Source organism: Rhipicephalus microplus, chromosome X, assembly GCF_043290135.1.
Source record: "Rhipicephalus microplus isolate Deutch F79 chromosome X, USDA_Rmic, whole genome shotgun sequence".
In the NCBI taxonomy this organism is placed as follows: domain Eukaryota; kingdom Metazoa; phylum Arthropoda; class Arachnida; order Ixodida; family Ixodidae; genus Rhipicephalus; species Rhipicephalus microplus.
Window position 1 is genome coordinate 368,317,988 of NC_134710.1, and position 72,089 is coordinate 368,390,076.

Genomic DNA, 72,089 nt, shown 5'->3' on the forward strand with positions numbered 1-72,089 from the left:
CTAACATTTGCTATTTGCTAGCTTTACCACCCAATATCCGTATTTTGATTAATTTCAATGCATCAGTGTAATGTAAACCAAGACTTACACTTAATCGAACTTGGGGCCACTGTCGATTGCATGTCCTCTGATTTTGTCAAACCTGCATTATAACAATAGAGTTTTAGAATAGGGATGACCAGGCGCTAACGCTGCGGCGGCAGGTGGTGGAGCCCGACTCAGGTGCGCATTCATTCTGTGGTGCAAACACCGATGCCTCGGTTGGGGTGTGTGCCACTCTCAAGCCTAAATCTCTAGCTACTTTTGCGAGGACGACAAATACCCCGTTGTTTTTTTTTATGTGCGCGGTCACCATCCACTGCATATGCCATTTTAAACATGAGGGGACACACGTGTGGACTTCTTTTTATTGTATTGCGCTTTGAAAACATTTGCAGCCTCATGAGCTTCTATATCCAAATGCAAAAAATATATGGAACCCTAGCTATCCAAGCTTTGCTTAAAAAACCGGGAACTGTGCTCCTCTCTTGCCTGTTTTTATTAAAAAGCACAATTTCATTGCTGCTGCTGCTCTGCCATTCATGCCATTGACTCTCCTAAAAGTGGCTCCTAAATCTGTCTTTTGATGACTGGCTATTAATCTTAGTGCAGCACGGTACCGAAAACAAACATTGGCAAACCAGCTAGGCTGCAGGAAAGCTGATTGGGTTTTGCTAGTAGTCAAAGTACAGTGTATGCAAGCTCTGAGCCGTTAAAAGTTTCTAGCGCTTTCTCATGCTATATTTACTTCCACATTGTGCAGGAGATCCAGCTGTCACAAGAAGAAGCTCGGGACCTCGAGCTGAACTCAAGGCAGCAGCGCCTCAGTGAACGCTGGTGACAGGCACGGGCCAATCGACAGACAGCGTCAACTTTCGGCCACGTCGTCAGGCGGCAGGTATGGACGGAGAAGGGCCTCCGTAACCTCATTGAGCCGAAGGACCTCACGCACGTCCGTCCGGTGCAATATGGCATAAGGAATGAGAACATGGGCAAAGATAGGTATATAGCTGTCATGAACAGCTACGGGCACAATGTGTCAGTGCAGCATTGCGGCCTTGTGGTAGACCCTGTGTGCCCTTGGTTGGGTGCAACACCAGACGGACTCGTGTACGACCCGGAAGAACTTTCATATGGTGTGTTGGAGGTCAAGTGCCCCCATTCTCTGAAAGACTCTGAGCCAGAGGAAGCGAAGAAAAGAAAGTTTTCCTTGGTGTTCGGGGAAAATGGTGAACCGCAGCTGGACAGAGACCATGAGTATTATGCTCAGGTGCTTGGGCAGATGGCCCCCACTGGCTGCTTGTGGGGCGATTTTGTCGTGTGTTCGGAAAAGTGGATTGGCATTGAGCGCATTTGGTTCGACAGGAACGAGTGGGAGGATATGCGCAAAAAGCTTGATGCCTTCTTCTTTGAGCAAATGCTGCCCCATCTTGCCAGGCGGTAATCAGTGAAGCTTCCAGATTTCGGCTGATTAGTGCGCCAAAGCTACACCTAACCTATGAGGCGTGCACAATACCTGCACACCCTAGCCAAGAGGTAACTCGGTGCTACCTTGATTGATTGATTGATATGTGGGGTTTAACGTCCCAAAACCACTATATGATTATGAGAGACGCCGTAGTGGAGGGCTCCGGAAATTTAGACCACCTGGGGTTCTTTAACGTGCACCCAAATCTGAGCACACGGGCCTACAACATTTCCGCCTCCATCGGAAATGCAGTCGGTGCTACCTTCGTGCCAGAGGATTTTTCAATACTAAAAAAAATTAACGCTCCGAGCTTTACTTGCCATTTGTGCATCTGGGCAATACTGTGCCCTGTAATGGATGGTTGCAAATTGTCTTGGCTGCCTGGGCATCTTAACGTGCACCAAAATCTCAACGCAGAGAAGGCAACACAACATAATACCTTCAGACAAAAAATTTTCCTTTTGCGGACATGTGGAAATAAAAACATTGGCTGCTTTATTGTGAACCAAACATACACAGGCTGATTTCGTGCAATAATTTTTTCAGATTCACTTTTTTCACTAGACTTCACATTGCCACAGCACAAGTTGTGGAGACCACAATAAGGAAATGAAAAATCTCATGCATCATATTTTGGGTAAAGATAAAAGATTGCATGCCATACCTATTATTATTAGACTCCCATCCAAGGTTTTTTAAGCAGTGTTTAATGAATCTTAGTACATACTTGCAGCATCCAGTTGCTTGTATTCATACAGAACTTAGTGAGCCCTTAAAAGTTTTGGATACGTCTAAGAGAATATAGATATTGTACGTTAGCTCACACTCGCTCGATTTAATCTTGAATAATTTAAAATCTCGCCGATAAAAGTTCAGAAAAACACCATTTTTCAGGCATAGTGATGCTTTGTAACGCATCAGTTTTAGTGATATTGCAGGAAGAGACGCAAACACAACGTAGCAGTTTTCTTAACCACATGCTACAGAGTCACAAAGGACATGCACTTTTGCGTTCCTGCACTTTTTTTTGAAGTAGAGAAATACTCCGCACACAGCGAGTGCGCCTTTCAAGCCATTCAAGGTGGACAGCTCCACATGTTTCAACATGTGATACACAGCGATACACAGAAGTGCTACGGCCTCAAAAAAAGCAACGAAACATGCCTAAAGGGGGGGGGGGAGAAAAGCTATGATTGTGGGCCACATTGCAATGCTGCAAATTAAATTCTTATCTCATCCAAATAAGTTATAATGTACATGCTAGCACCACTCAATCCCTTTGTGAGCATTTTTTTGGACTAGATTACTTAAAATTTAGTCTGTGGTAACCAAAAGCATGTCATGACTGGACACAACCACATCTGCCATTGAGCTGCACATTGACAAAACAAAACCAGTTTATAGTCGATCTTTGCAAGATTTGTTACAATGAGAGTCAACTTGAGGTAGGTTAACAAACACAACACAGTATATGAACAATAAGGAAGGATTACAAATGAGCGAAGAAATAATAATAGAGCTTGACAAAGTACTGCTGTGAATCCAGGTTCGGGAGCCTTTTGGTAGCGTGAATGGTGCCCGGAGATGACCAGGAAAAAAAACTGCACAAGTATTTACACGGTGAGTACAAGTTTGGTGGTTACGTCTTTGAACGAATCACACAGTGAGCAACAACTTAACAGCGCACAACATTGCCTTCTTGCTCAAGGCTTTTTGTTCGTGCACGTGGCGCCCCTGAGTGCTCAAGTCACACCAGCTGCAGATTACCAGTTTCACGGTCCGTGCTGTCATCTCCCTTTTGATCCTGCAGTCATCCTCCATTTGTGGGCTCGTTTCCTGGCCGGAGCAGCCGCTTTTCGGACTGAGGCGGAAAGTGAAATTGCCTGCGTGTTTGAGATTTCAGTGCACGTTAAAGACCCCCAGGTGATCAGAATTACTCCGGAGCCCTCCACTACGGCGCGCTTCATCGCCTGTGTAGTGTCGGCACGTTACACCTCACAACCAGTCAATCATCAGTCGTCGGTGCATTAAAACGTGCCAAGTGCTGTGTGTTCTTTTAGATGCGGAGCGTAACTGCGAATGCATCTTAGGCTTGGGCTCTGTCCCTCCATAGTTCGTCGTCCGCACGCCACCTGCGCATGCGCCCAGGAAGACGCCAGCAACACTGTCGCTTTAGGAGCCATCTCATGGTCGGGGCTCGTGCCGGCCCAGGAGGACACCAGCAACACTGTCGCTTCAGAGCTTTTAAAGTGGAAGCGGGCTCGTCTCGTGAAAGCAAGTGCGTGCGCTGAAAAAAAAAACCCTCTTGCACTTCATTGGTGCATTGCAAAAATATATACTTTGTGATAAGTCGCAAAGTGCTGTTCAGATGGAGCCCCGTTACGCTCCGCATCCTTCGCAGGAATCCCCTCGTGGGAAAGGGCGTAATTTTTTAGCTTGCCACATCTAAGGCTCTTGTTGCGGTTTGCCACTTGACTGTTGCATGAGAGAAGACTGGAAGTTGCTCAGGATTGCCGTCACAGTCCAAATTTGGTTAATCAGTGGAGCCAAGGTTAACGGTATGGGTCTATCAAAAATGTGGAATGCCTTTATCCGCTGTATCCGCCGCTCCACGTGTATCCGCAAAGCAGCAATCTCTTTTGTAGATTTCACTTCCTCAGGTGAGAATGTGCCACCCTTCAGGAACGGCGGCAGGTTCAATTTCACTCCATTCTTTTCCAAGAGATCTTCGATGCGAAAGCCCTTATCTGCCATAACAGCATCTTCGTCGTCAAACTTCAAGTCTAAAAAACCACTCCTAATCACACACTCTCTGTCTGAGCTGGATCCTGTGAAAAGCTCTGACACAAAGGCGACAAGGCCATTAGGCAGGACGCCGATGAGTCCCTTGAATGTGTTGCTCGACTTGTATGGGGAGTACGTTGTAGACTGTAGGGACAAGGATGATGGCACCTCGCACTGTATTTCCGTGGCGTCCAGGATTACTCGAGTCGATGAATACTTTTCCTTAAACTCGGGTGGCATTGTAGCATCTACAATTCTTCTAGGAGCCCACAGAGGTAACAGGCCTAGTTTGGCATACAGGAAGTTAATCCACGATGTGCATATTCGGGACACAGTTGACTGGGCAATGCAGAACCTGTGAGCCAAATCATCTTCAAACAGGCCGAGGCGCAGTCGGACTAGCACCAAAAACAGCTCATTTTCCGTGCTTAGTTTTCTCTTCCGCCCTCGCGATGATCTGGGTTCACTGCTTTCTGTACGTTCTGAACGTAGAACGTTGCACCCATCATCACCGGGGTTCAAGTAGACCAGAAGTTTCTTGAAATGGTTGTAGCTTGGCAGCCCAGTGTAAAATAGCATGTCTTCGTCGCAGTCCTTGAACCGTTCCACTGTGAAGGGAGCCGTTCGTTCTCTTTCAGCAGCAAGTTGGCAACTCAAGGACGCCTTTTCGAAGCCCAGTTGCCCGATGATTCCTTTTGCAGCAACAAGCTGCTCCTTGATTTGGCAAAGCTCGTCTCGGAGCCGCGCGATTTCGTTGTTTTTCCGTTTTATCGTTTCGGCCAAACGTGCATTTTCACCTTCAAGTGAGCTGTTGAGCCTAGTGGGTTCCTCTAGACCTACCGGTGCTGCCTTCACTTCATCTGGGCTATGCATAAGCTCATCGCTTAGCACTCCTGGGCCTAGAACCGGGTTTTGGCTTCTTACTTGTGGTGAAGCACGTGGCTTTGGGGGCTTCCGTTCTTTCTTTTCCTTGGAAAAAGCAAAAACTGACGGAACTGCCGAGTCCCGAAGGAGGCTGAGGCCACTCGCAACGCTAGGTATAAAGTCCGATGACCTAAAATGCTTCGAGCAGACCTTCGTTGACTTGCCGACTTGAAATTCCGGGCCTTCATCCCTCTTGATCCCAACAATCCACTTCTTGTATATCATTGCATCTTTCGGAAAGCGGTGGAAGGATACCTACAAGGTATAAGCAAACAAACATTCAGTGCGACGTCATGAGCTAGGTTTCTCTTAGCTGTTTGATTGTTGTTTACAAACACAGGCACTATCACAAATTCATCTCACAAAGAATAGAGGTCACACTAATACGTGCATTGCAGGACTAATGATGCACTTGTAATGTGACCCACCCCCCTCAGTTTTTTCTGCGCACACTCCCCTTTTCTAGCAGCCTTTCCTAGATATGGCCCTTCACAGCAAGCCTTAAGAGGCATTAGTCACTTGTGGACACTGGGGGGAATTTAAATCAGTTATTTTTTATCTCCAGGTAGCTCCAAAGGTTTCTATGATCTGCGAGTCTAAGGCAGCCAAAAGGCAGAATCCCGTACAACTAAGTTATGGCTGCCTCCACAGCTGTATGTTTGATAATGCAACATGAAACACTTTTCAGGTGAGGCGAGTTGCAACACAACCAAACAGCTGCAACACAACTGAGCCGAAGAGACTAAAATGCAGAGAATGAATCCAGTCTCACGAATAAATGGAACTGCCGCGCTCTGAACTTATGCAGAACGTCATTCAGTCAAGCCCTGGCGATACTCATGGTGCCAGTTTTCCAAACCTACGGCAGCGCGCCCCGCTATCTTTTCGCTTTTATTTCGTTGGTAAAGGAATATCGGTGAGAGAGGACCGAATGGAAAAGTTGCGTCCGCGCACGTTGGGGGAACTGAAGTTAAGCGCCTGAGCAGATACTTTTCTGTTCGAAAGTGGGCATAGCCCTCATCTTCCGAATGACAGTTTTATTGCTGCGCGGTGACCGTACTTGGGGACACAACGGAGCCTGAACGCGGACAAGCAACCGAGTTGCCTTTCTAGGATGCGTGTACGGGATGTTACTCGGAGTAGCGGAAGCTCTACACGTCTCTGTGCGCAATCACCTTCAAAAATAACATTTATACGTCGTCTACCTACATGGTGTAATCTCATAACAAAACAGCCCGTCCTAACAATTCGGTTCTATCACACTAGTTACCCCAACAGCAGCGGCGCACTCTCCACTCGACTGCAGAGAATCGCCGGGGCTCTTCGATTTACCATCTCGGACTCGCCGCGGGTAGTCCGAGGATTCCCCGAAGCCATAGGGAAATTCGAATGCCGGACAGCTTCTCGGCGAGTCCGAGACGGTAAATCGAAGAGCACCACTGTCGTGGAGAGGGCCGACGTAGTGAAAACACCTAGCCGCAAAGCTGACAAACCTATAAAAACACGGCCTGTCTGAGTAACACAGAAAAATGGTTAGTCCTGCATTGCTCTCGTGCAGCCCGTGCACCGCGGAGATTCATGCAACCTAGAATGTGCCCATAAAGCTTCTGCACGCCATACCCTGTTTTGCGTTTAAATGATCGTTACAAAAACGTAATTCATGCCACATACCTTGCTCCCATCGCTGTCTGTGACTCCGCGCTGCTTGCACAGCGGTACACAGCAGTGTACTGGCATTTCGCCAGCAAAAAAAATCTGACTGCGACAGTCGAAGCGTCGAAGCGCGTACGTTCCGTGGTACGCTCGCATGCGGGTCGCCCGTGCGTAGTGGTCGAGCCTCGCCAGCATCAAAATGGCGGATAGGGTACCTGCTGCGTTCACTAGATGGCGCTGTTAATTTCGCATATTGCCTATTGCCTTGCAAATGTGACCCTTGCAAAGGTATACCTGGCACCGCCACGTGACCGTGCACTTGGCAGCCACACACGATGTGAATAAACAAGTAGGTAGCTGTCCTCGAATCCATAAACACCATTGTGCTCCGTTCATGTGTGCCATAGAAAACGTACTACTACTACTACTACTACTACTACTACTACTACTGCTAAAAATAATAACAATAATAACACTACTACTACTACTACTACTACTACTACTACTACTACTAATAATAATAATAATAATAATAATAATAATAATAATGTTAAGAGACCTTCGCGTCAGCGCAACGAACCTCGCGCATCCTTTAAGGTACAGGTAAGAGAATAGGGATCCTCCTTATCTGCACATCGAGGGGGAGGATTCATTGAGGCAAACAGCTAGAAATAGACTGTACATCGCAGGTGTACAATAAAAACACTTAGTTCTGCTCATAAGTGGAATCCTGCAGGATTTCAATAAAGTTTTCCATCCATCCATTCATCTCCCAAGGAAAGCTCGCGAGCCTGCGTAAAAAGCCGCCGACGTCCCCTCCAGAGGCGCTCGACAGCTGCGCGCCCGCCGTTCGTGGATCATCGTCCCTGGCACATTATCGACGACTCACCGACGGCAAACAACGAACGCCCGTCGTGCACGCGTTATGCCGAGCGTTATATGTATGGATCCGCGACACGGATTCACTCACGCATGCATACACTCTCGGCAGCGCAGCGGAAGCCACCGAAGGGGGTCGGTTCCCCTTTTTCGGCAGCTATGTTGGAACAAGGGTGATAACTACCGTTAGAAAAAGGGACGCGGAGTGGGAGTGAGAGATTGAGGCTACCTATAGCGGTGTTAAGCAAAGGGGGTGGATAGGGGATGCTGTTATGAAGGGGCTATAACGCGGCCGGCGGGCAGTTAGGTGTCCTGCGTGCGTACGGTAGTGGGCGTTTCGGCCGGGGAAGCTGCTGAATGTCGCCACGCGCGCATGCGCGCCTCTGTCACGTGATCCAATGGACGATGCCGCGCACGCACGTCCAGTGCGCTGCGAGAGAAGGCGGGCGACTCGGGCGCATGGCCGCTAAACAGGCGTCGGAAAATCGTTATCGACCGCGGCGTCGGAGTCCCCGCGCGTACTCTGCGCTCGCTAGCCGTCGCGCCGCGGCCAACTGTGGTGGCAAGACAATGTGGTGTGGAGGACGCAGCCGGTGATTTGGCGGCCGCGTCTGAAATACATTCTTGCTGCTCACGCGATGCCGCGCACTCTTGGGCGTTGTTGCGCGCCGCAGGTCGATGAAGGGGCAGTTTTGACGCTCGGCGAATGCGGGCGCCCGGCTGTGCACCACTAGCACTGCCTTTTGTGCGGACAGTCACAGGATTGCGAGGGTTCTGCCTACTGCCTCTGATTCTTGGACAATGCGGAACTATAGGGCGTATGAAGAGATTTGCGTCGTGCGAAGCTCTGTTGAGGCATTCAAGGATCCGGATTTCTGGTTACTGATTGTGCACCACTATCCACCGGCAGTATGGCGTGCGTCCATAAAACTGAACGTACAATCGTTCATTGACCGTCCATGGGACGATACTTCTGAAACAGCATTAATAAGAACAAGAGACAATCAAGTCAAGCAAAGTATATAATGTTACGGCTAGGTTATTCAATTAATCGGAGTACTGGGTGAACAAGACAGCATCTGTCAAACAACCATGCCGTCGTCGTCTTTCTTTTTCATGTAGCAAGTCCACGGCGGCTGTTCTGTATCTGAATCAAAACCCCACGGCCGTACAATCACCGTCTCGGTGCTTGGTCTACACGCATGGAGTGGAAGGAGGGTGATAAGGCTTGAATCGAGCTATGTGTTAGATGTCGCTCGAAGCTGACGATGATGGCGTTGGATCGGCTGGAACGATCTCATATGTAACGTCAGTCACCTCGCGAACGACGTGGTATGGTTCAGTGTAGCGTGAGAGCAGTTTTTGAGAAAGACTGACACGCATGGCGGGTAACCACCGAGTGACAAGAGAACCGAGCGAAAAGTGCACGTTTCAAGGATGAGAATCATAGAGCTGTCTTTAGTGCTCCTGTGGGGCCTGTAGACGGCTTCGGGCGAATTGACGTGCGTGGTCGGCTCGCGCAATGGCTTTGTCGGCATATTCAGTGACATCAAGGTGTCAAAGGGTAGGGCAGGTTATCGGCCGTATAGAATATGGAATGCCGGATAGCCGGCAGTGTCATGGCGCGAGGAATCGTATGCGAATGTCACATATGACAAATTAATGTCCCAGTCCTGGTGGTCAGCCGCTTCGTATTTAGAAGGTGTGTTGGTTATGCTCCGGTTGAGGTGCTCCGTAAGACCGTTCGTTTGCGGATGGTACGAAGTTGCAAGCTTATGCTTGATAGAGCAAGAGGGCAAGATTTCATCAATGACAGCTGAGAGGAAGGCCCGGACCTGGTCAGTGCAAGAGTAAGCGTGGAGCTCCATGTACTAAAATAATGTCGTATACCATGAAGTCCACCACGTCGGTAGCGCAACTCGTCGGAAGTACTCGTGTGACAACGTACCATGTCGAATAGCCAGTAGTGACAGCAATTCATTTGTTGCCCGAGCTGGAGAGCGGGAACGGGCCAAGAAAGCCGAGACCAACTCGAAAAAAAGGTTCAGTGGGAACGTCTATCAGCTGAAAGCAGCCAGCTGGTAGGAAAGATGGCTTTTTGCGGCGCTAGCAAGGCTCACAAGCGGCGACGTAGCGCCGAACAGAACGGGCAACACGAGGCCATAAGAAACGACGACGTACTGGGTTGTATGTGCGAGAAACGCCCAAGTTTCCCACCAAAGAAGGTTCATGAAGTTGGTTGAGGACATTCGCACGGAGGTGTGCTAGTATGACGGGGAGTGAGAGCCACATGGATCGAGGTTAGGGCGGTAGATGATCCCGTCGTTGGCCACGAACATTTCAAATTTCAAGAGACGCGTCGTGAGGCATTGACTCCAGGTTGTCAATGATGGTATGTAGAGAAGCATGCCGGCGTTGTTCCTTGCCAAGGTTGAGTAGCTGCGACACAGATAGAACGTTTGCAATGGTGTCAGTATGGGCGGCTTCTCCCACAGGGTAGCGGAATAAACAATCCACATCTAGATGCAACCGCCCTGTTGCATACGTTACAATGAACACGTATTCTTGTAGACGTAGGGCCCAACGAGCCCAATGCAGCAAAGCTGCGGTGGCTGTTCTGTATCAATAATTATTGTCTATTAATTATCATTAACGCCTTGTTTAACAAAAACAGCCCTATAATTTACCTTCTTTCATTGATCTGGAGCAGCAAACGTGTATTTATATGGAGCTGTATAAACCGCAAGCACTTTTATTATATGAAGATAGAACTAAAACAGGAAACAAATCACTTGAAAGGTTTTTATATATGGTGGTAATTGAGGTGAATTCTGTATACAATAAATAAATAAATAAATAAATAAATAAATAAATAAATAAATAAATAAATAAATAAAGAAAATGATACGGTTGTACCCAACGACCTGCCCCAAGGAATGTAGTCACGGGCCTGGGTGGCCATCACTTCTGTCTTCATTCTTATGATGTCGGTGGCGTAGTTTTGGGCAAAATTAACCCTATGGCCAGCACTAAACCTGAGTACCCCACAGGCCTGGTGTACATTACGTGGTGGGCGGCCAATGCTCATGGCATGCTTGACTGAGGACGCCCTCCACATGATGAAACTTCTCCTCAAATAAAGTTTATTCCACCCATTCATTACACAGTTCTTTTTAACATAGACCAAATTTCGCGTACGTGGGCGTTGGCTCTTGAGCAAGGCCTTACCACACTCGCAAAAATCTGAGACGCTAGATTCGTTGGTAAAACCGATTTCCATGCAACTTGACGATCGAAACGTTATAAGCGAAGGATATTGACTAAAGGCAAACACCACTGACGAAAGAAAATCTTTGTGACTTTAGCCACAGGTGACTAATAGAGTTGAGAATCCAATGAAGACTCCCTAAGGAGTGACCCGGGGGGATCATTATTTCTGTCACCTGCGAATGCGCAAGGGCTTTGTCAAGCACGACACCACTACTTTTGCAGGTGATAACATGGTACACATGACCTGCCCAATGCGTAACACCTGCTGTAGGCTTGTCCAGACACACGACCACTGCAGGGAGGTCTTTTCTCAGACATTCTGGTCTCGACAGTGACATTTATGCAGCCACAGAGACTTATTGTTCCTTTGCACGGTTTCACTCATGTCTATACATATTACGCACCTGAAATGACGGCAAATAATGTTCCTCACAGCCCTGAAGTGGAGATGCGGTTGCATAATTAGCTCGACAGTATCACGGTGGTTGTCATTTATTTAATGACAAACACGTGCTTGCTTGCTTGTTCGCTTGCTTGCTTGCTGGCTTGTTGGCTTGCACGACCAACGACAGTGCGCAATATGACCTCAAGAAATGTTTCTTTGCCGCAAACTAACTGACGATGCTAGACCATGTTGTTCACAATTGCTGCACTTTTCCAGGTCTTAAGGAATAACGTGCCATCACTGCGTTTTCAAAGCATTCCACATTCAAAGAACTTTGGAGGATTCTTATTTCCTGTGCATCGTCGAAAAATCATGGATTAACCGTGAGGGTGAAGCAGTTAATGCAATAGCAAGACGTTGTATCGGTATAAGAAGTAAGACTGGCAACTAACTCTCTTATATCGTATATTGAGGCTCGCGTAACTCCACAAAACGCTGGTGTAAGAGGATAGTGCCACTCTAGGGAGTGATGCGGATTTCGCAATCTCGTCACGTCGAGGGCGCAGCACACAGAAGCTTACACGAGCCGCCCGCTGATGCATGCCAAGTCAGCATGCGAGCCATTGACTGCGCCCTTATAATCCCCTTAAAATGGTCATTTTTTGCTCTGTAAACCATGGCAAAAACCTTTACGGGGAGGGGGGGGGGGGGTACGGGCCCGGTGTGTGATGAAGGGCTAGCAGAGAAAAGCACTTTGCGATAGGGGATGAGCCACTGGAAGTTGTTAAGGACTATGTCAACTTTACGCCATGAAAGTGAAATGACTAGAATAAGAATGGGCTGGGGTGCATTGGGCAAGCATTCTGAAATCATGAATAGTATTCTGCCACTATCTCTCAAGATAAAGGTCACAGCTGCATCTTACCGGTATATACGGTAACAGAAACCCGAAGGCCCAAAAACAGGGATGAACTTAAATGGAGGACGAAGCAGTGAGCGATGGAAAGGAAACTGATAGGTGTAAGCTCAAGAAAGAGGAAGCGAACAGAGTGGGCCAGGAAACAAACGGGGCTTAATGATATCATAGTTGAAATCAAGAAAAAGAAATGGACATGGGCTGGTCACTTAGCGCGTAAGCAGGATAACCACTGGTCACTAAGGGTAACTCTTTGGATTCCTAGAGAATTAAGGCAAACGCGCTATATAGGGGGAGACGGCAAGTCAGGTGGACAGAGGAGATTAAGAAATTTGTAGGTATAACGTGGCAACAGAAAGCACAGGACCGGGTTGATTGGCGGAACATGGGAAAAGTCTTTGTCCTGCAGTGGGCACTGTCAGGCTGATGATGTTGGTTATGACACAAACTCACACACCCAAACAGACAGACCTAAAAACAGACCACTTCAATACCCACTGCAATGAAAGTTCTATTGCATGCTACTTAAACCTGGCGATAAACGGTCATATGAAGGTATTTCATAGGCACGTGGTTAAGAGCAAGTATTCAAGTAATTCATACTGGATTTATTCGTGTTCACGTTTTCTTTTGATCTCTCGCAAGGAATTCCGTAATTCAAAGAGTTGCATAATTTAAGCATGAAGTAAACCAATCACTTTGGCTCACTTGATGCTTTTGCTCACACACACAAAAAAAGAAAAAAAAACGTGAAGGCGAACGCAAGTGTGGCACAATGTTTCCAAAATTAAAGCAAGAAAAAGAATTTAAATAATAATACCCTAATGTGCTGTTGTATATTCAGCGCACGAAATAGCCTAACTGTAATTAATGAGCGTAATGTGAAAGTTTTTTTGTTTTTTTTTTTTGACGAAGAACCAGAGCACTGTTTTGTCGACGGCGGAAAGAAAGCCGACGGGTCTACAATAAGACCATGGTCAATCACTAAGAATGAGAAAACAAAAGAATGGGAAGGTTACTTCCAGACCGGGAAGTAACCTATCCCGAAATTATACGGAAAACCGCTTTAAGGGTTTCGGCGATATTGCAAATTGCAGCCTTCAAAAAAAAAAAAGTGAAGTGAAAGTACGGGCGTGAGTCCGTAAACATCAAGTTAGGATTGGACAACGAGGTAATAGGAGAATGAGAGAGAAGAGAACGCGGCAGTTCTTACAGAGCCGTGAGAAAGGCCACACTTGCGCTATCATCACCATGCATAGCTGGCTTCTCGGCCAAACGTGGTGTAAAAGAAGAATGAAGAGGACAAATAAAAAAAAGCAGATCGAAAAGGCTGAAAGGAACACCACGCCACAGAAGCTGCACGGTCTCTCAGAAAAGGGAAGACATAATATGAGGGGAAGGAGGAACTGGAGATCGGGTCTGGCAACGGCGGAATATATCCAGCAAAGTTGGGGAGGATCCGAGAGTCCGGTCAGGCGTGCGTACGAACACGCACTATACGCGTGAAGGGTTCCGTCCACCCCTCGCTCCTTCGCTCTTTATTTCTCCCTTTGGCGCGGACACGCAACGAGTGAGCGGCCGTGATTAGAATGACAAAGCAGCGCCGCCCCCTCCCCCCTCTTCGGATCCCGTCAGAGCGTGCATGCCGAGGATTGGCTTCGATCCGTGCAGCTGGTTCTGCCGCGCGCGTGTCCGTCGCTGTATATATGCGTACGACGTGTTATGCGCGTGCAGTCAAGTCGGCTGAAATACTGGAGCAAAGCGTGGACGTTCTAGCTGTTCGTACGCAATCGGGCATTTTCGAAGGGAAAAAAAATCGCCGCATATCCACAAGGTGAATGATGACCAATAGGGTGAAGCGGACAGACGGATGGACGCACAGACGGACGGATAAATGCTGCACTCCACTCATCATCATTCACTCCGTGGATATGCTTTGACACCGTTTTTATTGACATACAATGCAATGTAACTGGCTATTGCGACTAGGAAGACTACGACGAAACGGGACATACGACTTACGGCGTAATAAGCTTCACCCCTAAAAAACAATTTTGCCAATTACAGCTCGTTTGAGGGGGGCTTTTCTATGGTCTAAGGGTCCACTGTACATGTTACGGTCGTTTAAATTTTGGCAAAATGGAGTATACAGCCAGATTCTCACTATTTCTTTAAAAAAAATCGATGCTCCCTCGCTGTTTCACCTTCCTCATCTCGCAGATTGCGTGCTTTCGATATCAGTGGCGGCGTTACCTTTACTGATTGATTGATTGATTTGTGGGGTTTAACGTCCCAAAACAACCATATGATTATGAGAGACGCCGTAGTGGAGGGCTCCGGAAATTTTGACCACCTGGGGTTCTTTAACGTGCACCCAAATCTGAGCACACGGGCCTACGACATTTCCGCCGCCTATCCTTACTGAGCACGCGTCAGCAAATGATGGAGCAGTTTCTCTCTCTCTCTCCCTTTGAAAATAAATTTATATCTTGGTGTGAACCAGTATATAACTACGAGTTGCACACCTTAAGTGCGATGTAAGCGTGCATGTTAACTATGAGTTGTCGCTCAGCCGGCTTTGTAAGTTCAATATACTGATAAACTTTGGGAGAAGATGAACAACCACAGTAGAAACGAGACAGCAGAAGAGTGCTTGCTTGTAATGTTTCTTCTTTCGACACACGCTTTTCTGAGTTCGTCAATTAGATAAGATAAGATATTGGAGCCATTGTACTTCAAAATCAATAAGAGCCAAGTATATGCTGCTGTTGCATAGTAAATGTCATTTACTTTCACTGCCTCACTGTTTGGCTCCGTCGGTACGGGTAATGTTGATATCTGCTTCGGAAATAAATGAATATTGTGAATTGAGTTTTAGCAGCGCTCGTACATTAGGCTCTCCCTGCAGTCAGTATTTTGGCGTTTGCGTAACGATCATAGACGTCATCATGGTGCCGTGTGCCAACAGGAAACGCCGTTCCCTCTGCTGACAGTTGTTCAGCTCTTCAGTTCAACTGTCTACTGAGGCTGCCTAGTCAATATTCAAACGCATAGTCATCGCCCCTCTACATTGCGTGAAGTCAAAATGTTGCCGAAACGCTGCGTGAGAAGAAGATGCAAGCGGATGCATGCCATTTTATATGAACATGCCTAGGGTTACATCCGGAACGCTCCCGTGACGTCCAACTAACCTGCTTTCGCTACAGTAGCGCAACAAGTCATGAGTACTGAATACCTCACAAAGCGTTCCCCAAAACACTGCTACACGTCATATGCAAAACAAGTTTAACGGCGCACATTTACTACAAATATACACACAAATCATTATGCCTTAAGGGCAATAAAAATAAAAAAAACTCATGGAACAAAATTGCCTGCTCTTCGCAAGACCGGGTTTGCCACAGTTGATATCTTTTTCATACAGATAGTTCAAATATATGAGACTGATAAAGGTGCAAACCCGTCCGTGCCAGGTGCCAAAAGACTTAGTCGTATTCTTTGTGGTGGGTACAACGTCTCTTAAGCATAAATTGAAGGTATCGATCCATTCCAACTGAAGAGCTACATGTATACGTTTAGTCCCAAACGTAATTCATATGCAGATGCGCTGGTGTAGTGGAACGCTGTTTAAGAGTTCAAATTCTGTTGTTGTTTTTTTTAACCACAGTGCGAGTGTGGCAATGCCGCGATGCTGTAGCGAGCTCAATTTGATGGTCATTGGACATTAGTACATAGCTTGCTGTACCAGCACCATGTACGCTATATGGTTCAATCGCGCTCAACCAAAAGCTAGTGGCACAGGTAAATAAGAGAGACGCAAATATTACCTCTCAAGAAAATATTCCCATGAGTTTGGAACACCTAGCAAAACTCCTTTCAACCAATCACAAGGAAATCTGCAAGCAAAAAAGAAAAGTAAAAAAACGAAAAACAAAACAAAATTAAAATGCTTTCGCTTTTCTTTGTGTTAGTGTGTGCAACCGGTTATAACATACCAGAGGTACTGTGGCCTAGCAGTCAGAAAATAATGTTTGTCCCACGTTTTTCCCACCTATGTAGAGCAAAAGTGCGTACAATAGTCGACTAAAGACGTATAACCTGCAGTGGTTACCTCTTTTCTACGCAAACGTAGGGGGCTCCGGGTGTTACGAAAAAGCGACCTGAAAAGCGAGCACAAATGAGCGAGTTTCAGAGCAAGGGATTACAAGTAACCCGATACACAGCTGGGGTCGCTATACAACTATACACCATATGTTGCACACGGGTTTCACTGCCAGCCAGGCGATGTTCTTTTTTTATTTTCGATTTGGTTGTGGTTGAAGCTCTCTCTTGGCGGGGCTCACACACGCAGATGGTTTAGATAGGCTACCAGAGAACTGATCCGCTTGTTGATACTCGGTGTAAATGGGTGCATTCATTCGCGCACCTCCTGCACGAGCACTGACCCGAAATAAGCCTAAGGTTTTCACATTGTCCCGGGCAAATTGAAGTGAATTGCAGAAGTGTAGATAGCTGGTCCAGTTGGTATATGGATCTTTCGCAGCCGGCAGTGCGAACAACAAGACGAACCGTAACACAGAAAGAAAAGACACGTCTTTTCATCCTGCATGTCCGTCTTGGTTTTCAAGCTGCATGCTACCTCAAATTGAAGTGGGCCACGAAATCGACGATGTTTTCACAGTATTTCCTAGAAAATTGATCGCTAGAGACTCTGGTGCTGCGACCATTCGGAAACCATGGAAGTTAGTATCAATTTGCCTAAATGCTTCGTGCTTGCGGGCTCCGCGTGTTTTGGTAACTTCGCGCTAAATTCTTGATTCGCATTTATAGAGACGCTAAATAGAAATACTGACTTTGTTTCGATTGACAAACTGCACAGTGATAACTATAATGCCACAAGTTTTATATCATAAGTTCAATTATTAGCGGAGAAAAACAAAGTTGAAAGTTAATTTTTAAATTTCGAGCCGAAATCTCCGTGCGTTACGTCAAAATTTTCAAAATTTATGTTTTTGTATTTTCGCGACATTGGCTCAATAAAATTTTCTTAAACTTCGTATGCTATGTCGATGGCACCCACACTTGTCAGTGTACTTTATTTTTATTGATTAGAAGTTAAGTAGAACGCAGTAGACGCCTTCAAAATGTATGACGTCAAGGTGTTAAGTGTGGCGCCCCCACCCGCATTTTCTGTTCAAGTGTTTCTTCACTTACCGACAGTCGTCTCGCGGTAACAGTGGTGGTTTCGGGATTTTGCAATTCTACTTCACTAATAGTGCAAAAACTGTTCTTTTTTTCTTTCTTTTAGTGTCCCTTCAGAGCGAGAACTTGGGATACCTCATCAAAGACAAAAAAATGACCTCCGGAGGCATCTGTGTCGCCACGAGTGGTGCAAAACATCGCCATCATGAGACGTAATCCTTCGACACCGTCACATTGACAAAGATGGGCCGATGACGGAGGCACTCTAAAATATCGGTAAGCGCAAAAAGGTTTCAGGGAGGGGTGAAACTTAATACGAGTGAAACTAGTGGTATGTTGGGTATCTCGTCTCCAAGCCAAAGTATATGATAAGGGGAGACACCGTAATGGAGGGCTCCATAAGTTTCGACCACCTGGTGTTCTTTCACGTGCAAGCTCACGTCGCACAGCACACGGGCCTCTACCATTTCGCTTCCACTGAAATGTGACCGCTACGGCAGTGATCGAACCCATGACCTTCGGCTCAGCAGCAGAGCACCCTGATTGATATGTGGGGTTTAACGTCCCAAAACCACAATATAATTATGAGAGACGCCGTAGTGGAGGGCTCCGGAAATTTTGACCACCTGGGGTTCTTTAACGTGCACCCAAATCTGAGTACACGGGCCTGCAACAATTCCGCCTCCATCGGAAATGCAGCCGCCGCAGCCGGGATTCGAACCCGCGACGTGCGGGTCAGCAGCCGAGTACCTTAGCCACTAGACCACCGCGGCGGGGCCAGCAGAGCACCCTAGTCTCTTTTCCACCGAGTCAGCCTTCTTTATTTATTGCCTGGTTTATACAATGTAGAGCGCAATCATTGCAGACTCCTGTTAAAAATACGATCACAAAAATGATCAGACAATGCCGTCAGTCCCATTTAGACTGGTGTTGTCTAAGCTGTGAAGTTTTAGGGGGTTTAGTGTTGCCCTCTCAAAAATACTTAAAAGTTGCCAGAGGTTCTAATTTTAGCAACCATTCTGGCATAATCTCCTGTATTTTACTACACTCGATAGGGAAGACAGGCTCAAGTTTGCGCCACACCATTCGCCGTCCTAGCAGATAGAGGGCAAAGCTGCGGTCGCTCGGATGGGCTGTGGTTGCTTAATTGGTTTTTTCCCACTGCGTGCACAGAAAACGTGTTCCTTGGGACTTTTATCCCGCATTTCGCGCGCTATGAGCGCCGGCCCTTCGTCATCCTGGAAAGAAGGCACACACACTGTAAGCAAAAATTAGCCGAGCTGGGAGTTTTTTCCAGCATATGAGCCCACAAAACTCCCCTGCCCCAATTATTTACTCCGGAGTAAACTCGGCACATGTCGTTCTAAAACGCCTCTTGCTTAATGAGAGTTTATGAACGACATGACCTTGTTGCAGCAGGATAGTGCACTGTCCTGCTGCAATGTGAGCCGCCACAAAAGTTTTAAAATGCATCAGAGCTGAAAACTGCCCGTGAAGCTCTACTGTTTCCAATGCAAGCAGTGCCAGGAGCAAAGGCGTTAAGAGTGAATTATGGCAGTTCATGGATACTTCCACAGAATTGTCACATAAAAAAAGAATTTTTTTTGTCGTTCACAGTATTACCAACTGTTAATGCGGAAAAACGTGATGGTACGTTTGTAAACTGAAACTACGGCAAATAGACAACCGGTGTACATTTCGAGATTGGGCACCCGCGGCTTTCCTAGACAACCATGTTGTAATGCTTTTTTTTCGAAAGCGGCTGAGCTTGCTAGCTTAAAACAGCACTGTTAAAATACCATACTGTGAGCCGTGCAAGTGTTTTATTTAGCTGATGGTTGTAGACTTTTCGGCTCCGCTTAGTGTCAACAGATTTATGCTGCACGTTCGCGCTGAGCGTTTATATACGTACAGGTCTTGCAAGCAACACTCACCGATAAGTTGGAAGGCTTAGGTGTTGCGATGGTAGGATCGAAGTCATGAGTTTGATTCGCACATAAACCAGCTGCATTTACATGAGAGCAAAACGTAGCAAAACTGTGCTTTGATTTAAGTATAAATGGGTTTTGCATATTTCAAGCGTATAGGGTGGGATGACGCTCAATGCAAAAGGAAATGGCGCTTGGTGTGTGTGCACCCTCTGTCCGTTTTCCTCGTCATGCCTTACACCTCAAATAGATTTAGGTGCACTATAAAAAAAACTTAGGTGACCGGAAATAATCGGGAGTTTTACAATACAGCGTACTTCCTAATGATACTATGGTTTTGGCACGTAAAATAATATATTGCCACATTTCCTCCTCCGGTTTTGTCATCGCGCCATTTTACGGCCAGTGATTTTCAGCGCACGAGGCTAAGGTACTCGGCTGCTGACCCGCTGGTCGCGGGATCGATTCCCGGCAGCGGCGGCTGCATTTTCGATGGAGGCGAAAATTCTGTAGGCCCGTGTGCTCAGATTTGGGTGCACGTTAAAAAACCTCAGGTGGTAGAAATTTCTGGAGCCCTACACTACGGCGTCTCTTATAATCTTATGGTGGTTTTGGGACGTTAAACCCAACATATCAATCAATCACGGGCTTTCTTTGCTTAGGACAAGTCACTTGTTGCCTTGTGGTGTACATACATGGCTTCTTCATGTACAGGTTTTGAGACGTTAAACTCCACATATCAATCAATCAATAGCCGCAAACCCTCTGCCGTTAAGCGTAGCTATGCTGAATGACGGATTCATGAGAGTGCCATCGTGACTTATTCACTAAATGGAGCAGGCCCGGAGCATGGTGCTTGCTTTTCAAGACCAGCCCCCGACTAGCCGCCCCAGGACCAACCTGCTTGCCGGCGTTTTTTTTTTGTCTTACTGTGTCCGGTGGTCTACTGTCAGTTGTTATCTCGTGGTCGGTTTTCAGAGTCGACCACCGCTCTTGAGATGTCTTTGCAGGCGACTCCTTGCCGTAGGTGGGCGACCTCTTGTCGGGTTCCTCGGTCGCGTCGCGCGAACGCATCAGTGTGGCCATGGTGACGCACATGTCCCCACTTCCCGATGTCTCTACCCAGGGCCCTGCTGCGTTGCCCGCCTCCTCTGGCGCCGCTGCCTGTTCAACCTGTACAAGTTGAGCTGCTGACGGCGTGGTGACACGCGCGATTCGCCAACTTGAGCGTGCCTGTCGATGGCACCCCTCCGCGGTTGTTACAAGATCCTCTGGTCTGCTGGCTCCTTCTGTGGCGTCTTCCGTCTCGGCCACGTCCATGATATATTCGGCAACCACCTCACTTTTCCCTGGTCCTGTTGCATATGCATACGTCCTCACCATACGCCCTTCGACGTGTTCGAAGCATTTACAACGGGTGCATGCAAAGTGGCACTTTGCACTCACGGCAGACATGGCCTGTGCCTTGGCAGTGCAGGCACTGCATCGGCCGACCATGCACCACCACCGAGGCCAGCTCTCCGTCCGCACGGATCTGGTGTGGGAGGTCTTTGACCTTAAGGCCACTTTTCAACTTTACCTGGACACCCCTGGTCGTCAGGTGCTCCTCTCCCATGCCAGTACCGCACCACCGCTCGCGGTTGACTTTCACCTCCTTGCCAAATGCTGCCAGTGCAGCGCGCACATCTTCGTCACTTACTCCCTGCAGCAGCCAGTGCAGCCTGCGGGTCGACGACGACGCAGCGCCGCCCCTTCACCCGGAGCTCTTTTAAAGGGGCCCTGAAACACTTTTTCAAGTAACCATCGAATAAATTCGCTGGAAGAGCTTATTGCCTCACAAATTCAACGCCGCAAAAATTTAAAAAATCCGTCAAATGCGAGTAGAGTCACAAAGGTTTGTCACATGCTGAAATTCCATTACCTCTTCTCTCGTCCCGACGAAAGCGCTGGAAGCTAAGCAGGGAGGGGTGACAGAACAAAGAAAGTACCGTGCCTCGTGACTTCGCACTTTTTCTTCTTTTTCTTCAAATGCGCGGCTTTTTCAGTGTGATCGCGCGTACACGCGTGGTTAAGTAGCGGCCTCCCGCAGCGATCTCGGTAGGCCCGCGTGCTACCGAGATCGCTATCAATCTCGGTAGCACCGAGATCGATAGCGATACCGAGAGCGCGCAATGCTCAAATCAGCCAATGGCTGATAGGTATACGTGTGATTTTTGGGCATATTGCGTTATTTTTCGAGAGAAGAGAAAACCATTTTTAGCTGACTTTCATAATTTATTGTGAATTCCAGGCCGCGTGCTGCGCTATAATATTTGGCTCGCGTGTTGTCGGGAGCCTCTACTATACCGATCGGTAGCGTTTTCTGATCATGCTCAAAACGTGTTGCAGGGCCCCTTTAAGGCAAGTAGGCGTTTCGTGGATACCACGTCGTTAAATAAACCGCCGCCCACATGTGGTTTATTTGGTACGCTCTGAGGTTCACCACATCAGGCAGCAGAAACTGCTGCTTGGTCGAGTTGTTTCATGGTTAAGATAAATTTACTAGCGCAAAAACAGTCACAGCTTTGCCGCAAAGGCTTAGCAACACGACAGTAACAAATTGGAAGGTCACGCACAGAATGAAAGGCAGATCGAAACATGTCCCGCGTTTCTCACGCACAAATGACGCATTTTTCTTTCACATATATGAATACGTATACATGCGGTGAGTGACGCCGGCGGCGAAATCCAGCTGAGAGTGTCCATATATTTGCTATCGCAATAAAAACACGGAACATCTGGGAAGGAGCGTTCTTCTTGCGCTCGTAAATTTATCTTAATCAGGCAGCACGCCCGTCGGCGTCAACGCGTCCAGAAAATCTTCAACCTTGTAAAGTGCCAACCACTTGCATGCGTATACGCACGCGCCTACGCGTCAAAAGTGTCTAGTCGCGCCTGTCGAGGAAAAGGGCGCGCAACCACTGGCACGCGTCAATTGCGTTGACGCCCACGCGTCCAAGGCCGATGCACAGTGTTGCTTGATCTTTTAGCTTAAAACTGTCTTAGTTCACCACAGAACGCCGCGTTCTGAACTGGAGCGGGTTCGTACGACGCCGAAGATATGATAGCGCGTTAAAATATTGATAGCACTTCACCCGCCACAGTTTTGACAATTTGAGAAGTAATTGACATTGCAGTGAGCAAAGTAATTACAGCGGTATGCACCAGAAATCAACAGCTGTGTGTGTGCCACTCCCGCGAAAGAAAATTCACGTCTAGGATACTGTACGTCTATCATAGGCGTGCGCAGGGTTCTACTTAAGCGGGGGGGGGGGGGACGTCCGCTGCAGCCCCCCTCCTTATCATGTCAATGTAAAGGCTGCCTTAGCACCCACCTCTCTGTTATAATAGTCTATGGAGCTGACATTGCGCCCCCCTCTTTTCAGTGACTAAGGGGGGCGCAATGTCTAAGAAGAGCGCAATGACTAAAAGGCAGTCGCCCCCTAATTATGTTTGTAAATCACGTTTATAAAAAAAAACAAGGTGTATTATTCACCAGGTTGCTATACCTACACTACCGAATTCATTATATTCTGAATATCCGGGTACATTCAGTACATTTACGCTTCATAACTTACAGCTCTCATCAACTTAATAATCACTCCCAAAATTTCACGATGTGCTGGATTTAGGTCATAAGAATACAATAGAGCCCTATGTCTTCTAATATCCTCTAATGCATCAAACCACATCTGCCTCTTACTGATGCAACAGATATTGGTCATAAGTTAGGAACTGCGTAGAATGCTTCTGGGCATTTTTTTGTAGGTTAAATACGCTTTGACACAACTAACTGTGCCTGATACTTAATGATGTGACAGATATTGGTTATAATACTGTAATAACTCAATCTTATATGGAAGACTTCTGGTCGTTGTCTCTTGTCAAAATATTCTCTAAAGCGACAAACCGCACCCAATACTTCTTGATGTCACAGATATTGCTCAAAAGACTGCCACTGAATCTTGTATGAAAGACTACTGGGTGTTCTCTGTAGTACAAAAATTCTTCAAACACACAAATCACGCCCAGCACTTTATGAAGTCACAGGTATCGATCATAAGATTGCAACTGAACCCTGTATGGAAGGCTTTTGAATGCCAGTAGTCAAAATATTCTCTAAAGCGACAAACCACTCGCGACACTTCGTGATGTCACAGATATCGATCATAAGATTGCAACTGAACCATATATAGAAGGCTTTTGAATCTTGTCAGTAGTAAAAATATTCTCTAAAACGACAAACCACACCCGACACTTCTTAGTGTCACAGTTATCGATCATAAGATTACAACTGAACCCTGTGCAGATGGCTTTGAACGTTGTCTGCAGCCAAAATGTTCTCCAATGCAATAAACCAAACTCAACTATCATGATGTCACAGATTTAGGCCATAAGACTTCGATGGAGCCCTACTTAGAAGCCCTTTAACGATGTGTGTTTTAGAAATATCCTGTAATGCGAGAAGGCACACCTGGCTCCTAATGATGCAACAGATATTGGTCATAAGATAGGAACCAAGCACTGCATAGAATGCTTTTGGGCATAGTCTGTAGTCGAAATATGCTCTAGCGCAACTAACTGTGCATGACACTTCATCATGTGACAGATATTGCTCAAAATACTGCAACTGAATCTTGTATGAAAGACTTCTGGACGTTCTTTGTAGTCAAAATATTCTCTAAAGCGACAAACAAAACCAGAGACTTCGTGATGTCATAGATATCGATCATAACATTCCAACCGAAACCTGTATATAAGCCTTTTGATGATGTGTGTTTTATAAATATCCTCTAATGCAAGAAAGCACACCTGGCTCCTAATGATTCAACATATATTGGTCATAAGATAGGAACCAAGCACTGCATATAATGCTTTTGGGCATGGCCTGTAGTGTAAATATGCTAAAACGCAAGTAACTAACCCGGACAATTCATGATGTGAGAGATATTGCTCAGAACATCGCAACTGAATCTTGTATGGAAGACTTTGGGATGTTGTCTGTAGTCAAAATATTCTCTAGAAACACAAATCACACACAACACTTCATGAAGTCACAGATATCGGTCATAAGATTGTAACTGTACCCTGTGCAGAAGGCTTTGAACGTTGTCTGAAGCACAAATGTTCTTCAATGCAATAAACTACACCCGACACTGCATGACGCAACAGATATCAGTTATAAGATTAGAACTGGGCACTGCGTGGAACCCTTTCGAATGGTATATTTATTTATTTTCAAATACTGCAGCCCAATGCACGGCTACTGCAGGAGTTATATACATATATACAAAATGAAAGCATTGAAACAGTAGTATCACAATGAATGTGCCAACGTAAACAGATATCACTACCTCCTAAGTGAAGCCCGGTAAAAAATGGGAGAAAAAGAACAATGAGGGAAATATAACAAGTGCCTACAAATAGTCAGACACACTGGTATTACGAACCAAACCAAGTAGATCATTCGAGTCTTTGATAACTCAATTTGAATGTGTTAGAGAGCACTACAAATGACTTCTAAGCTGGATTGTGATTGCAGATCAGTGCTGTGTTAAAGGCTTCTGTACTTTTCTGGTAGTTTAAATATCGTTACCATCTATTAAATGCATCTGACGCTTCTTGATGAGACAGATATTGGTTTTGCGATTGCAGCCAAGCACTGCGTAGAAGGCTTTCACATGCCATTAATAGTCAAAATTCTCTATAATGCAATAAAGCATGCCCAAAATTTTTGATGCGACAGATACCGGTCATAGGATTGCACCACAGCACCGTAGAGAAGTTTCGGCAAGTTTTCTAACAAAGCTAAACAGAATATCTTGATATTTTGAATATGCTTAAGTGCATGCATATATAGTCCAAGGTAATGCGTATACTAAAGAACCGAACAGAAATAAAGCAGGCCTGGCTTTGACATATACCTGTGTACACTGTATAATACAGACTGTAGCCTGTGCGCCGGTGCCTAAATCGCCAGCAGCGGCGCGTCACCGGTGCGTCACCAGCGCAGGGTTTATCGAATCGGTGGCGGCGTGGCACGGAAGGGGGGGAGGGGTGGAAGTAATACTAACAGTTGGTCAGGACAAAAATTTGTCCCTAGAATAAAACACAAATCTGTTTCCCCGGGCCCCGCCGCGGTGGTCTAGTGGCTAAGGTACTAGGCTGCTGACCCGCAGGTCGCGGGATCGCATCCCGGCTGCGGCGGCTGCATTTTCGATCGACGGAGTTGAAAATGCTGTGGACCCGTGTGCTCAGATTTGGGTGCACAACAAAGAACCCCAGGTGGTCAAAATCTCCGGAGCCCTCCACTATACGGCGTCTCTCATAATCATATGGTGGTTTTGGGAGGTTAAACTTCACACATCAATCAATTCACGTTTCCCCGAAAGGATGAAGCAGACAACATTATAGGAACATGTTTTAATGTCATTTGTTCACCAAAACTGCTGTCCTAGTTCTTGAGACATGGCAGGTGCAAATACAGATGTTCAGAACCTTGAAAAAAAAAAGCACAATTTAGCATATTGTATGTTTACACTTTTTTTTTCATACTGCTCAGCTCGAGTCTGCGCAGAGACTCATCAAGCTCATTCCTTAAATCTATGTCCTTCAAAAAATGAAAAGAATTCAATATATGTCTAATGGGCACAATATATAGAAGATCTTTAAAAGGGTAAAACCTTGAGCTGGTTGGTATGTACTCATCAATAATATTGCCACGCTGTGTTGGTGGCAGAAGACGAGAGCGAAGAAGTGAATGGCAGCTGTGGCTGAGAAAAACAGTCCTCCACTTCGAGTTTCTGCCTATCGTTTTCTCTCGCGATAGACTGGTGGAGGTGCTGGGTATTTGTCGGTTCGCGTGACAGCGGCCTCATTTGCGGAGGTCACCGTTTTCAGTTTCCCCGGCGTGGGCTTGCGCCATTGACACCAGGGTACCCAAAGGCGGGTCGGACGCGGTGCGTTGATGTGGATGGACGCGGTGATGGTGACCGTGACTGTCTTCGCGGCGGGACAGGAGCGTGATGACTACCTTCCAAGTAATCCGCAATTTCTTGTGGGCGCTCACCATAGCCTGGACAACGTGCATCTGGGTGGAATCCGCGTAGGCCTATTCGTCGGTAGTAACAGTCGCGGTACATGTCTCCAACTTCGCCACAATGGTAGCACAAAGGACGATGGTCGGGTGCACGGCAGACGGTGGACTTCCGCGGGCCAGGACGAAAATCGTCCTGAGAAGGCAGGCGATGGGCTGGACTTGGAAAGCGTCTGGGGGTCCCAATAGGTTGATGAGCAAAATGTGCCGTCGATGGCGTAGAGGCGCGTAGGGCATCCGCGTAGGAAAGCGTGGGAGGTTCGACTTGCGATGGTGGTGAGGAGTGAACGAACTGCCTGATTTCGTTACGAACGACGTCCGTAAGAGCGGCGCTACAGGGAGGGGGCGCTACATGAAATTTCCGAAGTTCTTCGCGTACAACTTGCCGTATGAGTTCAGTGAGGACCTCCCTGTTATCACCTCCTGGTACAAGCGAGCACGCACCAGACATGGCCGTCTGACGCTCATACTGCGACACCCGCTGCCGAAGCATGCGCTCCATAATTGTGGCCTCACGTATGAACTCGGACACAGTCGTAGGAGGGTTGCGCACAAGGCCCGCGAAAAGTTGCTCCTTTACGCCTCGCATTAGCAGGCGCACTTTCTTGTCTTCTGGCATGTGGGGGTCAGCCCGTCGAAACAATCGCGACATTTCTTCGACAAACATGGCGACGCTCTCGTTCGGCATTTGAAATCGCGAAGAAAGTGCCTGCTCCGCTCTCTCTTTCTGTTCGGAGTTACTGAACGCCTCGCGAAGTTGCCGATGGAATTCCTGCCAACTTGTGAATGAAGTTTCGTGGTTCTCATACCACACTCTTGCCGCGTCTAAGAGGGAGATATACACGTTCTTCAACTTACGGCGATTGCCCCAGTCGTTGATGGCAGCGACCCAGTCGAAATGGTCAAGCCAGTCTTCGACATCCTCACTGGCATCACCATGGAATGGGTTGGGTGTGCGAGGCGTCTTGATGACACAGGGTACGCTAGCGAACGGGTCATGCTCGGTTTGGGTTGCGGATGTGGCAAACATTGTCTTCACGGAACTTGCCAAGGGGCCGTACTGTGGTGGTAGTCCTTGAAGGCGGCGGCTGCTTCGATAGATGTCAGCAGACCCTGGTGCACTGGCGGTGGTTGCTTCTGGTTCAGGACCAGCAGGCATAAGACGTTGCAGTACAGTACCCAGCACGTCCACCAGTCTGTCGGGAAGTAGCCATTGCTCGAAGTCTCGTTCAACTGCGAAATGGCCAGACTATGGTTTTAGTTACGAACTTCGGTGGCGAACACAGGCATTTTGCGAAACGCACAATCATAGCTTACTTGGAGGCATTGGATGATTTGGACGCCTTCCCTTTGATTACGACGATCTCGACTGAAAACAGCTGCGATACTGACGTGACTAGTCGCCTCAACGTCAATCGCCAGTTGTAAGAACCTAAGAAGGCAAGGCTCCTCCGTCTCCTCTCATCCTTTAGTGACTGTTTTGTCACTACTTCGAAAGTCCGGCAGACTCCTCTAATGAAACACAGAATTATCACTGAGCCCAACGTGCAACCCGTGCGCCAACATGCTTACCGCGTGTTGCCGAAGGAGCAAGATGCTATCCGTCATCAAGTGAAACAAATGCTCGACGACGACGTAATTCAACCATCGACTAGTCCTTGGGCGTCACCAGTTGTTCTGGTTAAAAAGAAGGATGGTTCATTACGATTCTGCGTCGACTACTGCAAACTGAACAAGATAACAAAAAAAGACGTATATCCTCTTCCTCGTATCGATGACTCCTTGGATCGCCTGCGACACGCCCGTTACTTCTCTTCCATGGATCTCCGTAGCGGATATTGGCAGATTGAAGTAGATGAGCAGGACCGAGAACAAAACAGCGTTTATTACACCGGACGGTCTCCATGAATTAAAATTCTCCCTTTTGGCCTGTGCTCCGCCCCAGCCACGTTCCAACGAATGATGGACACAGTTTTATGTGGCTTGAATTGGTACTCTTGTTTAGTGTATTTAGACGACGTAGTCGTTTTTTCTACGACTTTTGAACAGCACATTGAGCGGCTTGAGGCGGTTCTTCTGGCTATTCGCACTGCTGGCCTCTCTCTGAAACCAGAAAAGTGTTATTTTGGATATGAGGAACTGAAATTCCTTGGCCACATTATCAGCAGCAGTGGTTTTCGCCCCGATCCTGACAAGGCTATGGCAGTTGCTTTGTTCCCGATACCGAAAACAAAGCATGATGTACGCCGCTTTCTGGGACTTTGTGCTTATTACAGCCGCTTCGTGCCGAACTTTTCGAAAATCGCCGACCCTCTACAACAACTTGTCAAGGATGACGTCGCCTTTGTCTGTGGCCCCAAACAACCCAGCGCTTTCCGCGATCTTCAACAACGCCTACAAACGCCACCGATCCTAGGTGACTTCGACACCGAAGCAGACACAGAAGTCCGCACTGACGCGAGCAACCTTGGCCTCGGAGCTATTCTCGTGCAATATCAAGATGGCGTGGAACGCATCATCGCCTACGCTAGCCGCACGTTGTCATCTGCGGAGAACTACTCGACGACTGAAAAAGAATGTCTGGCGGTTGTATGGGCCATAACGAAATTCAGGCCCTACTTGTACGGACGCCCCTTCCGAATCGTCAGTGACCACCACTCTCTCTGCTGGCTAGCGAATCTGAAAGATCCTTCGGGCCGTCTCGCAAGATGAAGCCTTCGGTTACAAGGATTCGATATAACGATGGTTTAGAAGTCTGGTTAAAAACACACCGACACTGACTGTCTTTCCCGCGCACCCGTCGAGGTCACTGAAGAAGACAATGATGAAGACTTCAGCTGTCTTGCTATTCTCGCATCATTAAACGTGGCTGAGCAGAAACGCGAAGACTTAGAATTACAACCACTGATCGAATATCTTGAGGGACGTCGCCCACAACCCCCACGTCAGTTCATGCATGATTTGTCATCTTTCTGTCTACGCCAAGGCATCCTCTACAAGCGCAACTTTCATTCAACGAAAACTGTTTACCTCCTCGTCGTTCCTGCTGCTTTCCGCGATGATATTTTGCGTGCTTGTCACGACGAGCCATTGTCAGGGCATCTTGGCTTCGCGCGTACTCTGGCGCGGATCAAAGACAAATACTACTGGCGGAAACTTACAAAAACCGTGCGGCAGTACGTCAAGACATGCACAGCCTGTCAGCGCCACAAAACTCCAACGACGAAACCATCCGGTCTGCTTCAGCCTTTGCGACCCCCTCACGCACCTTTTGAAAAGGTCGGGATGGATTTACTCGGCCCATTTCCGAAGTCTACGGCTGGTAACCGCTGGATTGTGGTTGCCACGGACTATTTGACCAGATACTGCGAAACACAAGCCGCCCAGCGAGCAACTGCTTCCGAGGTGGCTGACTTTTTCATCAAGAAGATCGTTCTCCGCCACAGTACTCCCGCTGTCGTCATCGCAGATCGTGGTACTGCTTTTACGGCACAGTTGCTCCGACAGATCCTGTTGCTGAGCGGCACGACGCACCGAACAGCAACTACGTACCACCTGCAGACTAACGGGTTAACCGAACGCCTTAACAAAACGATTGCAGATATGCTTTCGATGTATGCCGCCAAGGATCAGAAGAATTGGGATGAAATCCTCCCGTATATAACATTTGCCTACAATATGGCTTTGCAGGAAACCACCGGCTTTGCTCCTTTTCGTCTGGTTTACGTCCGCGACGTCACCACAATGCTTGACACCATGCTGCAACCAACTCTGCCGGACACGATTACCCCGGACGCAGATGTATTTGTTCAGCGTGCCGAAGACGCCCGGCAGCTGGTGTGCTTTCGCATTTTATCGCAGCAAAATCAAGATGCTCGCCGATACAACACCCACCACAGAGCAGTAATATACGAACCCGGTGACCTAGTCTGGGTTTGGACTCCTATACGTCAACGGGGACGCTCAGAAAAATTGTTATGTCGGTACTTCGGACCCTACCGAGTTCTTCATCGCCTCGGCGAAGTGAACTACGAAGTTGTCCCATCAGACACGTCACACCGTTCTCGCAGACCACGCTCCTCGGATGTGGTTCACGTCTCCAGGATGAAGCCGTACTATTCGCGTTGACTGCAAGTCAAGAACTTTGTGATGTGACAATAGCCTTCAAGACAATTGCGCATTACTTTCTTGCTTCTTTATTTTTCATCTCGTCCTTTTTCTTTTCAAAGGACACAGACCTTTCTGACTACCTTTCGTTGTTTTTCGGAGCCGTGGTATTCATGCGATGCTTCTTCTTTTTTTTTTCTTTGGGGAGAGGGTAATGCCACGCTGTGTTGGTGGCAGAAGACGAGAGCGAAGTAGTGAATGGCAGCTGTGGCTGAGAAAAACAGTCCTCCACTTCGAGTTCCTGCCTATCGTTTCCTCTCGCGACAATATGTTTACAATGTGTATATAATTGTTCACACGAAGTAAGCACTCTTGTTCTATCATCGTTGTGTCCTGTTGTCTTTTTTCGCGTGTTTGGCCATGCTGCTGTTTTTAACGAAAATTTTAAGGGATCGAATCCCCGGGTGCGGTGTGCAGAAAATGCAATGAAAGATATAGGTGCTAGAACACTCGAACCGACTGTTAACTATCCTATGCAGGAGGATGACACTATTTCAGGTGCGTCGATGTTCGAGAGGGGCTGCACCAATAAAGCATGCGCATGCAAAGTAGAAGAGAAACACTGGCCATAGTGACAGAATATAAACCTTATTACTCTTTTTAACAAATTCTAACATAGCTATGTCATGTCTGTGGTGAGGTGACCAAACAGTTGACGCATATTTGAGTCTGGCGAAAGCCTTATGCGCTGTGAATCCACATTCTTCTCTTGAGTTGCCTAACGTGCGTCGGAGATACCGAAGTTTTGGAGAGTTTTTTTTGCAGATTGTTTCGACGTGCTGTGCCATTTTCAGTTTGCTAAGAGTCACACCAATGTAATTAAACTCCGTAATAGGCACTAGGTTTACACCGTCATTATTATATGTAAATGAACAGGCTGCTTCTTATTTGAAAAAATCGCGACTAGAGAGTTTTTGAAGGTAATATACATTTTCCATTTTTCACTCCGGTTACACAACAACGAAATAAGACTATTCAGCGCATCCTGATCTTGAGCATTAGAGATTGTTCTACAGATAAAGCAAGCATCTTCCTACATTCTAAGTTTAATTTGAGTGTTACCTATAATCCCTGCTTCGTCATTGACATATGTAATAAACAAAGCGGCCCAAGCACCCAGCCTTGAAGTAGATTGCGGCTGTGAATACGTAGGCCAAACAGGCCAGTGCATTAACGTGCGCTTACGAGAGCATGAGCTGACACTATCAGGTGCTGCAATTACGTCTCATTTGACAGCGCATTGTAGATCATGAAGTTGTGTGCCCTACTTGCAGAAAACTTCCATCAAATATATAGACATGTGGATGAGCGCACGCGTGAGATAGCCAAAGCTTTTTTCAATAAATCCAATAGCAAGTACATAAGTCATCCATCTATCACTCTTCAAGATGAAGAATATAACCTTCTGTTAGACAAGACATTAGGCGTGTTGTACTGTAACACATGTGCCCATGCACAGAGTTTTGATGACTCATTGTCTCTTATATATGTCCTTTCTTGATCTAAATCAATTTCAGTTGCAAGTTCAGCGCAGTGTCCCCTCTCAGTCCATATCTAACCCGTTGCGCTGTAAAATATTCCACGTTGAAGTATCCCTGATGTGATCTGTACGTAAGATGACTCAGCATCGTTCTCAGCAGAGATGACTCAGATGAGTCAGCATGGATCTGTACGCAAGATTACTCGGCAGACTACCGGGAGAAGCAGTATTGCCAGAACGAAAGTCTCCGAGACTGTTCGTTGCTATGACGTCCGCGATGCCCTGCTCGGTCATTGGCTGCGCGTCGATTACGTATCCCTGATGTCGTGTCACAAACTCAGGGACTCCACCCACATCAGCCTCAGAGCTGAAGTTCGCGGATTCACGACAACGAATTACGCCTTCCCCTCCCTATGACGGGGAATGGTGGCGAGTCCATGCGAAAACTTCGAACCAGTTGAAACAAATGTTCGAACTTCTGTAGCTTCCTTGTTATTGCACGTCTTTGTAAAATTCTTGTGGCAGCTAGTTCACATAGCGAAAATTCGCATGCTTCTCTTCATTAATTTTTTTTATCTCGGGGTTGTTGACTGCCCTTTATTGCATGGCATATTGCTTGTCCGGTGGGACAAATTTCACCTGCAGTCAGTCAATGTGAGTCGCATGACGAAGGGTGTATTAAAAGCCCACCCGTTGCCAAGCGCTCCGACTTGACAAATCATCATCAGCAGCAGCAACAGAATCACCAAAGTGTGCAGTTATAGCACTTGCTTATTTACAGATGCGTACTGCGATGGAGGCGGAAATGTTGTAGGCCCGTGTGCTCAGATTTGGGTGCACGTTAAAGAACCCCAGGTGGCCGAAATTTCCGGAGCACTCCACTACGGCGTCTCTCATAATCATATGGTGGTTTTGGGACGTTAAACCCCACATATCAATCAACAGATGCGTATTGGCTAATTCGCTAATTTGCCCTGCCGCGGTGGTCTAGTGGCTAAGGTACTCGGTGCTGACCCGCAGGTCGCGGGATCCAACCTCGGCCGCGGCGGCTGCATTTTCGATGGAGGCGTAACTGTTGTAGTCCCGTGTGCTCAGATTTGGGTGCACGTTAAACAACCCCAGGTGGTCGAAATTTCCGAAGCCCTCCACTTTAGCGTCTCTCATGGCATATGGTGATTTTGGGACGTTAAACCCACATATCAATAAAAATCAAATTCAAGTAATTCCCTAATTAGTAATACGGTGGATATTGGCGCCCTGTACACTTCACGACTGCGCTTGCAGTGCAAGCGTGCATTTTAACAGTTTCAAGCAGCCAAAGTTACGCGAACAGGTGTTTATTTTCTCTCGGCATGGTGGACGTGTCTGCTGAGTGATACAACAGATTAAAAAAAGAACATGGTTGTTTTTGCTTTATGTTAGGAAAATGTATTAGGTACGATGTTATGCTTTTTATTATTATTATTATTACTATTTTTTTTATTATTATTATTATTATTATTATTATTATTATTATTATTATTATTATTATTATTATTATTATTATTATTATTATTATTATTATTATTATTATTGGGAATATTGCTAACAGAAATTACCATTGCTCCGCACAGCGTGGACGTCGTGAACGAGGAGAAACGCTAATGGCACAACTACGAGCGATGAAGCCAGCCGCAATGCACGAGCCGGCAGTGCATGCGCACGGGACTCCACTGAACAGCCAACGCGCGTGATGAAGAAGAGAACGAGGGTGCTCTAGGCAGGGGCTCACGAGGACTGCCGACCTTCGGATCTTCATGATTGCTGTGCGTCGTTCACTCTGGGCACAAGTTTGCCCCTTAATAAACAGTGTAAATAGAACATGCTTGTTGTGAGGCTTCTACATTTGTTACAATATCAGCACTACCAGGATGGTCCTCCCAATATGTAAGCTCAAAAATGCGGTATTGTGACCCTCAATAATTCGTGTAAAGCTTGCCCCCAGATAGCGACAATGTCATGCAGATTGATTGATATGTGGGGTTTAACGTACCCAAACCACCATATGAATATGAGAGACGCCGTAGTGGAGGGTTCCGGAAATTTCGACAACCTGGGGTTCTTTAACGTGCACCCAAATCTGAGCACACGGGCCTACAACATTTCCGCCTTCATCGGAAATGCAGCCGCTGCAGCCGGGATTGACAATGTCATGCAGATGCAGCAGACTGTCGATGTTGAAAACCTTACATAAACTGCATGAAACAGATCCCCCCGGTGCGTTTTTACTATGTTCGAATTTTTTTTATATTAGCAGTGGTTTAGCTCGGTTACGCCAAACACGGAGGAAGAAACATTCAGGAAGAACAACTCTGCTCGTGACACATATCCTGAGAGCCAATTTATGCCGGTGGTGTATTGCGGCAGAAACAAGAATTGCCGCCATTTCGGTTTCAAAGCGAACCAGACTCGTGTTCCATTGCAGTAAAGTGTACTAGAACAGAAGAGTGCCAGAAACGATCTTCGAAAAGCGAAGACCCAGTAGGGTCAATTCGTTTGTGGCGCTGTGATCGGTAGTCTGCAATGAGTCGTCATTGTAATAGGGAGCCTATACATGAGCACCCATTTTAGTGTGATACCAGCCTTTGACCATCTACATGCTGCGGACACTCCGCCACCCGCCCAAAACACGATGTTGCCAGACGGAAATACCACGCTATTGCGCCATCTTTGGGCCCCCACTGTGTGTACTCCCAGCTCCGTTTAATCCTCGAAAATAACGGCGCTGGACGTTGCGTAAGCGTATTAAACGCTGCCACAACGTCGGCGTCAACACGAAGCACTAGACGCATCAAGCGCGAAATGTAACCGTCGGACGTCACCAACGGTTACACCATGCTGTGCCGCGACCCTCCATCAAATTAGTTGAGAGGTAGAATGCCCACTTCTCATTCGAAAGTCCTAGGTTCAAATCTCAGCTGTAGATGTTTTCTAATCAAAATGGTTATAGCCATAATGTTTTTTAGAACTACCTTCACTTGTTACGCAAACAAAAAGAAACTTGAAAGGAGAAGGAAAATAGAAAATGCTGACGCTAAGTGTAAATACTTGTAGCGCCACCGCAAGGCATTAAAGTAATACGTAAAGTACGTCTCCGAGATCTTTGCAAATACGAGAAACCTCGGAGACCATATTTTACGTTTTCTGTCAATGCCGCGTGGCGTCGCCGCAAGTAATCGGACTCACGGTCCATTTTTTTTTTTCAGTTTTTCTTTTCATTTCAAGTTTCTTTTTGCAGCATCACACAGACTATCTTCCGCAGCTAGTTTTTCTAAGCAAAACTAGATGGTGCCACAGCACCGAAGCACCACGGCCTTCTCCTCGGTGGTGCGGACAATGCGGACGCGGGAGAGCATAGCAAGAATATATGCATGCTTCGTTAGCAGTTTGCCGAGCCCGGTGCGAAACCTGGCGACGATGTGAGAGTATGTGAAATACCGGCGCTCACCACACTGTCAGCCATCTCAACACCTAATCCTAACCACTGCGCCCGCTTTGCTGGCCTTCAACCCAAAAGCGGCGGCAGCTAATCAGCTAGCCACCGGCAACAATAATGGGAAAGGAGAAGACCATTCGATTACGTGTTCAAACGTGACAGCACCCATTCGCCGCCGAGGAAAATCGTAAATACCAAAACTGAAGCCAGTTATAAGAAGAACAAAGAAAAAAAGACAGTTATATCAAGTTACACTAAAAAATATTATCTCAGCTTCTAGAAGTGTGATTCTAACCTCCGCCTTTCGAGTGGGAAGCGAGCATTCTACCTCAGCGCCACTTTCGTGTAGCCACGCGCAACTTTTAAAGGGGTCGAGAAACGTTCTCCAAAAATTTTAAACTACGTGTGTTTCCAGAATCCTGGCAGTCTATTTATTACTATACCTCGACTCCTTTGATTGTCCATGCTCAATTAATACATAAAAAAGCGAAACTTCAGTTTCCCAGCTCACGTTCCTGTCAAGTGTGTGGCTGACGTCACTTTAAGACAGCCAATGAAGTTTCTTTGTCTTAGACAAAACATGGCGACGCAGCGATGTTTTTGAGCCTTAGTTGAGCGTGGTTCGTAGCATCATAGTGTTTTGCGCCATCACCACCATCCGATTATGGTGGTTAGAAGAAGAGGTTTCAGCATCGTCCCGGCCGCGCCTTGAAAGGAGGCATGGCCTCCGCGATCGGCTGCCGGCGGCGCGCCGTCGGCAGCCGATCGCGGAGGCCACGAAGGAGGCGTGCTGGTTTTTCATTCGGCCGCGGAGCGGCGCGCATGTCGCCACCGTGATCAGTCGAGAGCGCTCGCCAGCCGCTAGTGCGGCACTTTTAGTCGCTTGCTCGTGTGCTCGCAATTTGCAACGTCTGTGCTTTGCCTATTTGGACTTGTTCGGGATCAATACGTGCCAGTGTGATCATGCCACAGTGATGGGTAAATGGCAAAGACACTGCTTTGCACCTGAATGCAATGCGGGATATGTTTCGTCCCGCAAAAAAAAAAAAACAAGAGAAGAAAGCGTCTCTCTTCTCTGCTCCCACCGACGATGAACAGCGCAAGACCTGGGAGCGTACGATTCCTCGCGCTGACAAACCACTCGAAAATAAGTGCGTTGTGTGCGAAGCTCATTTCGACGAAAGATTCATCGTTCGTAGCTACAAGCATGTTATCAACGGGTTTTTAGCAACTTGTGAAAAAGCTGTACCTAAGGAGGTTGGGTTCATGAGTGAATCAACGGCAGAAGGACTCCGCGTCACTCTAACCAGCACCCTTTCCATCCGGCACCATGTCACAAAAATGTTGGCCTATAAGTACTTGATGACGTCTCGCCTCTGCCAAGACGCGCTTAAAATCTTTTTGGAATTCTGAAGCAAATGACTGGCTCGAATGATCACTCTTTGCCTAAACAATTTTTTATCGCCCTGAATTGCCTCAGTTTTTACAGTTTGGCACAGTAACCCTCCTGTTCCTAGTTCGGGAATCCACAATAATTCAATTAACTTGCAGAACCATTGGTTGAGCTGCTAGATGTGGGGCACCTCAATGAGGTTCATGAAATTATTGTTGCTTGTGAAGCTCTCTCTGACCACACTGATCTTATTGGATTTAAAAGTGACTCCTGGATCACTTATTACGTCCGTGGCTATGTAGCATGGAAGACGGTGAAAAAGTCGAAGTGCAACGAATGCAGCAGGTTGTTGTTTCACTCAGAATTCCAGCTTGCTTCCCGCAGAAACATCCCTTCTGTACCCGTCCGAGTCCTTAACACACCTTGTCAAAGCTATGAAAGATGCATTCACCTATTGCTGCAGTTTCAACAAGTTCAAAAGTAACAGCTTAACAGACCTTATCTCTTGCCTGTCTGTGAAGAGGTTAATGTGAACACCACAAACTGGAAGTGACAAATCAGATAATTAAATTCTTTACACTGACAAGAATGCATTTTCTCGTTGCTGGAGAAAATGCGTCCAATGAAAAAAAAGAGAGAAAAATTGAAGTTCTTGAAGTTGAGACGTATGACTTAACTGTCATCGTGCTAACTCAGCGAACAAGGTTTTATTTTATGTTATTGTGCATTACTCACACTCTCTTTTTTCTCGTGATTTTATTGTTGTCTTGTTCACATTGTTATAAATTTCCCATTAACAACTGTGATGTCACTGTCTGGCTGTGTTTCACATGTGCAGAAATCATTTTTTCATGAACTGGTTTGTGAGTGTATCTATGTTTGCCAATGAAATCTCAATGTCATGTGTGTATGTATGCCCATTGTATCATCATATATTTACTGTTCTCTTTGCTTGCCTTATTCACTTGCTTTAGCTGAGTTTCATATAACTTGCCGTTTTCTTCAGCCTTAATACATATGTTGTGTTTATTTTTCATGTTCTTTTTCGCTTTCGAGAAAATAAATGTTTTGCTTGCAAAATTAGACCTTGATTGCGCAAGTCACAAAAATAACGGTTGCTGGTACCTTTACGTACATTGAGACTTCACGGAGAACACTGCGGCATCAAATTTGAAAAGTGCACGGACTTTGTTTTGGTGTCAAGCTCCCGGTAAGTCACTTGGTTTTCTATCTTCTAAGCCTCGCAGTTGATATACTGCGAAGTGAATTGAAAACACTAGTTTTCAGTGCCAACACATGCTTTGCTGCGCGCCACCAAAATCGTGACAGGTAGACTTTGTTATATACCGCAGGGTATCGTGAAATATTTGCTACAAAACGACTGATACGGGCGAGCGGGCGCGAGGAGGGGCATCTCGAAAGCGATCGCAGCGCCGCCGCAAGATGAATTCTCGTTCGCTCTCCGGCGCGCCGATGCTGACACCTCTCCTTCTAGCCACAATAATCCTATTTACCCGAACTACAGCGTCGTTTGCTTGAGTGTAGTCGGCTCAAGAACATGGCAGCGGTGGTTAGAACGACGGCGCAGAAGCTTGCGCCCTGCAAGCACTCTTATCGAGACCGCGTGGAAGAACCTGCGCTTACGGTAGCCCCGACAACGAGTTTCCACTCTCTATGCTCATATTATCGGAATACATCGCGGTTTATAGCTCGAAGCAATGCTCAGCGCTGCGACTCGCTGGGCATCTTGTAAGAACGAACGTTGTTTGCACTTTGATAAGTTGTGTGTGGGGCACGGTGTGACGACGCACACGGTTGCCGTAGCGAGGGCTAAGCGCTCGACACATAGTGCGATTCAGCATCCGATCTGGCGTGCGACGCCTCACGCGGCGAACGGCGATTGACGGCACATGGGGTGAACGAGCCACCAGCGATCAGGCTCCGCCCACGTACGGCATCTTAGCTTGCACACTCGGAAGACATCGTATCCTCTTACAAAATAAACAACCTCACACAGTCATGGTTCATTCCCTAATAACATTGATAACAAAGCTACGCCTTCTCGAGCGACAAACATCGCCACAGCCCAGCTTCATTCTCGACTCCCAGCGTAGGCCTAGCAAGGCCGACGATATCGGTAGCGCCACTCGCTTTTTAACGTGAGCTCATTGTCGACTGCTTCTTTTTGCCAACACAATATAAACTTGTACACTTAACTGTGCAACTAGCTTTGTCGACGGCCTCGATTTAAGGAGCAAAGGTGGCAACGAAGCCGGCTGGTTCATCGAGACGGCCGCCTTTGCTGTTTGTTTACCTGAGAAATGGCCTTCCATCACGGCTCGATATCTCGTTGGTAGTTCCCAAACGGACGTTACCGCGCAGAAATAGCACACTTCAAGCATCAATTTATTCACTTATCAGCTATTCCCATCGGAGCAGTTTATCCAAATTTCCCATGCGGCCGGCAACGACGATATGCACTAATACCAGGGCGATCGGGGCTATCGGATTGGTGAGAAAAAGCTTGCGACAGGCGCCCACCAGTGGCACCCCTTGTCACGCTACCGGAGACTGACATGTGGAGAATGGGCATGATTAAGAAGTCCTCACTAGAGATCTATCGAACTTTTAAGCAGGAAATTGCCAAGGAAAGGATCTATGACAATACTCGGGGTAGTTCTCTACTGTTTGAGGCCAGGACGGGAGTACTGCGAACCAAGTCATATCGGGCCAAATACGGAGGGGTAGACACAGTATGCAGTGCGTGTGGAGAGGAAGAAGAAACTGCCGAACACTTGATAATGTTCTGCAAAGGGCTTCACCCTGTAGTTCAGGATGATGGCGCAGAGTTTTTCAAAGCACTGGGGTTTAGGGACCGGGAGGGCAAAATAGACTTTAAGTGGGTAGACTTAACTAGAAGGACGTTATCTGATTGGTGGCTAAAGTCAAGGCACGAGTGAAAATTAAACTCTTGACTGCAAAGTATGAATCCTCAAACTCACTTAAAAAATAAATCTAGTTTTTGGTTCATTAAGTATTACGGCTTGGTGGCGCTAGCCACCGCCCGATCTAAAGGGTGCAGCCATATCCATCCATCCATCCATCCATCCATCCATCCATCCATCCATCCATCCATCCATCCATCCATCCATCCATCCATCCATCCATCCATCCATCCATCCATCCATCCATCCATCCATCCATCCATCCATCCATCCATCCATCCATCCATCCATCCGCGCTGCCATTAGCCGCGGCCGCCATACCCACGGAGGAAAGAAAGGCCAAACAGGTGCAGTTGCCGCGCGGCTGCATTCAGCAAGTTGAATGCTTGCTCAGCAGATCACTCATTTAAATTGCACAGCATACGACTCAAAGCGCGAAAATTGTTCTATTATTTTTTTCTTTTAGGTTTTATAAATTATTACTTTGGAGCAATATAAAGCTAGCGCAGTGTTTTTATCTTCTTTTAATAGGACGTTTCATTGACGTAACATATTAGTGCCTATAGCGGCCGATGGTCGCTAGCGATACCCAAAAAAACTGCGAATTCAACGGTCGTCATTAGTTACAGGGTGGATATGGTGCCGAAATATTTCCGAATTGGTATGTTCAATTTCTATTAAATCAGGGCAAATTGAAACCGTGAAGTTTAAATTTTCGTTTCACGACTCCTTTAAAATGACGACTCATTGTGGTCTACCGATCACAACACCACAAGCGCATTGACCTTGTTTGGGCATCACTTTGAGTACATTAGTGCTGCAACCATTCTGGGCACTCCCCTGTTCTAAGACACTCTAACCGCAGTCACGGAACGGTAGAGTTACTGTATATGCTACCGTATATACAGTAACTCTACAGAACGGGAACGCGGAGAGCCGGGCTCAGCCGGTAGCGTTTTCTTTTAGGCGCGAAGCTTCTAAAGCCGTGGACACGGTGTAAGATATGAACACTTGTATCTTACACCATGGCCGTGAGTCTGTACATGCTTGTTCTCTAGGTACGTAATCACCTAGTTCTATGACTCACTCAGCAGGTGAGGACGGACGAACGGACAGACGAACGGATGGTTATGCAGACTGACGGATAGACGAAGAGACAGACAGACGAACAGACAGACAGAAAAACGGACGGATACAGACAGACAGAAAAAAGGATAGATGAACAGACAGAGACACAGACATCTGGTGGACGGACAAACAGTCAAACAGACTGACGGACAGACATGCGGACGAACGGACAACAGACAGATAGATGGAAGGACAGACAGATAGACGGATACACGGACAGACAGACAGGCGAGCAGACACGGACGAACGGGTGGACGGACAGACAAGACAGAGAGAGACGGACGGACAGATACAGACGGACAGACTGACAAACGCACGGACAGACAGAAAGACATACGGACGGACAGACCCAGATGAGTGGACGGACGGACGGGGAGACACACAGACTGATGGACGGACAGACAGAATGACATATGGACGGACACTCAGATGGACAGACAGACGCACGAAGATTCAGAGAGACGGACGGATAGACACAGACAGACAGATGGACGGACACAGACTGACGGACGGAGCGACAGACATACGGATGGGTGGACGGACAAACAGACGGACTGATAATAGACGGACCTACAGACAGACGGAAGATTCACGGTTTACCGATAAAACCCTCCGAAGCTTTGCCCCACTCATCATCATTCACTCCGTGGATATGATGTGATTTTTTTGCATTGCATATTACGTTATCAGGACGCCTGCGGGTGGCATGTTCTAACAGGTGTTTCACCTCCTAAATATTTCTTCCTCCACGCACCAGGACATGCAAGCGTGAGTTATGGACAAATGGACGAACCAAGGACAGATCGACGGACGAACAACAGATGGATGGACGAACCACAGACGGATGGACAAACCACAAATGGAAGGACGGTCGAACAATGCATGGAAGGAAAAATCGCGGACGAGAATACGGACAAACCGCAGACGGAAGGACGGGCGAACTACGGATGTACGGACGGGCAGCCGACAGATACACGGACGACCAGAGGTGGACTGAATTGAACGAACCACGGCCGGATGGACGACCACGAATGTATGGACGGAGCAGCGAGCGAGTGATCTCACACGAGTCAACAGCCAGCCAACTCATGACTCTGGGAGCTTCAGGCTTTCGGCACGCCAGCTGTGCGCCGTGTGATATTCCTCACGCTTGCGCAGAATTGCTCACGTGAAACTGCTCAACCTCTGCCAGTGTAGCTTACCAGTGTAACAAGATACCGGTCTAGCTTTCACAACATTTACATCTACATGCACGATTTTCTTTGGAGAGCTCGGACTCCTTGTTTTATTTATGTTAGTTCTTTGCAGTTGCTCATTTTCGCGGATTTTTTCGCGCAGGCAACATGGGAAGTAAAAAGAATCCACTTTTCGAAATTCGCGGTTTTTTAGGAGACTTGCCGGTTTTTAGTGACGATAATGATGATATTGTCTCGAGAGACGGAAACACGTATATATATGAGAGCGAACAGGAACGTTAAGTACGAAAATCGTGCTCTTCTGCTGTTAAGTACGTTTTTTTTCTTCTTTTTGTTATCAGTGTTTATTACTTGAAAAGTAAAAAAAAAAAATTAACTTCTGGCCAATCTCCCGAGTGTGCATGAGCCATGGTAGAGGCCTCATCATCATTCTCATCAGCTGCTGCCACGTATTTGTGACAGCCATGTCTTCGATGCAATGTAATCCGCCGTCATCCAGCGATAGTACCGACGGAATTGACGCTGAAGGCTTTCGTACGATCAAGGGAAATCGCCGCCGCGTGAAAAAAGTAAAGCGACCCAGGTATGACTCCAGCGGAAGTTCGGACATGGCTTCAGAAGACCGCAGTAGGGTTGACGGCCATCGGTGCCCCATAAGGAAGGCACGGCGGCGCGCACTTGGCCTTGACAGGACACGAAGACGCAGAGTCCGTGTGGCAGCTGAGGCGGAGGAGACCGACTCACTTGAGTCAGTTTCCTCGTGGTCCGATGGTACCACGAGCAGTGCTTCCGGATTTGGGGATCTGGACTACAAAAAACTCGCCGACATCGGGGTACACGTACGGGTGATACCCCCAGGAAGCTCTTGGCAAGACAGTTCGCCCAGCTCTTCGGAGGAGATTTCGGTCGAGGACCCGTCGTCCATCGTCGGTGGTTGCAGCCGCGATGCCACTGTGTCCTCCGGGGCTCACACGTCCCAAGAAGTTGCGGAGGAAGCGTCCAGGAGAGCCCCTCAAGAGGCCTATGCTTCCTCAGAAGATGTGATCTACTGAACAGTTTTCTTCCTATTTTTTCTGTTCGGTTTTTGTATTTTCTGCATCACTTCTTCATTAAAATTTCTAACACATCCTCGTTTCCATCTTTTGTGTGTATGTGGTGCTTTTTTTTAATGCTATCCGCCGTGATAGCTTAGCGGTCAAGCTCAGGGACGCGGGTTCGTTTCTCAATTGCGGAGCGCGAGATCCCACGTGTTGTGGGAGCCGATGTCACGCAAAGCAGCAGGCGAGTACTGGTCTAACCGCATTTTTTCATTGCTTTGAGTCGATCGTTGTGAGTTGGACTGAAGCCTTTGTGCACTTTGAGTAGTAATAGGTACATCCTAAAGACTTACCAGGCACGTCGACTACACTAATGCTCAGAGGGCTTAGGTCCGACGTAACTTCAGTACTCTATAGTTCGAGCACAGATATCAGTTTTGTGCAAACTAGCCCCAATGTATATGGTTCGATGATGTGCATATTAAAAAGAGCAGTTTTCGCTGTATTTTTCTGTGTTGAAATATACGTTGACCATACCTTTACGAAACGTAGGAGTTAATATGGAATATTTATGAATTTATGAAACTTATGAACGTGGATAGGCTATACTGCGACGACAGGCGCGCGCACGGGTGTTTGGACACCCCTTTCAAGTACCAACCACTGGCACGCGTATATATATATATATATATATATATATATATATATATATATATATATATATATATATATATATATATATATATATATATATATATATATGTGTGTGTGTGTGTGTGTGTGTGTGTGTGTGTGTGTGTGTGTGTGTGTGTGTGTGTGTGTGTGTGTGTGTGTGTGTGTGCTCGCGCATACGCGACGAGGCGCGAGGAATCAAGCGAGGCTTGATTGGGCCACGACTTACTGTACTGTGCTATACTGTACTGTACTGTAGGTCGTGACAATGCTTCTTGGAAGAACCGTAGAACTGTGCCTGGAACGTGAGCCGCGAACGTGCTGCCCTACCTACCCTCGGATTTTCCAGGAGGCGTCGGCATAGTTTCTCACAAATACCGAGGGCTGTGCGCAAGCACGGTAACTTCTCCAAATTTTCCTGAATGACCGTTTTATCATCCACAACGTCAACGACACGGACAACGACGGCGAGTGCTACCAGCGGGACACGGTGTCGTGCCGAGTTCGATTGACACCGATAAATCCAGCGAACACCTGCCGGATGCCCGGTCCTCAGTGCGATCGCCGGCCGAGTGAAAACGTCGTTCGGGCTACGGCAGCATGTCGGTGCTCTTCTGCTTTGATCTGTGATTATCTGTGCTCGGAACCATAGAGATTCTTAATATACACTAGAGGGAACTCTGGCGCTAGTGTCTAAGGGAGCTTCAACGCATGGCTAGAGTGTACTAGAAGTGTTGAGCGGCGTAACCGCACCTCGCCGCCTGATCCCTTCCGCGTTGCCCACAGGGGCAGCGCTGCAGTCGAATAGTACTGAAAGAGCCGCGCGCCGCGTGCAGGAACTGCTCGTCGCTTCGGCTCCTCCGGCGTGCTTTCATGATGCAGATTTCTTCGTACCTGCCCATAATTCATGTCTAACACATGATGTCATAGCCCTTGAAGTATGACACTGCAATATAGTGAATTTGAGCTCCATAAAAGCCCTTGTGAGGTATCGAAAATCATTCAAAAAGGGTGTGTCTTATACTGATTTCTCCTCTCTTAAATATTTCTTTGTTGGTTAGGCGTATACAATATTCAGAATAACTGAGCTGATTTATTGTACGGTAGCTGTGCTCAGAAAGCTGTGAGATTAAAAACAAATACTATGTCACACGCACGCTGAACCAGAAAGCCATAAGTAGAGGAGAGAAACGGAATCTGAACCCCCTACACCACAAAATGTTTTCGTAATTTAACTTTTCAGGGTATACTAAAATATTTACATGCATTCACATGCAATCAAGGCTGGTGCACACCGGCGACTAGCCGCGGTCGCGCGACCATTTGCGACTGGCGACCAAATTGCGAGCGACGTTCACACCGGCAAGGCTTCATGCGAGCGACCGGAAGTCGCAAACCCGGGGAGTCACGTACAGGTCTCGTTATCAACGAGAACTTGGGCGACCGGCGATGATCAGCTGATCAGATACGGAGCCCGCTGAGCGCGACGCGTTTGTTTTTGACGGCTGTGTTTGCGTAGCCTTCTCCCGGCAGCATCATAGACTTCGAGCCGAGTGATGAAGAAGAGGTTGTGGCGGTGCTGATGTGCTCAGTCAATGTGTCGGCGCTGGCAGCACGAAAACCTTCAAAGCAAGCAAGGCGGTGGTGGGTGAGACCGTCCCTTCGCTCGCGAGAAGTGGCTGACACAGGACGTCTGCTTCTCGACTTGCGCTCGCACGACGAGGAGTATTTCCGAGACTAAGTTTATGGTTGTTTTACGTGCTTATAAGATAGTGCGTAACATGTTATCTCATTCATTTTTTGGTGGTTAGCTTCATGCGGATGCCGCCACGAACGTTCGATACTTTGCTCGAACTGCTGCGCCCCGCAATATCCAAGCAGGACACAAACTACCGGCCTGCAATTTCGGCGCACGACTGCCTGGCCATGACCATTAGGTAAGAGCGTGTGGTTTGAAGATTAATATGCTGTGGCTTGCGGCGGCGCTTCGCTTGTAAGGAAGTTTTGCTTGGGTGGATAGAACGAATTGCATTTATGACGTATGCGGGCTCGATGGTGCAGTCGTTACTGCGGTCGGCAGTTTACGCGTAGGTGACGGGTTTGATTACGGCCGCACCGATCGCCTTTAGGTGGAGGCGAAATGCACTTAAGTTGGCGCGTTTGTGGCGCACGTACGTTAAGAATCTCAGGTGGTGAATATTTGAAAACCATCTGTTGTGGCTTATTGCGAATCAGTACGTGGTTTCCGCTTGTAAAATCCCAGAAAATGGGATTCTGTGCTACACAGTGACATCACATTGTGGACGTGTCAGTTCCCGTTTTCTGTTATCCTGATGCACAGGTACTATATAGAGCGCAATTATTAATGATGTTATAAAATAAGTAAAACACAATCCTAAGCTTTGCGAGTACAAGTATGCACAAATTGTAAGGACAAATTGGTGTGCTGTTCGAGGCACTCAAAGAGTATTCATGCCAAAAATATTTTTCAGCTTCGGGGAGGGAGGAGGTTCAACCAACCACCCTTTATGTATCTGCATGCACGACGGTGTGTGTTCGCACAAGTACACATGCGAAATTTCTTACAAACATGGGCAGCGTTTAACCCCTGCACCTTGCTAAAATGATACGTATGTTCTGTTAAATTGACAGTGACCCAATGCACTGTGGACAGTAGTGCAGTGGCAAAACGCATTGTGGACGTTAGCACATTGTGTGAAAGCAATATAAACAATAGACTTGAGTGATGTATGTTTTGTGAAATAGGTTCTCCTTGAATTTACAGCTTTTCAGAAATCCATGCTAAGCGAATTGCTACAGGTACGTTTAGGTTGCCCTTCTTCAACCTGAGTGATATGAGCACGTACGCTCTTCCATGAAAAGGTTGATGCATGCTTATGATTCGCCAAAATGTGTACGCACAGAAATATTCACTGCATATACGACAGCTTGCAGAGTGCACAAGCAGTGCAGTGAGGTTCTAAATGTTAAATGTCCAGTCACCTGTAAAGTAATTAGTGAAGGTGCTCAATTAACAAAGAAAGCTCTATCTGAAAGGATTGCCGTCATAAGGACCGAGCAGTGTACCTCATGCATGCTAATTTCAGTGTATTTATTTATTTCATTGCTGCATCTCATTGCCTTGCCAGGTTTTTGGCGACAGGCGAAACCCAGAGGGACGTGGCCTTCAACTTCCTAGCGGGAAGATCAACCGTTTCCTCCATACTGTCGGAGGTCAGTGAGGCCCTTTGGCTTGTACTCCAGCCACCGTACCTCCGGCACCCTTCAATAACAGATGAGTGGATGAAGGTATGGCAGGCTAGTATTTCCAGCATTTTTGCAGCAACGATATTGACACATTGCTGGCTTGTGCTGCTTTGTGTGGTGTAATTGAAATGTAGCTAGCATGTTACCAAAATAGCACACACTTTAGGACACTGCCTTTTAGGCATTGCACAATATATTGGAACAACCAAGGACATAAAATCGCTATTTGATAGATTTGTGTATGCATTTGTGAGACAAGCTATCGTGTGTTCAGAGTGAAGGTGGTTGACACACAACTCAATAGCAGCAACTTTACTGGCAAAGTCGATGCAACGCAACGTAAAGGTAACTCAGTCATTAAAGGAGTGTGTAACATTGGAAGGTTTTCCACCAAAATACTCATGGCTGATGTGTGTGAGTTTGGTTTTAACTGAGAAATGACATGAAAAAGTGAATGTGCTTGCATGTAAGAAGTGCAATGCAACCCCGATCAGCCTATGTTAACCCTAATATATTGTGGCAAAACACTGGAAACACACCTTTACAGGAAGGGAGAAATGTATGTTGAACTAAACTGGGCATGATGTGCTTTTGTTTAGCTCATCGTAATCCTGACCCTCTCAACACAGGGGAGCACATGAGGATAATCATATGCAAAATGCATTGCACCAAGGGCTTTATGTTCATTAGTACTCAATAACTTGCATATAATTGAAGTAAACATTCCGTTTCAATAGGAAATGCAGGTTGCCTATCAGAGTTTATTGTAAAACCTGTAGGCAACCTGTTTGGCATAGCATCAGTGTCATAACCTTTGTCATATTGACTTAAGAGTCCCTTCAGGAGAGGCAAATATTTAGCTACAAATGCTTTTTGGCTACAAAAAGTTTTGAGTATTTGAAGCAGCCAGATGTACATTTTGTAGCAGTGGCAACGTGTGTGAAGGCAATCATTTGTTGGATTTTTTTCGCAGATTTCACAAGAATTTCACGAGAGGTGGAACATCCCTCACTGCCTCGGTGCTATAGATGGCAAGTACGTGACCATAGAGTGCCCTGCGAACTCCGGGTCTGTGGACTTCAACTATAAGGGCTCATTCAGCAAGTTGCTGCTTGCTGTGTGTGATGCATAATACAGGTGATTCTGGGTTCTTGTATTGAAATGTGTACACTAGTAAGGTAGCATCAGCATTATGAGCCTAGGTGTTGAAAATTTCATTAATGCGCAAAGGAACAAGTGATATTCAAGAGGATGAGCGATGTGTATGATTTTCCTTTGCCATGTGGGCATGCGTGTACATAGAACTTTAGAAGGCTATACAGTAGTCCATCCTTGAGAGTGGCGGACTGCTGCGCAACTTGGTAACTCATTAGAGATAAATGCTGCACAAAACAATATAGGTGTCTAGTTATTTTGTGCACCACTGACGTAACAATGAGTATTGTATGCGGATGCAGTTACAGTGCATGGTCAAACAATATTTTTCATAGAAAGACAATGGGTTTCAAGACATGCTCTGAATATTGGTGGCTGGCCTTTGCTGAAAGTCTTATAGCTACAGTACTTTTGCACCCAGGTTCATATACGTGGAATTCGGGCACTCTGGAAGTGAAAGTGAGGGTGGGATTTTCTCCTGCTGCAATCTCCAAAAAAATATTTTGCAAGAAGCACTGGGCTTGCCACCAGTGAGCACCATGGGCAACGAGGGTCCCCTTCCTTACTTCTTCGTCAGAGAAGAGGCCTTCCCGTTGAAGGAGTACGTGATGGGGCCATACGCAAGACGGAGTAAGTTAAGAATGTCTGAAATAAAGGCTTCGTTTTTTTCAATTTATGTGCAAGAGCTTTGCAGAAGGTATGCTACAACGATCCCTGTTGTGATTTTGGACATCAGATAGGTGGCTCAAGATATTATTACCTGTTTGTGTTTACTATTTTGTAAGTAACAGCACAAGCTTTCAGGACTAAAGCCATTGTATTGTAGCTGTTACGTGCCATCTTAATTTTACTAAGGAATTGTTGCACCGTGATGTGTCTGTAGAAATGTAGACTGTGCATGAATTTTAAGGAAAAATGTTGGCACACCTCTCTCGTGATTAAACACGTATTTAATGTTGTGGGAAAGAAGGTGCTTGCACTGGTACAATTACAACACATTACACCCGAGCAATATGTGGTCCGAATTACGCCTCAAACATGGGTGAATGCGGGACATCGCTGCTTACATTTGAAAAAAAAAGAGGGGTACAAATTTCGTCGTTATATGACTTGACAAATGACCTGTGAGATTTGTTAAAAGCAATATGCAATAGAGAAGTGTGCAATAGAGAAGGCAATCGTGCTTCAGAAGTATGCAAAAATGGTTCGGTTGGGGCAATGCGAGAACAGCCACCAAAACTCGAAATGAGGAGCAAAACAAGGGCGTACTCTTTAAGCACACACTAACGACTAGTGCGCTTAATTCTGCTTCTTTGTGTGATTGTTTTGAATTTTGAGATTTTTTTCTTGCATAGATGTAGGTAATTAGAGTTATACAGTTTATCGGGGCCTTTGAAAGTCGCTTACAGAAACATCTGTGATGGCAAGTTAGCATCTTTGCTGGACCTTTGTGACAGTGCATGGCTCACTGCATGTTTCTCTTGTTATCACCAATGATAGCCTTATGTTATATAAGGCTTGTGGGCTTATTTTTGCTACAGTGTTCAGTGTTGACCTTTTCAGCACTGCATGAAGACAAGTCCTACGAGCGTCGCGTCTTCAATTATAGGATGTCCAGGGCACGCCACACTATTGAGAATACCTTTGGCATTCTGGCACAAAGGTGGAGGGTGCTGCGCCGACCCATTAAGGTGAAAGAAGTCAATATAAAGGCATACATCGGAGCATGCATAGTGCTACATAACATTCTCCTTAAGGAGTCCACAGCATCCTCCACTGCCTATTGCCCCCCTGGTGCCACAGACAGCGAGGATTGGGAAGGACATCTTTCACCTGAAAGCTGGAGGGACGAGGAAGCAGCCGGCGGAGTGCTCATACCATCAAGGCCTACCGGCTGCAATACTGCGCGGTATGCTTTCATTCAATTTATGACTGTTGAGGTGCCATGACACATATAGTGCGCAACCGACAAAGACTGAAGGATACAGAAGGGACACAGACGAGAGGCTCACATGCGTTTCGCATTAGTAATGGGCATTTAAACAGTGCTCGCACAGTAGGTTTTATGTTAAAGCATACGACAAACACACATTGTAAAAAATGTTGCTCTGCAGCAACGTTTTTAGAATGCACTTTGTAAAAGAAAACATGTAAAGACATGAACACTATGTGTATGTCAAATCGTCTCTGTTGCTCAAGAGCTAGTCAAGTTTTACTACTTTTAATTATAAGCATCAGTTGGTGAAAGTTCTTTAGTACTACCACACATCAAAGCAAGAGAATGTGTAGAAGATGCTAGTAGTATTCACAATGACAATATGAAGAAAGAAGCGCAGTGAAAGGATACCTTGGTGCTGGTAAAATGAACCTCTGACCCTCGAATATAACGTGCTATGTTCTACCATGGTAGCTTCTACCAAATCTCCCCGGTAACTTTATGGGAGATTTGTGGGCACAAGTTTTGTCCCTAGAAGTGCCAATCTTTACGTCTATTAGGTTTCTTCCCATTTATATCATAATTACTACCAACAGCATCCTATATACTTTTATCGTTTTTTTTTGTTTGTTCTAATTAGAACTGTGTCTACCTAACAGAAATGAGTCCTTGATTCTTCTACTTTCCTATTGTAGCTCAATATATGTTAACAAAGGAGCAATAAGAGAACATAGAGGTCAACCTTGTTCCAAATTGGTGGGCACAGCCATGTGCCGCGCAAGATGAGGTTTTAACAAAACAAAGCGATATTCCTGTTGAGTAACTTGCTGGTGCCTAATGAATGTATCTATCAATTATGGTGAATTTCGAGCTGACCGAGTTACATTTAATTAGGTTTAACTGTACAGGGCAATCGTTCTCTCAAAAGTGTACAATGGTTTTGTCCAAATGCGAGCAGTTGCTGATCTTGGCTGTCATGGAACTTGATATATCGAAATTTCTAAAGTTAGTCAGTAAATATGCATTCTATCAGAAGCTGTGATGATGCCGTAGAAAATAGACAGCAGAGGTAGCGCTCATTAATACATAAAAATGAGCAACACACATGGCACTTATGCGTTGCAGGTATGCCAAGAAAGCTCGAGATAAATTGGCGCACTACTTCGTCGCAGACGGCCAGGTTCCTTGGCCGGACAAAATGGTGAACAGCACTTGAGGCGTACAAGGTGAAGGCGTGTTGTAAATGCATTTTATTACTTACAGAACTTGTGTACATAGCATTCTCTTAAGCTAAACAAAGAAGAGAAAAATCACCGGTGACACAACAGATACATTACAGGGAAAACTATGTCATGTCCAAATATAACCATGAAAACACAAAAATAAATAATTCATGTTAAAGTCTTTGAGTTCATGCACAGTTATCACTACAATTATCACAGAAATAAGTTGCCTTAGAGGGGTCATGACACCCAATTTTCAACCATAATGTGTGTTGTACGGGCTGATTCTTGTATGTTCACAGACAAGCTGGCAAAATTTGAGCAATTTGGTCGAGCTGTTAATTTATAATCGAATATTTTTATAAACGAGCTAGTGGCCATACAGTTGGGCAACACTGACGCACTCCCTAGCCGTTACATCACGAACCGCTGGCTCGGCAAGCTGCTGCACGGTGTGCATTCTGGCAAATGGTCGTGTTTCGTCATCAACTGCGCTTGCAATCAAATTTTTTTGTCGAACTCGCCACTAAAGCTAAATTTCCATGGCTTATTTTTGTCTAAAATAGTCTCTTAACGCCACTTTTCACACGTGTACTAGCACATTTGACTCTATAGTTTTGTTTTTGCTGATAACCGTGAATTGTTGGGTGACCAGTCATGACCTCTTTAAGTTGGGACTAGAGAAGCGAACACAAGATAAAAAAAGGTGGGTGTCATTGGCGGTATGTAAACACTTCAAGTTGCTTCACTGCTCTGACATAGTTTCACCTCTGCTTCATACAGCATAAGTTCTAGTGCATGCATTATATCTTGCGCATTGTGTACTGGTAGCTCTCCGAGGTGTGCATCGGTAATAGAGCGAAGAAACCAAAGTTATGTTTTTTGTTAATTCCTCTGTTCGGTCAGATGTGTTCAAGGTGCTCCATGCATGCTTGCACCACAGCTTCATGGCTTGCGCCCTCTCCTGCATTGCTATAAAGCAAGTGTGATCTGTGATTCATGCATATGAATGCTTTAAGGTGGCATTGTTACTTCATAAAGCACTGTTTAGTAAAAGAAAAGTGTGAGAATGACAAGGTAGAAACAGAAGAAACAAGACAGCACTGACCTTCAACTGATGTTTGTGATTTTGGGCACTATGAAAAGAAAAAAAACATAGAGTAACTGAAGCAAATGAAATAGCACACTTAAAAGATAAATGTGTCAATAGGGCGTCTACCTCTCTTTGAGAAATAAATGGGCTTTTCATCTTTGAAACGGACACTCGTGTTTTTCGATAGGGTGCTGATGTTGTGATATTGACGTCTAATATTGCGGTAGTTGCATGGGTTCTGTCTGCCATAGTATAAATGTGCCCACAATAAAAAACATCAGTTTAAAGTCTGTGCTCTGTCCTGTTTTTTCTGTTTCTACCTTGTCGTTCTCACACTGTTTTTTTTACTATGTCTGTGTACCAACTAGACCAAGCATTAACCTTAACAAGTTTTGTTTTTTGTATCATGTGCAGGATTGTTAGAAAAACATCTGCAAGTTTATCCTATAGCTCTTGCGGTATATCTCACCTAGCACCCTCGCAGGTCCTTTGTCGTCTTGACGAGCGTGACCTACAGTGAATTATACATATTGCTTAAATGTACAGAAAGAGATTCTTTTCAAAAAGTTGTGATTGTAATCTCTCGTCAGGAGTACCTAAAATAATTGTTTCATTTACGCACAGTTTTGATGGTGGCTACTCTCTTGAGGTGGTTGCTGAAGCATCACTGCAGAAGGAAGTATTACTATATAACTTATGAAGTGTTACAATTGCCTGCAGCAGAATCTGTTGTGAAAACATTAGACACATTCTCCAAATGTGCTAGAACACGAAGAAAGTTACAAAACGTGTTTTTATGTTGGCTATCTATGCATGCGCTTCATTCGTCATTACTTAGGCGGATTCATAAAGGTTTTACCGTATTTACTCGCATAATAGGCGCACTTTTTTTTTCAGAAAATCCGGCTCGAAGTTAGGGGTGCGCCAATTACGCGGGGTAAAATTTTCGAAAATTTTTTCAACTCGGTTCTCGCGCTTTAAATCTGCACACTTGTCAAGTAAAAGGCGGCTTTATCGTTTACCAATTAATTCAGCATAAAACAAACATACCTACGTACCTTTTAATGAACAAGCGAGAGCCGTCCACTGCACACACACACGTAAAATTTATTTACACAAAAGTCGTAGCTGTTCCTTCTTTTCCCTATTCGGAGTCCGAGTCGGAGATCACACATTCATCCTCGCCGAGCGGGGATTCGTTTTCGGTGTTCGAATCATCCGCACCCCACAACATGTCATCCTCACTCGCATCCAGTGCTCGAGATACCCGTCTTCTTGAAGCTTTTCCTGACGACTTCGTCGGAGATCGCCTGCCACGCTTCCACGATCTAAGCGCACAGCATTTCCACAGGCGGCCTCTTAATCTTACCACCTGGAGTCAGCTGATGTTGTCCTCCAGCCATCCAGGTAGTGTACAGCCTTCGAACATTGTCCTTGAAAGGTTTATTCAAGGACACGTCTAAAGGCTGCAGTATCGATGTGAGGCCGCCCGGAATCACTGCCAGAGCTGTGCGCAGCTCCTTTAGCTCATCTCGTACGCGGTCTACTAGGTGCCCACGAAAACTGTCCAGGACAAGCATGGACGGCAACAACAGACCACCAGGCCGCCTACCCCAGACTGTTTTAACCCAATCCACCTTGAGTTCCGCGCTCATCCAGCCTTTTTCCTGGACTCTGACGTAGATGCCTTGAGGGAATTTCGCCTTTGGGAGCGTCTTACGTTTAAAAATAACGTAAGGCGGTAGCTTACGCCCATCCGCTGTCACCGCCAGCATTACGGTGCATCGTTGTTTATCACCGCCAGACGTTCTGACGATGACGCTCCGTGCACCTTTCTCCTCCACTGTCGTGTTCCACGGCATATCAAAGCAAAGGGGGGTCTGATCAGCGTTGCCGATCTGGGACAAAATGAAGTCTTTCTGCTGTCGGAGCTTTATAACAAAACTGTGAAAGTCCACCACTTTGTCCTCACATGCTGCGGGCAAGCACTGGCGCAAGGTGGTCCGCCTTGGCAGTGCGAGGCCATGGCGCCGCATGAAACGAGTTGTCCATTCGGAGCTGGCTTTGAACTCTTTTGCTTCGATGCCCTGCGCTTGGGCTATTCTGCGCGCCTCAGTCTGCACAATATCCAACGACACAGCACAGCCGTCTTGTCGTAGCTCCCGTATATGCCGGACCAGTTGCTCTTCGACGTTCGGATACCTGCCGGTCTTGGCACCGCGGAAAGCCCGTCGTGTCTTCTTCGTCGCCTTGAGTTTTTCTTCTTGATCCCTCCAGTACCGAATACTGGTTTCTCCAACGCCGAAATGCCTGCTTGCAGCCCGGTTGCCGTGCTCCAGCGCGTACTGCACTGCCTTCAGTTTAAACCCAGCCGTGTAGCTCGCGTACTTCCCCATGGTGGAACCAAAGTTCAATACACGACCACAACATACGCACACCGCTTGCAAAATGGCATTTCTTTCTTTTTCTCTGATGGTGGTGATGGGGATCGAGCCCCCGGCGTTGTACACGTGACCTCCAAAAAGCGCGGCGATTTGGGGGGTATCAGTAATTGATGGAACAGCCTTTTTTTTTTCGCTCATGGACGCTTTTTTTTTTTTTTCAAGTTTTATTTCGACAAACACGTTGGTTAGGTCGTTGCATTTCGAATTTTTTTTATTTGCTCGTCGATTTGCCTTCTTTTTTTCTTCAGGGTACGGGGACCGCGTTCCAACTGTACCGCTGGGGGGTAGAATCGTTTCTGATCACGGCCAAGTTCGGGGTGCGCCTAATATGCACGGAATTTAAAAAAATCGAATTTTCCGCGACCAAACTAGGGGTGCGCCTATCATGCGAGTGCGCCGATTATGCGAGTAAATACGGTACTCATTGCTGCAGGTGTCGACACCAGTCTCCTCAGCCGTATCAGAGGTACGTTCAGGTTCCGCTGCAGCATGGCTTGGCCGAGGCGGTGAACTGCAGTGATGAAAACTTCTCTCTGTGTATTTGATGGTGCCAGTAGTATATGAACTGTTTTAGGCATTCTTTGGGAGTTAAAATGACAAAATGATTGCACTCAACACGAGGTTTAATCATCATAAGAAGTCGCTTGCGTTCTTGATTAAGCACTGCTGTATAGAAGGTGTGCATACAGAAGTTTAATGTGCCTATTATATTAATAAAATGCTATATAGGCTGCACATCGAAATGAGAACAAGAGATATCTCACTGGCTATGCGAATGAAATTTATACAGTCAATCCTAAATGGCTGTGCAATGATGCGTCTGATGAAACTGTGTGTGCTGTCATTATGCTTCTTGAACACATGCTGCTTATGGCTTTCGCAGCATCATTTTACTGCTACAAATGAGTGAATGGTTCACATTATTCAGCTCATTTGTATAGCAATCAGTGCTGGGCACTTGTTCATAACGAAATGACATGAATGTGTTGCCAGTGTGTGTAGATAATGCATTAGTTTGCTTAATTGCAGCCTGTCACTGAATAATACTTTGCTTTTTCAGAAATATTTAACGTTGCTCAATAACCACATTCACACAGAAACAATGCCTGTGCCCTCATGTATTCCTGTCTGCTTCTGTTCAGTGTTGAGTGCCCTCATGTATTCCTGTCTGCTTCTGTTCAGTGTTGAGTGCTGAATGTATTTTAAGAAATGCAGTGGTTAGGGCAAGCTAACAAATTGAACACCATCTTTCAAACATGCTTGCATTTTTCATAATTTTGCAAAGTACAATCACCTAGCAATAAAAAGTAATGTATCTAGGTCCAAATCCATACGTGTAGAACTTCAAGTGCATGCACATGGTACCGAACATTTTTGTGCATGCTCACCTCTCGTTAGCCTCGTCTGCTAAGATGTGGCTGCTGCAAGAGAACATGCAATATGCGATTCTGTCAGTGCTATTGTGTACATCTTTAGAACATTTTTATTGTTTTGTTACAATATAAATACTCAAGCTGCATTCTTGTAATGAATATGTGTAATGCTTGCCTATGAACAGCCTCATGACACATGCAATAAGCGATCTCTCCAGATATTTAGATTTTATATTAAGCCTTCTTTCTTTCGGTAACTAAGAACTGTGAATGACACAGAAGTACACTCAATTCTCTCATTCTTGGTGTTCTGTTTTCGAAGTTCTGTTTTGTGAAGCTGTCCACATGCCAGTTGTACGGTATGCTATATTTTTTGCGTTGTTTTGATGCATTGTGCTATGCTAACCAAAACATTTCATTTTTTGTTCAATGAAGGGTAAGCACTATTCATTACCTTTGGTCAATGGCACTCAAGTTGCACAGTACCCTGAAAGAATGATGCACAGAGTTATTCTTCGTAGCTGTACCCACAATTATTCGAAATTAAAACAGCCCATTGCCACTATGTTCTGAACACATGCATGCCCACTGTGAATTACCTCCTGGGACTTCCATGTTTATGTGCAGTGTACTTCTGTGTATTTATATGTGTGTATTTATGTGTATGTATAACAATCATGTGAATTAAATACACTTTCCCTGTTTAGTACTCAATAGTCAACTAATACTGAACTTATGCCTCAGGCTCAGACTCACATTCCATTAATTCAAGCATGGCCTCAAAATGGGGCCATTTTATTGTTGGAATGTCGGCTGCTCTGGCTCCGCTTCTTTGTTTCTCACGTGTATCTTGTTGTTTCCTTTTGAAGATATCACGAAGGTTCTTAAATCGTTTCTCAACAAGGACACCTGAAAACAAAACCCTTCCTGTAACAATGTCTTCTGCATACTGTATCGCTGATAAATTTTCTACTTTATTTCTGCACAATTGTGAGCGGTCTTTATTTTCTTTGCCCAGAACATTTTGGTTGCAGCACCCTAGAAATACGAATATTGGGCATCAAAATGAATCGCATGCAATCTATACTAAAGTATTGGTAGGGGCTTAACGTTGCAAAACCACGACATGATTGAGGGAACCTGCAGTCGAGGATTTCAGAATTGACACCCACCTAGTGTTTCGGACCGTCCGCCTACATCTGCACGACATCACAGCTGAAGCAATGATTAATTATGCAAAGAGTTATGTACTCTGTTTCTTGAAGGTAAGCTTGTCTGCCAAGCTATTGTAACAAAGAGGCTGTTTATGCTGTCAGCAACTGAGGTTCACATGTAAAAAGTCTATTTCATGAACCAGCACATGATGTCTTCATCACCTTCTCAGTGAAGCTTTTTAAGCATTACTGCTCTGTGCAAAACTCCACAGGTGAGTATATGCCATTGGTAATGGCCAAGCGCCCCTGCCGTGTACAGCAGGAGCGAGTGTTGTCAAACAAATGTAAACGTTAAATAACTTGAAAAGAAGGGTGAAACAAACTAGAGCAAGATGACAATTTTCGAGAGAAAGAAATGAAACAAACATAGTATATGACTCAAAGTGTAACACAGGGAGAGCGAGAGGAAGGAAAATATAAGAAAATAAAGGGCCCAAAACATGAAAACATACCAACACATAGAAGCAGACATAAAAAATTGGCTTTCAAGTATAGGAACGAAGAAACAAACAGAAACGAGGCACAGTAAGAAGCGGAAAGATATAACCTCTGGGAAGAAAGAGGAATAATCGAGAGATAAAGGCACCAATAGGCAAACACAGGAGAGGAAAGGAACAATTGTGAAGAAACGAGGATTAGATATGGGCCACATTACAGAGGAATAAATTCCCCCATCCGTGCTTTCCTTCAGTGTTCGCCCTGCCACCAGAACACTACCATATCTTTTTTTTTCACAATTGCATGTCATTTGGCATCAACAGTCTGTCTGACTCGCAAATCCGGACATTAGAGTGTGCTGCTAAACATGTTTTGTATGTCTCAATCACACGCTCCTCTATGGAGCGCACAAAATGCGCTCAAAGCAGAAGCTACTTTGTAATCTTTTTAAAACAGTAGAATTGCAACACATAAATAAAATTATGCTTACCCCCCCTCCCCCCCTCCCTCACCGCGCACTCGATATTATGCATTGCAAAGGCCGCACGTTCACAAAAGCACACATTTCCTTGGCCTGACGATGACGTAAAAACACAGCAAGGAGCATGCGCGAGGTGGGTCACAAACCGCGAGCAGTATTTCGAACGTCTGACCTTTAGTATCAGCTATGCAATATTCTTTCACGTAGATTTCGATGTTAAACTCGGAAAGTCGCGAGAATAAACGTGCACACAACTGCGCTCGCATACATCACTGTCAATACATCTAATGCAAACTAACCATGTCACCTTGCAGTACAAATACCAATATTTTCATTGTTCGTTCAACGCCGGCCATGCACTACGCTACTGTTCTTGCTTATATAGCTATTCAAACATAAAATCTCGGTACTTACTCGACATGCCGAACATGTTTCCGATCTCTGCCTAAGCCCGGTCCTTCTTCGTCCGATCTTTAAAAGAAGGGTGCCGCTTGTCATACAGATATTCGTACATTTTAATCGCGTCGATTAGGAGCTCGGCCGAGTACTCAAAGGGGGCCATGGTAGCGTTCGCCAGACGCGAGGAAACATCCATGGAGGAACGCACTCGTCGTTCGTACCTCGCGGCAGTGGGCCAGCGTAATGAGAAAAAAAAAGCAAACGAGAAGCCCGGATGTAAACAAAGCTGACGTCACTTCTGGTCTTCGCTGATTGGTTCCAACTGTATTGCGACTGCAGTCGCGCGACCAAAAAATCAGTCAGGAAGCGACTAGCCAAAGCAGTCGCTTTGCGACCGTTTGCGACCGTTCGCGACCGCTTGCGACCAGTCGCAAATGGTCGCGCGACCGCTCCTAGTCGCCGGTGTGCACGAGGGTATTTGACAACAGACAATACCCAAAAACTTCTACACAATGCTTGGTTCTAATCTTATCGCCAATATATTCTACAGCGAAAGCTGTTATGACATCACAACTCGGGTCTCGTGGAGCGCCATAGTTCTCCGCCGCTGCTGGTGTGCAAAACCACATCGCGCGAAATCAGGCGAAAAACCTTGTACCAACGACACAGTGAGGCTCGAACCCGCGTCCGCTGGGTGCCAGCCAAATATTCTACAACTCAGCTACGCTAGTGCTTCGAACTTGTTGGCAAACTTTACCTAGGTAGGCATGATGTTGGGGAAAGAATCGTGTTATTGAGCAACAAAGCGTTTTAGAAGCAAACGAACCAGAGAGAGAGAGAGAGAGAGAGTGAGAAAAGGAAAGGCCGGGAGGTTAACCAGATATTGGCATCTGGTTTGCTACCCAGCGCTGGGGGTGGGGAAGTAGGGGCAAGAAAGATGGGTTAGATAGAGGGAAAAAAACGCACGCGCACTCATAAAAAAAAAAACGAAAACACACACAGGAAGGGCGTCCCAGCTACAACCGTTCAGCAAGGCCGGTCAATCGCAAAAAGTGCAGCAGCGCTTTCAGGGCCCTCTTCAGTGAAGTCGCATCCTGACGATGCTGCAGAATTTCCTGCTCCGACAGAGGCTGATCATCTAATTTGTTGAGTTCCCTGCGAAGGCATAGTCGCCGCCTACTATACGCTAGGCACTCACAAAGAACATGTTGAATGGTTTCCTCCTTGCCACAGTGGCCACAGGCTGCGGTGTCGGCCATCCCAATGCGGAAAGCGTAGGCGTTGGTAAATGCAACGCCCAACCACAGCCTACATAACAGGGTCTGGTCTGCTCGGCGAAGCCTCGACGGGACTTGAAGACTTAGCGTAGGGTCAAGCGAGTACAGTCGGGCATGCTTGAAGTGCGGCTGATTCCATTGCGATGGGGTTTGCCGGTGAGCAAGTCTGCGGAGCTCTCGTGCAGCATCCGTCCTAGAAAGTGGTAGTCGCAGTTTATTATCTTCTGCGTGGGCTGAGCGGGCAGCTTGATCGGCCCGTTCATTGCCGATGATTCCGCAGTGACTGGGCAACCACTGAAATGTAATTTGGTGCCCTTTCTCAGTCAGGTGGTGTATAACCTCTGCTATCTCTAGTACCAGCTGCTCGTGTGGTCCACGGCGTAAGGCTGATAGTAGAGATTACAGTGCCGCCTTCGAGTCGCAGAAAATAGTCCACTTGCGTGTAGGTTGATCAACTACAAATTGCAACGCGGCACGAAGTGCTGCCAATTCTGCTGCCGTTGATGTTGTTGCGTGAGATGTCTTGAATTTAATTGTCGTGGCCAACCTTGGTATCACTACTGCTCCTGTAGAGCTGTCCGGCTGAACCGATCCGTCAGTGTAGATATGTGTGGAATCTTGGTACTTCTCATACAAGAGAAGTAGTGTGAGCTGTTTAAGAGCCGGTGACGACAAATTGGCCTTTTTCTAGATGCCAGGTATGTTAATAATAATCATTGGTTGAGCGAGGCACCATGGCGGAGTCACAGCTCTAGCGGCAGGAGAGCGAAGTTGGGATCGACTCACCATGTGCGGTCACTGTTTTGCAGTAAGATGTGCATGGTCGGACCACTGGTAGAGAGGCTAGGTGATGTCGAGGGGTTCGAGCAAGGTGTCGTATAGTGTCCTCAGCACTTCCACATTAATGTTGGTCTTGATGAGGTTGTCCCTTGTGATGGCGATAGTTGCCGCTGTTGACGCACTTTGGGGCAAGCCTAAACATATCCGGAGTGCTTGAGCCTGGACACTTTGAAGCATTCATAGGCTTGTTTTACTTGCGTTGGTTAACACAGGTAGGCTGTACCGAAGGAATCCAAGGAAAAGAAACCTGTACAGTCGCAACATAGCAGTTGTGGACATTCCCCTGTTCTTTCCAGCGAAGAACTTGAACAAATGAAAGATGCCTGTCAATCGCCTTTTCATGTATGATACATGTGATACATGTGATACATGTGATACATGCGAAGTGTCACCATCCTCGGTTCTCACGAAAAAGGATCGCTCAGAGAGATAGCAGCGTAGCCACTGAAACATCCGACCACCCACTCCTACCTCCTTGAGAGCGGTGAGGACAGCTTCATGTGTGACGTTATCGTACGCCCCTTTAACATCAAGAAATAAAGAAGCGCAGAGACGCTTACGGCCTTTTTCGTGTTGCACGTAGCTGACCAGGTCTATGACACTATCAATTGATGACCGGCCACGGCGAAATCCCGTCATAGCGTCCGGGTAGATGTTGTGATGCTCCAGGAACCATTCTAGCCGTCCAAGTACCATCCTCTCCATGACTTTGCCCAAGCAACTAGCTAGTGCAATCGGGCGGTATGATGTGAGCACCAATGGTGACTTGCCAGGCTTCTGTAATGGAACCAAACGGCTGGTCTTCCAGTTAACTGGGAGGGTGCCCTCTCGCCACGAGTCGTTGTATATCTCGAGGAGGGCCAGACATCACACAATGCAAATAGTGTAACGAGTGGGTCCTACAATGCTCCAACCCACTACAAAAGCTTCTTCTTGGTCACCTATTAACTGGGGCGCATACCCACTTCAGGCATAATTCCTCATCGTCGTCAGCCACTGCATGAACGATTGGCACAAAATTCCTCGCTATATATTAGTGTATACCATGCTTCTCAAAAGCATGACGAAGGATAGCATAGCGAATCCCGGTCTACCCTAAAATATTTATTATTAATGCCATAGTGGGTATTCAGCGGGTGTACTTGCAGGATTTACCCAACGAGTGTTCAGAAAAAGCTCTGAATGGCTGCTCTTTTAGCTTTCATTGCGACTGTGCCACCCCTTCTGCGCAGGACTGGCGTTTTTTCATTATTAAGAGTCAGGTGTGGTTTTTCTTGTATTAGAGAATATTTTGACCATAGACATCCTCCAAAAGCCTTCTATACAAGGGTCAGTTCCATTCTTATGATCTAAATCTGTCACAGCATGGAGTTTAAGGTGTGATTCACTAATTTGATGAGTGCTGTGAAATATGAAGTGTAAACATGTACTGCATGTAGTAGCATGTTCACGAAAATATTAATGAATTTGGTAGTGTAGGTATAGGAACCTGGTGATTTATAAACGTTTTCATTTTTTTTCTTATTAGATGTTTTAGAAAGTCGTTTTTGATGTCAAAAGCTTTCGGAACAGGAAAGACCATAAGTACTGCCTCAAAATTCGCTTTCTGAGCCATTTTTAGCAATAATTACGCGCTGTGCAAAGACCACCATACTACTCATTTTGTTTCAGGGGAAGAAATTTCCTGCACACTGCCACTACATCCATGCTGTATAATAGGTCAATTATTATTTGTTTCATAGACCAGAGTGAATTTCTTAAAACATCCCGCCGGAAGAAAACAATAAGCAATGATGTCTTGTGCACTGCCTGGAAATGCAAAAAGTGTGAGAAAAGACTGTTTAATTGATGCATACTTTAATTGTTCTGTAAGGACATGTTCACTTATGAGAAAACAAGAAAGTCTAGCCCTATTTGAACTGCTGTATTTTAACTGTATTTTGTTACTAAAGGGACCATAAGTTCGAATTTCTAGTAATGTTTGCTTTTCTTTCCATGCTATTAAAAATGAGTTAATAAGTACAGTTTTTCTATAATTCGAATGTCTGAATGTTGGTTCATCTATTAAACTTTAAAGCGTCTTAGATAGAGAAAACTATCTTTTTGTCAAAGTATCCAGTATTAATTGCTAAATGCCGAATTTTTTTGGCAACTCACTTCGTCTGCGCAGAAACTTGTATTTCCCGTTTTCCACCTTCCTTGTAACTAAAGTTGGTGCCAATCAAGAAACAACATGAAGCCCATCAAAAGAACATGTTAGACCGATCCCGTTCGTTTCTTTTTAGCAGCTACAAAACTTGAATCCTTTTCAGGAACAAGACAATTATATTCCTTTTCGGCACTATTATAAGGCTGCCATCAAGGCGATCGCGCAAGCTCTAACCAACTATATAACCAACTTATTTTCATGTAAGATGCAATTCTGTTATAATAAAATTTAAGTCTAATTAGAACAGACAAAGCCAGGAAAAGCATATAGGATGTTATTTGTTGTAATTATTATGTAAATGTAAAGAAAGTGGACAAAGAGATCACAATCTGGTGGTACGGAACTAAAATATACTGTTCTTTGGCATCGAAGATGATGCTAAAGACTACTGGACTGCTACGGAGAAGAAAATATTTGCCTTCTTCAGAGAAACTCAATATTGCTGCTGACAGTATACAGTTTGACAGAGCCAACAGATTAGGAAAGTTTTCAGATACAAAACGAAGACCTATTATTACTAAGCTGACTTACTATAAGGATAAAGACCGAATCCTAGCCAATGCTAGAAAACGTAAAGGCTCCGATTACTACGTCAGAGATGATTTTCTGTGGCCACAAGGCAAGCTCGGCAAAAATTGAACATGTGAAGACGCACCAAAAACCCTTCAAATTATCAATGGACTGGTTGCGCATAGGGGACAAAACGTATGCATACGATGTCGCATTGGCATCAGTGGTTGAACTCAACAGATAGCTAGGTGCCGGGACATCTTCAGCGCATCACGTGGCTCCATCTTTTTCTTAATTGTTCACAAATATTCGAAGTGTAATGTCAAAACGTGACAACCTTGCTTCCTATCTTGATGATTATGATTGTGACGTTCTTGCGCTGACAGAAACATTGATGCACCCTGACATTTCCGACAGTGAAATCACTTCTCTAGCGGACACCCATAATATATCCCGCTGTGACCGCACTGAGAAAAGAGGTGGCGGCATCCTTCTTGCAATAAAAAAACGATCACTTCCCATGTTGTCAACATTGATTCTGAGCTGGTGGTTGTGTGGGCCGTATGTCTCTGCTCCACCGCAAAGGTCCTGTTTGGTATTTGCTACTGCCCCCCTGACTCCACAAACTGCTTCTCCAATGAACTCTGGTCTTGCATCGATAAAGTGACACAACTTTATCCGACTAAATTTACTTACCTCCTTGGTGACTTCAATTTTCCCCTGATTGATAGGACACAGCTGTCTTGATCTTGTCACCTCTCAATAGAGTTTATTGATCTAACTATAGACTTCAACTTATCCGAAGTTGTTCAACTACCGACTCGTGGCAATAATCTCTTAGACCTCATTCTTACGAACGTGCCAGAAACTACAGGGCACATTACACACTTAGATGGTTTTAGTGATCACAACTTACTCCAAAAAACCGTAAACGTTCCTTTTCAATTCGCGGCAGTGGTGACAAAACCATACGGGACTATAACAAGAGAAACTATGCTGTGATTAACAAAGCCCTTGACTCTTTTTTAAGTGTGAATACACTTTATAAGCGACCCCAAACCATCCACCGCCGTCGGCGGCGTCCGCAGTCTTCTCTCTATCTTTAAAAGAAAGAGGACTTGGCGGGCCGCAGCGCGACGCTCTACCGAAAAAGCCACGGACGCGACGCTGATATCGGTGTCAGTAACGCGCCTTATACCCCCGCCCCCTTCGCTCGCTCCTCCGCTCTCCTCGCTCGCTGCAGCTGCGCGCGCACCCCTCTCTCTCGCGTGCCCGCCTTCTCTCTCAGTCTCCTGTCGAGAGCGGGTCGTGAGGGGGAGTAAAGTTAAAATCCGTTGGCATTCGCCAGTGAGTTAACGTAAACTCCCCCGTGTGATCAAATTGCGATTCCCAGGAACCATTACACCATAAAGGCACCATAGTGTGATTAATAAATATAATAGTGCGAATTAATAAATACCCCTCATAGCATCACCCCGTGTATTCGCACTTAACCATGTTCACCCTCGGGGAAATGCTTGGGAGTTTTTTAGCCACTCGCGTTTACCGTCGTTTTACTCAAGGGCCATTGAAGATAATTAGATCAGATTCAAAGAAAAGTTGTGCGCACTGGTTGATCAACACGTGCTCATTATCAAAATAACAGTTGATAAGAATGATCCGTGGCTCACGAAACATCTTCGGCAGCTTCGTAACAAAAATAAACGCTTATATAAGGCCGCTAAACGTTCAGCCAACAAGACATCTTCAAAAAAATATGACAGATGCGCAAAAGATTACTGCTACGCTCTTTCTGCTGCTAAAGATATACTTTTCTCATGATCTCTCTTCCCTTCTTAAATGTGATCCTAGGAAATTCTGGTAAATGTTGCACCCCAATGATAACGTTAACTGCATTGTGTTACACGACAATAATGGTGCTCCCCTTCCAGGCAATGAGTGTTCGTCTGCTTTCAATCATTTATTTTCATCTATTTTCACAGAAGAGCGCTTAGATAACCTGCCAGTGGTCACTGATCGTGACTATCAATACATGACACCCATAGATATCTCGATAGAAAATATCGCACACCTCACTGATAATTTGAAGGTATCCACTACATCAGGTATTGATGTTAACTCCGAAATTCTAAAAAACACGGTCTCAGTTTCTAGCAAGAATTTATTCCACATTTTCCAGCAATCTCTAAACACTGGTCAGATTCCAGACGACTGGAAAATTGCCAAAGTTGTACCTATCTTTAAAAATGGTGACAAAAACATAGTTGGAAATAATCGACCAATTTCATTAACGAGCATTTGTTACAAGATGATGGAACACATTATCGCAATATCATGTTTACAGACATCTCGAATCTATTAACTTCTTCTTCGCAAAACAGCATGGGTTCAAAAGAGGCTTGTCATGCGAAACTCAACTACTGGAATCAACAACAGATTTGCACTCTTACATGGACTCAAACGTACAAACAGACTGCATCTTCTTAGATTTCTTTAAGGCATTTGATGGCGTTGCACATTGTCGCCTTTTCATCAAGCTATCCGCAATAAAATTGGATTCGTTAATTCTATCCTGGCTCTGAAACTTCCTTTCTAACTGTCTCCTCATCCTTCTCTTTTGTTGCCTCAGGTGTACCTTAAGTAAGTGTACTTGATCCTCTATTGTTTCTCATTTATATCAACGACTTGCCCAATAACACATCCTGCATGCGCATATGCGCTGATGGTTGCATTATATATCACCCAATTAACAGTTCCACCAACCAAATTTCCCTTCAAGTTGACCTCAACTTAATTACCAATTGGTGTGACACATGGCTAATGCACTTGAACTCATCGAAGTGCCAAGTAATGTTGTTTAACAGGAAGCATTCCAAATACGACTTTTCATACAGTTTAAAAACCAGCCAATTATCCGAGACCTCTTCTTTTAAATATCTAGGCATTACTTTTACTCTAAACCTTTCTTGGACTACCCATATTAATAACGTATGTGCCAATGCTGCCAAATCATTAGGGTATTTACGCTGCAACCTTCGAAGCTCACCCTCCTTTATTCGCAAGCTTGCTTTTCAAACATTCGTCTGCCCACAACTTGAGTTTTCTTCTCCTATCTGGTCTCCTCATCAAAAATATTTGATAACTTCTTTAGAATCAACGCAAAACAGAGCCGCTTGTTTCATTGTTCAAAACTATGATTATCGTTCAAGTGTGACACAAATAAAACTCTCTCTTTCCTGCGAGCTGTTAAGTGATCGTCGTGATATAGCCTTGTCATTATTCTATAAATATGTGTACCAGCTTGACCATAATGTATTGGATCTGCATACATCAACACACACATCTCGTAGAATACATAATAATCTAAGTTTCACGCGACTTTACGGTTGTACTGACGCCTTCAACTATTCTGCACTTCCGCGAGCCATACGCCTATGGAACAGCTTACCTGATATTATGGTGGCGGAAACTAACTCGGCGAAATTCAGGCAATCTCTCAACGCACATATCTCCGGCAGACCACGTTCTGCCTAACATGTCGCACGTAATAATCAGTGCTTTTGTTCGGGTGTTTGCGCAGTGTCATGTGTAGTGGGTTAAAAGTTGTAGTCTTCCTCCCCCCTTTTTTTGTGCAAAGTATTCATTGAATCACTTGTATTACTGTTGGTATTTTATTATACCTTATAATATACAACACAACTTGTATATCACTTTTTATTGTTACCCTTTCTTCTCGTTCTTGTATCATTTGCCCTTTGTAGAATTTTGATCGTATTTGTTTCACATTGTTCCGTTCTTGCATATCATAGTTTGCGTCTTCATGTGAATTTGGATTTATACCTTTGGTGTATAAAAATGTTTTGTAAGGCCCCCCTTACACAATGCCCATGTGACCTTGTAAGGTATTTCAAATAAATAAATAAATAAATAAATAAATAAATAAACATAGGGCAGGTTCAACCATATGAGCAGGTGTCTGAACTGATGTCTTCTGGGAAACAACCTTGTACCAGCTAACCACAATCCGGAGAGCCATTGCGTGACATTTTGCACGCAGTTTCCAGACACTTTGTTCAATAGCTTTGAATAGATACAGTCAATTGGTCTCAATTATGCATGATTATATTGCATTGGGATGGAAGTAAGGTGTCAACCTATCAAGTTGAGAGGGGTTATCTACACCAAGACAGCTCAAAAATGTAAAACACAACGAATTTCTGGTGTCACGTTTAAAAGAACTTGCTTAAGTGGTGTAATTTTTACAATAGACCTCTATACCGGGGTACGTCACAGCGTGACGTAACCGGTGCACGTGCAAGGCGGTGGTTGGCAAAACATTCCCGCCGGTGGCTGAGTAGGGTGCAGTCGCTCGGTGCTTGGGGTATTTTTTTTTCTTTTTGAAAGTTTAATCTTCATCTCACAGTGGCAAGATTAGCTGTGGTATGTGTCATAGAAAATCTAGGTTATTGACAAAGTGCGTGATGAATTATTTGCCACGTTGGCTGCAGGCTGTTTATCTCGGAGAAGTGAACACACGTGGCGGCCTGTGCGAGAAACAGCGGCATCGCCTTCGAAAATGTTCAGTGTTGACGGTGGCGTGTAGTGTGCGTTGAAAGACATCGATAATATTGGTTCACCTTTACGGAGGGTGAAACTGGGAATATTGTGCGTGCTGTGCGCAGTGTGAATAATGCGATGCGTCCTGTTTGCGACACAGGCATTAGTTGTGGGCCGGTTTCAGTAACCGGTTGTCGATGGAACTTTATTATCTGACATCGTAGTCAACATAAAAATACATTTGACGCGATCATCTGTGATTGGGTACATCTCAGCGCATGCGCGGCGTGCAGAAAAATAAAAGTGCATGATCTGCGGGTGATATATACGACAAAGCATGAGCTATAAGCATGTTGTAGCGTTACCGAATCTGCATATATGATTCACCATGCCTATAACTCGTAATATTGAATACCTGATACGTGTTAATAGAAACAGCGGAAATGTTCTTATCTTATCTACTTCGTACTTTTACGGCTCGATCCTTACGAAGTGACAATGCGCATTAGAAGTGTGCAGTATCAGGCCTAAAGGAGCAATATGTATGTACGAAAGCACGTTATAGGTGTTAAATGCAGCAAGGTGAGTGTGCCAGATGATATTATATATTATTAAAATGTCGGGTTTTACATCACATGAATTTTCGCTGGGTTATTGAAAAACGCAGCGGCAGAATGTCACTTTGATTTTCACGAGGATATGTTAACCTCAGCCTAACCCACGGTAAGAAGTGTTTCTTTTTTATTATTCATCTCCGATCAGACTTGTGGGCAATGAGTGAGAATCTTATCCGTGACGTCGCGCGCAACAGCCCACAACCATGCTGCCGCCAATGCTGTGCCTCGTTTAAAACTGCATTGCACATGCCACTATAGAAATTGAATAAGTTTCTATCCATGCCATGCAAATATTCCTCAAAGTGCCAGTAACCGTGTACATTCAAAGCGTCCGCTTTCGAAAAAAGATCAGATTTTTTTTATGGCTGCCATCTACGTGGGTGAAGCCCACTGCGTGCTAGTCGCGTCTCTCAGTACTCTAAACAAAGTTTGTCCATCCATTCAAGTCCTACAAGCAAATTTCCACACTATGAGTAGTGTCGCTTCCGCGAAGCCCTTCTTTCAAAAGCTCTGACTTTAGAACTTAGCAATGTGGAAATTTCTGTCGAAGGAATGCAGACATGCAGCTCTGCTTTGCAGAAAAATGCCTCAGGCGGAACATTCTTGCCAACCAGCACCTGCTCCGAGAGAGGGTATGGGGGGCGGGGTGGCCGCAGTGACGTCACACTGTTTACAAACAGGGAGAGGTCTATTGGCAGCTTTGTCTTCATTCGTTCAAGTATTTATGGAATGAATGAAAACCATCTAGAAAACCACTCCATCATTATAATTTTGTCTCATGACGATAAAAAAAGAAAACAAAGTTTTATGGCCACTCCTTTCTCACCGTACATACGTCTAAAAATGCCCAAATGTTTGATCAAGTTTTTAACATGATGAAGCAACAAAAGCAATTCTTGCCTGAACATGCCCCATAGTTCCCTTATGGCAAGCTCCCTCCATTTTTTTTCGGCCTTCCACCCTGTCACAGTTGTAGCAACACTGCGCCAGAGGTTCACGAGACTACCTATCCAAGCACGTATTGCCCAAGGCAGATACTTCTAGTGCTTTGTCAACTAATCTGAAATTCTGCAGGAGTGCCAAGGTCAGCATCAACTAGATTGTCAGCATCAACTAGAGTGACCAAGAAAGCTACGAGTCTAAAATAAACAAAAAGAATTTGTGCACACATTGAAATAGAGGAACGCCGCTTGCTAGACGCGAGCCGGACGCGCTCGCATCGGCTCCTGCTTTTTAAATGTTTTTGACCGCAAATTTGCTGATCGACCTCGGTTTTTCGACTCATCTGATCCAGTTTCTTTTAAGGATCGAGTCGATACCCGACTTTTGCGGGTAGGTCAAGCTTTCGAACTTTTATGGGTGTTTCACCCTGTGCCACGTTGGCGCTCAGCTCGGCCTGCCGAGCGAGACGCTTCGAAGATGCCGCTCGAGGAGATGGTCTTCGGCGAAGAAATCTCCAGGCAGGAGGATGAAGCCTCCGGATGGATTGTTGCCCACTCTCGGAAGAAGCAGCGTCAGGATTTTATGCCCGGCGACAGCCCTGGCCCCAGTGCCGGTCATCGTGCCGCCCGTCCAGCGCACCCGAAGGGGCCGATAAACAAGCTCATCGCCGCGTCGCGCCTGCCGCGATTGCCTAAAGATCACTACCGGGTTGTTGTACGTCCCAAGGGAGACATGGATGTGCACAAGGTCAGTGGAATCAAGGTTACCCAAGCTTTGGTGATGGCTGCTTGTCTCGGCCCGCCGCAGGCTGAGGAAGATATTGTTTGTGCCAATGAAATGCAGAACATTTTTGTGATCAGCACGCCACACGCTAGGAACGCAGAAGCCTACGCTAAAGTGAAGCAAATTCGGGTGGGAGAAACGCTCCATGAAGTCTCTACTTACGTGACGCCACCCGCGGATACGTGCAGAGGAGTTGTTCGCGGTATTGACCCTGAGCTCTCTTATGACCGGCTTGGTGAGCTCTTCGTGCACGCGAGAAATCCGAAGGTTCTTGGAGTACGGCGCATCAAGAAAACGCCCACGGTGATCGTCCTGTTTGACGGTATGAAAGTTACAAACTACGTCATGTGTGGGACGAACCTGATCCGGTGCACGCTCTACCGACGACAAATCGACGCCTGTCGAACCTGCGGAAAGCTGGGACATCGCTCGGACGTTTGTCCCACTCCTACAGTCATCACCTGCCCGGATTGTGGGGTCTCATCGCCCCCTGAGAATCATACGTGCCAGCCGAAGTGCTCCATCTGTGGAGGAGCGCATCCGACGGCGGATCGGGCCTGCCAAAGCAGGTACCAGGTTCCCTACATCGTTCGGCGTAGAAGGCGACGACGGAGAAAAGCAAACAAGCAGCGCGCGGAGTTCGTGCCACAGCAAGCTCCCGGGCTTGGGTTCAACCAGGGGGGTGGCCTTGATAACCCTGGGCGGGGTGCGGGTCACCGCTCTCGCTCGAGAGATAGGTCTGCCTCCTGTGCCCGGATTCAGCAGGAACCTACCTGGGCTGAACGAGTGGGCCCAAAACGTGAGTCTCGCACTATCGTGCAGCGCCAGTTGCCAGAGCAAGCTACGGCTAGAATACAGCAGCTAGAGCGTGAGAATGCAACTCTGAGGAGTAAGCTTCAGGAGATTAAAGCATTAGTTGAGGAGCTTAGGCAGCGCGAACGCACGCCGGAAACGCACGCCGGTGAAAGTGCAGCAGGCCGAGGCACAACCTAGAGGCGGTAAGCGAAAAGCCGCTGACCCTCCGGTAGATATCGAGAAGGAGTTTAGTGACTTTAAACAGGAAATTATGGGGGTGGTCCATGAAATTAAGGAGGCCATCGCTGGTGTCAGCTCTGTCATCCAGTCCCTTTCTGCAAGGGTGGTGGTGGTGGAGCAAAACCTAAGTAGCAATCATGGCGAAGCTAAATAAAACATCTGTCATTTGGCAATGAAATTGCGCGAGCTTCCACAGGAAGAAGGCAGTCTTGCAGTAGTT

At 46.0% G+C, this 72,089-nt stretch overlaps 2 protein-coding genes and 1 pseudogene across 4 annotated transcripts; 2 read left to right on the top strand and 1 right to left on the bottom strand.

Moving 5' to 3' along the window:
* Positions 1–1,483, top strand: part of LOC142776374 (uncharacterized) — a 3,783-nt pseudogene extending 2,300 nt beyond the window's left edge.
* A 2,198-nt stretch (positions 1,484–3,681) lies between these two features.
* On the bottom strand, positions 3,682–5,046 carry LOC142776375 (uncharacterized). The gene has a single exon (XM_075879944.1). It carries the CDS (start codon positions 4,868–4,870, stop codon positions 3,953–3,955), a length of 918 nt encoding a protein of 305 aa, XP_075736059.1. The 5' UTR covers positions 4,871–5,046; the 3' UTR covers positions 3,682–3,952.
* A 40,478-nt stretch (positions 5,047–45,524) lies between these two features.
* Positions 45,525–57,555, top strand: LOC119161092 (uncharacterized). Of its 3 annotated transcripts, XM_075879946.1 has the most exons (7): positions 45,526–46,013; positions 47,226–47,385; positions 48,317–48,480; positions 48,920–49,128; positions 50,062–50,407; positions 51,560–51,660; positions 55,628–57,555. In XM_075879946.1, exons 4-6 carry the CDS (start codon positions 49,038–49,040, stop codon positions 51,648–51,650), a joined length of 528 nt encoding a protein of 175 aa, XP_075736061.1. In that variant the 5' UTR covers positions 45,526–46,013; positions 47,226–47,385; positions 48,317–48,480; positions 48,920–49,037; the 3' UTR covers positions 51,651–51,660; positions 55,628–57,555. The 3 variants fall into 3 exon arrangements, with proteins under 3 accessions (XP_075736062.1, XP_075736061.1, XP_075736060.1); XM_075879947.1 differs by having other exon boundaries at positions 45,525–46,013; positions 47,226–47,310; positions 51,560–57,555; XM_075879945.1 differs by having other exon boundaries at positions 51,560–57,555.
* Positions 57,556–72,089: the final 14,534 nt, after the last annotated feature.

Excerpts from the sequence above, each read along its gene's own strand:
- LOC142776375 (XM_075879944.1), bottom strand. The coding sequence starts at position 4,870 with ATGCTATTTTACACTGGGCTGCCAAGCTACAACCATTTCAAGAAACTT.
- LOC119161092 (XM_075879947.1), top strand. The coding sequence starts at position 49,038 with ATGGGCAACGAGGGTCCCCTTCCTTACTTCTTCGTCAGAGAAGAGGCC. Across the intron at positions 49,129-50,061 it reads GGGGCCATACGCAAGACGGA|CACTGCATGAAGACAAGTCC; the intron begins GTAAGTTAAGAA and ends TGACCTTTTCAG. Across the intron at positions 50,408-51,559 it reads ACCGGCTGCAATACTGCGCG|GTATGCCAAGAAAGCTCGAG; the intron begins GTATGCTTTCAT and ends TATGCGTTGCAG.